This window comes from Rhopalosiphum padi, chromosome 3 (assembly GCF_020882245.1).
Source record: "Rhopalosiphum padi isolate XX-2018 chromosome 3, ASM2088224v1, whole genome shotgun sequence".
NCBI classification, from domain to species: domain Eukaryota; kingdom Metazoa; phylum Arthropoda; class Insecta; order Hemiptera; family Aphididae; genus Rhopalosiphum; species Rhopalosiphum padi.
Window position 1 is genome coordinate 80,623,544 of NC_083599.1, and position 55,136 is coordinate 80,678,679.

Consider the following 55,136-nt stretch of genomic DNA (forward strand, 5'->3'; position numbering starts at 1 on the left):
TTGTTACATGCATGGCATGTTGATTTCAAAGTTGATTGGCCTTTATCTGATGTTAAAGTCACAATTGTATTTTTTGAAACAGGAATAAAATGTAAGGAAGCCGATTCAGTTTCTACTAATGACTCATTTACGTCAAAATCATTTTGTATATTGTATGATGAATCATTGTAATTGCTATATTCTGGAGATTGAATAATATTTTGAGTATTAGAAACGTAACTGTTGTTATTTTTTATGTTTTCATCTTCATCTAATTCCAATTCACTATATGATTCCCCTTGCATTAAAAGTTCATTCCCTCTATAATATGATAAGAGTTTTTCCACAAATGAATCAACTCGTATGGGTAGTTTATCATTTTTAAATACACGGTTTTTAATGTGATTGAAATTACTTTCAATACGGCTACTTGATGCAATTTCTTCACCATATCCAAATGTATCTATCATAATTGCTGACCAACAAGGAAATAGTTTGAGTGTTCGGATTATGATCGGTTCAAGTGCAAGCAAATATTGTGCATTATCAGTAGTTCCTTTAATTGATTCTACTTTAGCTCTAGACCTATCTGCAATTGACTGTGTCCACCCTTTAAAAGTCATGATGTGTATATTATCATCAATTATATCATTATCACTTGTCGTATCAGTTACATTTTCCTCTTCTTCTACTTGATATTCGATGTCGTTGGTTTTTTCTAAAATGTTTGTGATATTCGTCGATGTGATTAATGATTGCAAATATCGTTTGGCCTTATAACAAGGTGTAAATATCTCAGAGTTTTCAACAAATCCGTCATATTTACTCAAAATTATATCAAATAATGCTTCCAATATTTTTTCAGCATTTTCAATTGATGAGCAAACAACGAGAAGTCCCATTGCCCTTGTAGTTATTTCTTTTGTACTTGGATAAATTGAATTTTTAACAGGGCCCCACTGTGACACAAGATGAATGAAATGATTTACGTCATTCCTCAAATAACACGAAGGTATTTCAACAAATTCTTTTTTTACTACCAACGAAAAACATGCTTCTAAGTATCTATCTAGTGAAAAGTACTGTGTAAAGGCATGTATTAGTCCAGACATAAGTGCGAGAGACTGGTCACATATAACAATTTTAGGAGGCTTAACATTACATTTCAGCCACCTTTTCAGCCACACTGTTATTGATATGTTGTCATGCTGTTCTGACAGCATTGATAGAACAGTAAAACTTTTAGTATTTAAATTCATAACACCTTCGTATAAGAATATTGAACTACTCATTTCATTGTTCGGTCTTTTTATTTTGCGGCAACATCCACCTGTTGCATCAAACATTAGTGTCGGAACTTGGTCCTTTATACAATGTTCTCAAAGCACGGAAGCGTCAACCTTTGGTACTCGGCCCATATTGGCAAGTAATAAAAATAAGACGTACAGAATTACTAAAATTTATAAATTAAAATATTCAAAATATTTAGACAAAATAACATTACGTCCAGAAACCACAGTGGAGCAATAGGTTATGGCACTATGGAAGAAGGAATAAGATATAAATAATAATAACAATAAACAACGACGTGATAATAATTTCATTGTAGTATAAAAATAGATGTTTCAGTATATAGTTTCTTATTTTTAATTTCTTTATTAATTCTCTGGAAGAGTAAAAACTAAAAATAAAGTCAGATTAATTTTATACTTGCAATATCATTTATATTTATTTATTTGATTAGCCTATATATAAATTATAAGTAGTTATATTATTTAATATATATTTTGACTATATGATATTTTTTAACGGGTCTAGTTCGTTTCGCCCGACTATTCATCACGATCGTTTCGTCGCTATATCCTTTCGCCACTATACTATTTCCACCGTTCATTTCGCCGACGGACTATTCCCATGATTATTTTACCCTTATACGGTAACCACCCATCAGACATTTTTAAAAGTGGAAAAATGAGATACAAAGTTTTTCATATTTTATAATTTGTTACAAACCTGTACAAATGATATAACAATGGTTGACGCAGATTTGGGGTCGGTAAGTCAAATATTTGTAAAAGCGGGTGCTGGTGTAACGTGACGCTGGCACCCACAATTTGAAATTTGATTTTCTGGGGTTTGGGGGGGTGTACAAATGAAATTGTTGGGGTTACAAACCTGTACAAATGATATAACAATGGTTGACACAAATTCAGGTTAATTTGCAAATGTGCGGGTGCTGGCGTCACGTACCTTGAAAAATGTATCAAAACAATCCCTGTTCATCAATGTAATGGCATAATATAGTCCGTATACTCCACAATTATACGAATCTTTTTGTAGCGGAACGTTTTTTAGTTTATGGTTTCTTAAGTTTAATTTTGGAAACCATTTATGTTCACCATACGAACAGTACAGTTTAAGTCCCTTAACCAATTTATTGAAACGCTCTTGTTCATTGTCCCATAGGATCCATCGTGAAACATTCTTTTGTACAAAAATCTACAAATGCTATTATCCAATGTGAACCTCCTACATTCCAATACATAACGAGAAAACTATTTTCTCTAATGGTCACCTTCTCTTTATAATATTTGTGTTTTTCAACAATAGCAGAAACTAAATCCGACTGAATATTTGGGTGTTTGACTTTTTGCTATATTTCACAGAATAACTAGCCAATATTAGAAAGCAACATTTTTGTGCAGTCATAAGGATTCTCCGACCGATAATCGGATAATGTATCAAAATCAGAAAACAATATTTCCGAGTAACCTATAATGTTCTCTACGTGTTTATATATGCCTACAGTATACTCGATTTTATCTTTGTTGTCGTTGTTTCTGATCATTTGTCTATAAAAATTGACATCTTTTTTTAGTCTGTTCAAGTAAGTATCATATTTTAATGGTGTCTTATCAATAGGCGAACAGTAACTACCAGGCGTTAGAAATGTTTTTACAGTTTTTACTGCGTTTGGGGTGACCATATTATTTTCTGTTGTTTGATTATCTTCATCACTAACCGTAGTTAAATCAACTGCTATCTCTGTTATCTTGTGTATAGCTTGAATAGGTTTAAATTTTTTCATATTTGCCATTAAGCTGCCTTGTTTAAAATAACCTATTTTCTTATTTTTTCTAGCTCGCCACTGTTCAGCGTCTTCATCGTCACTCAGATCTGTTGCTGTATTGACTGATAAGACGCTTTTGTTTTTCCAAAGAATATCGCCATCGACATTTCGTTTTTTGGGAATAGCACAACGCTTGTTCGGTATGTCACACAGGACTTCCTTGGCAACACTTTCTATCCTGTCTCTAGTAAGCCTTATGAAGCGACTATATGTATTTCATACTTTTTGTTTGTAGGCTGTTCCCTTTGAGATAATGAAACCATAATTCTGCACCAGAATTATTTGGTCTATGGCACACTTCTATTTTGGAATATAACATAAGACAAGTCCACATTGGTATGGCGGGTACAATAGATCCCAGCAAGTCACTGAAGTATTGTTGTGAAACTCGTCTGGAATGCCTTCATTATCTAATGTAAATGATGCTCTTATTTTTTTTTTTTTTTTTATTAAGAAATCAAAAACAAAACATATTTTATGCAAAAACATTAAGTTCAACAAGAATTGATTAACCTACCTCCTGTAAGCTTATGCCGCTTGTGTTGGAGATAGGGAGTTATGATTACTGCTAAATATAATAAAAGTAACATAATCTACATATTATATATGAATTTTAAAATTTAACACTACAAATTAAACAAATTCAAAAAAAAATTAAATTTAAGACAACAGAAAATATTTTTAACATAAAATAAGGTAAAGATAAAAAGTAATACTAAACACTATAAATTCTTAGATTATAATTAAATTTTAGATATTAAATAATTTGACAGTGATTTATTGATGTTAATATTATTATTTAATCTAAGATATTTTTTAAAATCATTATCTAGACTATTAAAATATTTAGGTCCTAAATATTGAACAAATTTCTGGCCTATAGCTTTTTTTGTATAATTATTAATTAGATTGTAAATTAGAGTTTCACGTTTAGATGAAGAGGGGTCAAAAGGAGGTTGATTTTTTAAAATAAATGAAATGGAAAATTTTTTATACAACATATTTAGAGGAAGTACCTTCAGTTCTTTATAATTATCTGTAGTCGATCCTATCCGATTTGACTTATTAAGGCAGATACGTATTGCACAATTTTGCAATGAGATTAATGATTTTTGTGAATTATTGGTGGTACCACCCCATATAATTATGCCATATTGTAGAATAGATTGATAAAGAGAAGTATATACAATTTTCATTATATCTTAGGAGAGAATTTTGTTCAGAGAATATAATTTATATATAATAGTTCTCAGGCGCATACTGATATGTGATATGTGACAATTCCATCTCAAGTTACAATCTAACATTAAACCTAGATACCTAACTTTAGTTACCCTTTTAATTTTAAAATACATTGAGCTATCGGTTATGCTGTAATCATTACAAATAGTTATTTCCTGATTTAGAAGCTGCGTACAATTATATATAGAAAAGGCAATGAAAGAAGTTTTGTCATAATTGACTGTTATTTTTTTATAATTAAGATTTTGAATAAATCTATTTAATTCAGTACTTGCTTTGCTAAACACTAAATCCCAAGTATTATCTGAAAACATTAACAGGTATCATCTGCGTATGTAACAATTGAGCCATCTATTTTCATATTACATAAACTGTTCATATACATTATAAATAGAACCGGGCCGAGCACACTACCCAGTGGCACACCACAGTTTATACTACATTCATTACTTATACAATCATCATATTGATACATATTGTGTTCTATTTTTGAGATAGCTTGAAAACCACTTGAAACTTTCACCGACAATTCCAAAACCTGGTAAAGAGCTTAATAATTGGATATGGTCTACAGCAGTGGTTCTTAACCTTTTTTAGTTCAGCGCCCCCTTTATCGTAATAAACTAATTGCTAACGCCCCCCTCGTGCAAAATCAAATTTTCTTCTTATAAATATATATATATTTGCTATATTTATTTTATTCATCAGTATATTATAACATTATTAATTAAACTATTAAAGTAAAAACTCTTATTTTTAGATAGTTATGATTATATTTTACACCCCTTAACAAAACAATTTAATAATTTACTATACAAAAAGATTTACTGAACCATAAAAAAAAAATTATAAAATATACAAATTATACCTATCAATGACTGCCTTGAGCCTGATGAGTAGCTGCTAATTTAACGATGTCTGGTTTGATATTGGTCAAAGCTAAACGTAGATCACCTTTGTTGCAAATGTCCAACCGATTTCTTTGTTTCGTCAAAAGCTGGACAACAACGCTGAATCCTTTTTCAACTAGATACGTTGACGGGAAAGAGAGAAGCAACGATTTAACTTGTTGCCATAGTTGTGGATAAGTGTCTTTAAGCTTGATCCAGGCAAGCTCGTAACCGACCTGCTTAAAAACAAGTTGTGCCTCACAGTCGTGTTTAAGATCGATAAATTCCATTTGTAAATGAGGTTCGAGATCTTCCACAGATTCAAACGAAAATGGATCTAAAATCCAATTACAGATTTGTAACTCAAGTAGATCTTGAAATCTTGATTTCATGTCTTTTTTGAGCTGCAAAATATGATCAGTGAAAATTAGAATTTTGTCTTCTGGAATTAAACCATTTGCGTCTGAACATGACTTGAGATTCGGAAACTGAATCAGTTCTTGACGATTTATGTTTGTTCTGTAAAGATCTAATTTAAAAATGAATGAGGAAATTATTCCTTTGGCTTTAATAAAGTTCATCTTATTCCCTTGAAGCTTCAAATTGACTTCATTCATTTTTTCAAAAATATCTGTGAGGTACCCAATCTCAATTTTTCGTTGCTTCAAATTTTCTTTTAAGACAGGATCAATTTTATCGAGAAATTCAATGATAGAGTCAAATAATGCAAAAAAACGACACAAACATTTTCCTTTGGAAAGCCACCTTACTGCAGTATGCAAAAGTAATCTTTCAAAATCTTCATCATTATCATGACAAAGTTCTCGAAACATGCGGTCATTGAGTGAACTTGCTGTAATCTTGTTTACAGCTTTTATGACGAATTGAAGGGTTTCGTGCAGCACACTGCTTAAGTTTTTAGCAGCTAAATGTTGGCGATGTATAACACAATGAACACAAATAACACCTGGGGCAGCTTTTTTAAGGTGGGCTATAAACCCAACATGACGACCGGTCATCGAAGGAGCGCCATCCGTTGCGCATGCAATAATATTTGTCAAGGGGACATTTTTTCTGGTAAAATATTCCTCCACCGCTTGAAAAATCGACGACCCTTTGGTATCAGTGATCAAACTTGTAGCCAACAATAATTCCTCGACGATTTCTTTACGTTCATTAATGAACCTCACGTAAGCTAGTAATATAGCTTTATTATCTGTCACAGTTGATTCGTCAATCTGTAGTGCAAAATTATTTTCTCTTAAATAATTTATAAGTTTGTTTTCGATGTCATCTGCCATTTCATCAATTCTTTTGGAGACAGTGTCATTGCTCAAAGGAATTGACTTAATCATCTTATTGCTAGTACCCTCTCCTTGCATAGTATCGATTATTTCCTTGAGAGCCGGTAAAATAAGAGTTTCACCGATTGAATGAGGTTTACTGTTTTTTGCTATCAATAAAGACACCTTGTACGAAGCGACAAGTCCTTTATCAAGATCAGATGTTTGTTTTTTAAATAAACTATTCACAGTAGACCGTTTTTCAATTTTTGCTTTAAGAGCCTGAAAAAACGAAAGTGGTTTCTCCAGTTTATCGGAATGAATTTTTGATAAATGATCTTTCATTCTTGATGGCTTCATTGCCTCATTCGAAAATGTTTTTTCACATATAAGGCACAACGGTAACTGTACATTAAGTGGTGATGCGATAAAACCAAACTTTAGGTACTCTACTAAATACTGACGGCACTTCTTTTTTGCACTTTGATCACTCATTATAAAAATATTTATTAGTGTTGTCAGAAAAACGCACTAGTTTATTCGAAAACGCGACGTTCACTGTAACGATATCAATCACGTACTGCAAGAGTGCAAGGTACAGTATACAATAGTCCAGAGCTATGGTTGAAAATGTAAAAATAAATCTATTATAAACAGGACGTTCCCGATACGTAAAATGCGATTAGATAACATGCCGTATACCGTTACATAGCGTACGCAATTGTCGCAATTACAACTATTCTGATTTCACGTTCAATTATTGTATTATTTTTCATCTCCGAGTTTGAAAAAGCTTACCGCCCCCTCAACGCCCCCTTCAAAACTATCGCCCCCCAGAGAGACCGAAATGCCCCCAAGGGGGCGGTACCGCCCCCGTTAAGAACCACTGGTCTACAGTATCAAAGGCTTTAGAAAAGTCTAAAAAAATCACAATAGTTTTTTGGCCATCATCAAGTGCATTGTATAAGTATTTTGATACATTAAAAAGTGCATCAATAGTTCCTCGCCCCTTTCTAAATCCAAATTGATTATTTGATAGCAAATTATTTTCCTCTAAAAAGGTGATTAGTCTATTTTTTACTATTTTTGCTAAAGTATTAGAAATTATTAATTATTATTAATTATTGAAATAGGTCTATAGTTACCCAGTAATTGTTTGTCTCCATTTTTGTAGATGGGTTTAATAATAACAACTTTAAATTGAGATGGAAAAATACCTAGTTTTAAACTTTTGTTATAAATTAGCATTAATGGATCTAGAACATAAGGTAAAATTTGTTTAATAAGTTTTACTGATATTTTGTCGTAACCTGCTGCAGTCTCCTCTTTTTGAGAGTTGAATAACTGAAGAATCTCTTTTTTATCAACTTCTTTGGTAAACATAATATCAAAGTTTTTGTCGATTGGATCTGTTTTTTCTATATTTATTGTTTTAAATTTTTTATTTAGATTACTTCCAACGTTAGCGAAAAATTCATTAAAAGCGTTTTTGGTTCAGTTTGACAATCTATATATTTATTTTCATTTATTTTTAAACGTTTTATAGTTTCTTTATTTTTCAATTTTTTACCAGTAATTTCATTTATTAACTTCCATGTAGATTTTGGATTATTCGATGCTGAAGAAAATTTTGATTTGTAAAAATTAATTTTAGCTAGACTAATTAAAGAATTTAGTTTATTTCTGTCTCTAGTAATGTCTAGTCTTGACTAGAGTCAAGACTAGAACTTTTATTTTCGCAAAATGACTATAAAACTTTGAAGTTTTATTTTCCTTTTGATAATGGGTTTGTTTTCAGATCATCTACCTGCGTTCCATCAGAATTTAAGAACAAAATGTTTTCAAAATCGTTGTACTCTTTTGAATTCAACACCGTCCTATCGCTGTTGTTAATATCAATCAGGTAGTCGATGGATTTCTGAACATCGCCATTTTGGTGTGGTGAAAGTTAACAGTGCAAAGTTCTTTAAACCATTTATCCAAATCATTAACTATTTTCAGATCAAATGCTGGTGTTACAAAACCAACAACGATACGTGCAAGATCTTTGTTTTTATTAGTTTTGCCAGCTGCACCATAGTACTTGAACACGTCGTCTGAAATATTTTTTACCAGGTGACAGCAACACAAATTGAGTATGATTTTTGATTTCATTTATTTGTGATTGTACAAGTAATCATAACATTGATCTAGGTAGTCAATGACATCCTTGCACCCGTTAAAAGCCTGTGCCAGCGATTTGATTATTGCCGTAGAGAAATCACTCGTCACATTCGCTATTCTGATACGTCAAAGCCGTGTTCTATTGCAAACTGTTTAAATGCATACTGCATTACCAATACCAAACTATGCATAACCAACTGAAAATAGCTGTTGTTGATTGATTGGTACTTATGAATTCCACAACTGGCATCATGTGATCATTTGCTTTTATTACTGCTGCATAGTACAATAAACGTTTTTCTTGTTTTTTTTTTTAACGTAGTAGGTCTTATGACTGTACCCCTCGCGTCAAATGCAATATGACCGGTTTGAGTTTATTCAAAACCATCAATTGCTCCTTACTGAATATGTAACATTCGAAGTTAGGATTTTTTTTGGGGTGGGGGGGGGAGGTGACACGTATTTCACGAATTCTGAGTTTTCAGAAGCCATTTGCACCATATTTAATCGGCAATCGCTATTGAAATCAAACTTACTCAGTCTCGTGTGACACTCTGTTATACACACTGGTCGATTTTATGTTTTGAAGGTTCCCTCGTTTAATCTTGCTAGGAGAAGATTTCATAACATGTTTTTTCCTCATAACCAACGGTTTTGTGTGGCTCGTCTCTTTTCGATAACTCATTCGCTCCGGTCCTCTTAGAAAGTTTGTTAATTTTCCACCATGGCTAAAGTTTATTTGATTGCTAAGAACATACACCTTAACGGCGGTTTCTTTTTTTTTTTCAAAATCAAACTTAAAACTTTTACAAGTATTGTGTCTGCAATAACCATAAATACTAGTGAATTCACCGCGACTATTTTTATTAACATTTTTTATGGACAGAACACAAGAGTTATTTACGGTTACAAACTTATCTCTAATAAACATATTTCCAAGGTCCTTTGACATTCTATCATATTCATTAGACAACTTTTCAAGTTTATTCCATTCACTAATAGATAACTCAAAAGTACCCTCTATAGTGTTTAGATACGAAAAATTATATCGCTTTTCTTTTTTATTTTCTAGGTCACCGCTTATTGTCGACGGAAATATGTTTTTGGAATTCCTGGGAAGCGCTTTTGCGTCCGTCTCAGGAGTGCTACAAGCCACAATAGTTCCTGAAAATGTTATCGGAGTTACAGTATCTATCATCTCCGCCTGATTCGGTAGCATTATAAATTTCATAGGAGAATAATCATCGTCAACATAACTTTTATGATATTTAAAATCAACGGCTTGCGATGAATGTGTAAATGTTTGTTGTGTAGAAATGTCTACTTCTAACCTAATTGGAGTAGAAGTAATAACATTAGAATAGTTAGCAGCCAAAGAGTTGTTTGTTTCTTCGATCGTTTTAATTTCACCGGATTTAAGGAAACTGTTGTTCAAAGCGTCTAACGTCCAATTAAGTTCGGAGACTCCACAGTCACTCTCTAAATGTCCATTTGTTTGTTTTATCGCTGTACACTTAAAAATCTCTGATTCCATGTCACAGTTGGCTTTAAAATCTAGTTTTCGCTTAACATCCCTCCTCAGTACTTCGTTTGAGGGCGTGTCAAAATTTGTTTTTTTATTAGTACTAGCAATTGTACGAGGATCTCTAGTACAGCTATTCAGTACTGTGATATTTTCAGTTTCATAGGGATTCTTACCTGAATTGTCGACCCTTAAGTTTTTGACATTGTCATTGATTCCTAATTTGTTGGACTTACAACTTATATTTGACAATGAGTGTTGAGTGACATCCACTACTCTGTCACCGACACCTAAATTGTTCTCAACAATAGACTCGCCGATTTGTACCGGCAAAAGTGTGTCGAAACCTTCATCACAATTTACAGGTAAAGATATTTCCTTGATTATTGTATGAGACCTTTGACTCTTACGGACTAAACTTATTTTATTTTTTTTACTTATAGCCATTTTTTTTAATCTACAAATTTCAATTGCAGCTGAATATGGGTGTAGGGCCAATTCACTGTTTGGTATTAAATATTTGATGTTTGAGGTATATTAGTTTCTGTAGTTCCTCTAACGAGTTTACACAGCGTTGAGTTGTTCGCTGACAATGCATGAACTACATCATAACTAAGTTTTTTTATATTATTTGTTTTAAATACCTCTTTGCAAATATCTATTATTCTTGGGTCAGACATTTTAACAGTTTCATCTATTATAGTTGGGTATTTTAATCTAATGCAATCAGTAACATCCTTAACTCTATTCTTAAGACTTTTGAATACGCCCACATATTTTTTTTTTGTTATGGGGTACTTCTATCTTATTATCACTCTCAAAAAGTGTGGAGAGTTTGACGTACCGTTTATTCCACTGCATTGCTCCATGTCAATGCTATTGGACATTGTGATTTTTTTTGCTTAAATAATAAAGAAATAACTTGTTTTATTGTTTTAATGTGTTAATGAAAGATACTATGTATAGAAATAGTATAATTTATTAAAAGTTCATAAATTAGTATAGGTACACACACTGAACTAAAGGTGTTTGTATTAATAGTACAGTATACTGAACTTAAAATCAAATATTTAATCAGGCAAATAGGTTTAGAGTTCTCAATACTTTAGTATACACTCTTGCCGTGGTATAACACCAGATTTAAATTGTATATTATATATAATCAGGGCTCGGGACTTTATGTGCTTAAAATCTTAAAAATATGCGCATACATATGCACCAAAAAATATCAAAATATGCGCTTTAATATGCATTTATTTTTAATTAAAAAATACATACTTATTCAAATTTAATTTAAAAAAAAAACATATCTTGTATATATGACTAAAAATGTATATTTTATACATGCTATATTACTAAAATAAAATGTAAAAACTGTTGAATGGGAGGTCTTTGGATTTTTCAACACTCAGCATCTTCTATACCTAGCAATTATAATTTTTATGTATTAAAAATAATCATTTTATAATTCTAATTATGTACTTACTTGCGTTACACTGGATTATCAAATGTTTTTTTATGTTCTCGACTTTGAAAGACCTTCTATTATTTGTAAGTAAAGTTTTATAGGCGGAAAATGATCTTTCTACGTTTACCGATGTGATGGGAGCATATTTAAAATATGTCAGATCATTAATATCTAAGTCTTCTGGTAAGTCTTTCATGTCAATTAATTCACCATTAAGAATGTTTTTAATTTTCTTTAGCATAGCAAGACCAACATTTTTCTTCAATACATTTTCCATCTTTGTACAGATATTTTTCCCAGTTGTCCCAGTAAGACATTTCATTGCAACACTTACATTGTCAATAATTTCAATTGAATCAGCTAAAGAAACACCTTCAGTTTGCAATTTTGTAATTGATGTAGTAAGAGAACTAAAATTTGATTTTATGTAGACTAAATCATTTTTAATGTGAGGTGTTGCCAAGTATTTTTTTGCATTTTTTATACTCAAAGCATCCTCTGAATCTAATTTATTTACAATATTGAAAATGATCTCAAAGTGTTCACAGTAATATATGGCTGCATTTATCCAGGTGCCCCATCGTGTTATTACTGGCTCTGGAGGTAAAGGTAAATCCGGTGCCTCAGTTTTAAAAAGAAGCATGCGAGATGGAGCTTTTCTAAATATTTTTTTGATATTTGAAATCAACTGATCAACAGATTCATATTGGCTTCGTACTTGTTCAGCCACCCTGTGTAGCCCGTGAGCAGTACATGTAACGTGTATCATTTTGGAATATAAAGCATTTAACGTTTGACCACATTTGACCATGTAAGGTGCTGCGTCCGACAAAAATAATAAAACATTGTCATGTTTTATACCATCTGGCCATAATATAGATAGAGATTTGTCAAATAGCTTACTAACTGTAGAATAATTAGCTTTTTCCAGTTCTTCAGTGTTCAAAAGAAATATTTTTCCAGATTTTTCAGCTTCCAAAGTACCGATAATCACGTTTGCGATAAATCGACCTTCAGCATCGGTCGCGTTTCGTCGATCGATATCCAAATTTTATGATCAGAAATATATTCTCTTATTTTTTGCATAGTTTCAATAAAACAATCATCAATATAGCCTTTTCTTAAAGTTGTTTCGTATGGTATCTCTTTCCCTGTGTAAGATTCCAAAAAATGTCTAAATACTTGGTTCGATAATTTATTAAATGGAATGTTAGCCGACAGCAATGCTTTACATAAGTCCATATTGAAAGTAGACTTTTTAGTTGTATTAGTTTGTGTAATCATTTGTTGGGTTCTTGTATTGAACATTTCCCTCCGTTTAATCATTTTCACATGTTTAACTGTTTGTATATGTTGTATTACACTAGATCGCCGTTCATATTCTACTTTAATTTCACATATTTTGCAGAATAAAACTCTTCCGTCTGCGGAAAATACATTATCCCCAAATTCCGAAATAAAACTTTTTAACCGACTAACTTGTGTTTTTTTTTTCTTTTGGCATATTATAACACAAATACGAGCACTAATAAATACAAAATAACGAATACAAATACGAACACGACAACGATTGACGATATATGCATTGACACGATAACGATCGTAGTCCGTCGATCACTGTGTACTGGCAAACAAAATAATACTGTAAATGTAAAAGACAGATTAAATAATAATAATATTGTCTTCAGAGCTATAAATAAAATGGGTTGTACACTGCTTCTACTACTAAAAACGAGCTAAAAATTAAAATGGATAAAAATAAAGTGTTTAGTATTTTCAATTTTAAAAGTGATAAAAATTAATCCTTAAGTGAAAATAATGAACCTCAAGAAGCACTTGAAAATAATTCTGTTGCTGAAGTTGACCCTGATGATCCACCTGTTTTACCGGATGTACAAAAGTTGCGTTCGGAGAGTATTGATATCGGGGATATAAATACAGGCCCGATTCGTCCAAAGTTACAGGTATGTTTTCATAAATTAATTTATAAATATTACGTGGTCATTACTGATTTTACAGAAAGTTATATTTTATTTTTAAGAAAAATAAAGGTTGTTACTTGTCACTAGTTTTAATGTTATAAGTTATTACTTATAGGTCATAAGTAATTAGTAATGTTATGAATTATAACTTATAATTAACATATTCAGTAATAACTTAGTTATAATCTATTGCTTAATTATTCATTATAGACATATCCAAAAACTGTTTTTGGCAAACAAAATAGAGGATTTTCATCTACATTGTTTGATGGGTTTCCTTGGCTTGAATATAGTATTCAAAGGGATGCTGTATTTTGCTACCCGTGTAGAGTTTTTGGAACTGGGAGGTCAGAAGATACTTTTGTTACCAAAGGGTTTAGAAATTGGAAAAAGGTATGTTTTATTTTTTTTTAATTATTCCAAATAGACACAAGCTTGTTGATGTTTTTCTTTTATTTACATAAAATGTTAAATTATGTTTTAATATTTTTAATTAGATAAGTGGATCTATTTCTAAGACTTCCAAATTTAATTCAAAGTCAAAATTAGAAATTCATGCTACAACTAAACAACATTTGATTAATTCAGAAAAATGGGCCTCATATACTCAAAACATAAAATTAGGTTCTGTACATACTCAGATGGCAAGTGCATATCGTGAAAAAGTATTAAAAAATAGAGCTTACATAAAAAATCTGATTGACGTAGTTTTATATTTGGGACGTCAAGGACTAGCATTCCGTGCGCACAACGAAGAAAAAACATCAATTAACCAAGGTATAACATTTTAAATTCAGTCTTCAATATTATGGTTTTAAACTTATATTTTTATTTGTAAGATGTATCACTTACATAAAAAAATGAATTTTGTTTTTTATATTTATATTAATGGAAGTCAAAGTATAATATAAAATATTATTCTTATGCCATACAATAATTTTGTTTTAAGGTAATTTTAAGGAAGCTTGTGTTTTACTGTCTAAATGTAATGAAGAATTTTCTACTTTATTCAACGAAAAAACCAATTATACTAGTTGGTCAATCCAAAATGACCTTGTAAACATCTCTGCTCAAATGATAAAAAACACGATTGTCAATGAGCTGACAGAAAGTTGATTTTTTAGTGTCATGTGTGATGAAGCAAGGTAATATCAAAATTAAATACAAATACTGTGAACTATACTGCCTTACTGGTTAGGTATATTATAGGTAATATCAAATAGGTTTAATATTTTGGATTGTTTTTTCTTTTTAGATGTTTCAGACAAGAGCAGATGTCGATTTGTGTACGTTATACCAAGAATTTAAAAGTTTATGAACGATTTTTAGGTTTTATTGATGTGTCCCAGAATCTAAACGCAGAAGCTTTGGCTACTGCTATGGTTAGTTTTTTTGAAATAAATAAAATAAATGTAACTATTGTAGCCCAAGCATATGACGGTGCTAATGTTATGTCGGGTAAATTCAACGGAGTACAACAAAAAATTAAATCAAAATACCCGTATGCTGTATATACTCATTGCATGGCACATCGTATAAATCTAATTGTTCTAGATATGTGCAAATTGGTAAAGCTATGAGGAATATAATATTAATAATACAAATGTATACTTATTAGTTTATTAAGTAATAACTAATAAGAATGCATGGAAAAAATAATTATAAGTAAAAAAATTATAATTTTTTTTTAGGATACTAGAATAGTATTTAATTGTCTTGAAACATTGTATGTTTATTTTTCACAACCTGCTAATGATGCAAAATTCACCGAGATTCAAGTAAAATTAGGTATTAAAACTTCTCTGACTCGTTTAAGTGATACACGTTGGAATTGTCGTGTAAGAAACTGTGTTGCTGTAAAATTAAACTTTAAAGCTATAGTTACATTGTTAAATGATGAAATCAATTCTTCCGCAAATAAAGATGTTGTACAAGCAATGGGTAAGAATAATAATTTTGATTCTACTTGAATTATAACTATTTAAAAAAAAAATATATAGATAATAAAACCATAATTTATTATTTTATAGGCATTATGACTATTATTACTAAACCATCATTTATTGTTAATATCATTATTTTGGAAGAAGTATTACAAATTATTAATATATTGTCTACTCAGCTACAAAAAAAAGATGCTACATTAGGAAGCGCTGTTACTTTAATTGAAGGAGTCATTAAAACCTTTGAGTCCTTACGCACAGAAGTTAAATTTCATAATATGTGGGAAAAAATAATCAATTTTACCAAAATCAATAATATAATACCAGATTTCCCAGGTAATAAAATTATTTAAGTTTTTCCTAAACTTATTTTATAAATATAAATATCAACAAATATAGGACATAGGTACATTTAATTAATGGTTTTTAAAATAGTTGTTACTAATTAAGGTCAGGACAAATATTAGGTGTCTTGTTTTATCAATAAGCATTTGCTATTTTATGTTTTTTTGAGCAGTTAAGTTTTTATAAGTTAATTATTGTTACTGTATTATGTTATAACTACCTAGGTATCTAGCTGCAAATATTTAATATTCTAATGTTTAATCTATATTATTTATTGAAGTTCCTAATAGTAAAACAAGTAAACGTCAACGCCAATCAACAAGTAATTTAGAAGATTTCCATGTTTTTGCAACTACAAGTTCTGAGCAACAAAATCAAAATGAGTTTAATCAATATACAGAAAGTTATTGGAGGACTCATTATTATCAAATTATAGACACTTTAATAATACATTTTAATAAGAGGTTTTCATCTAATAGTTTGGAATTGGCAACATCTATTGATAACTTTCTTAAAATTAATTATTATGAGAGCCAATATTTTATTGAACAGTACAAAGTATAGTTTTTATATTTAATTATTGTATTAATGTTTTTAAATATCAATATGTTGATCAATTTTTATGATTTGGTTTTTAGGATTTATTAAATGTGGATTTAAATACCCTTCAATCTGAAATGCTTGTGGTAAAAAACTGTGTGTCCCGAAGAAACCCCAATTTCACTTTGGACGATATTAAATTAATCATGGATGCAGAGCTTTATCCTAATTTCTATAAACTGTTATCATTATATTTAACAATACCTATTAGCTCTGCGACATGTGAAAGATCGTTTTCAGCAATGAGAAAGATTAAAAATTGGCTTCGAACATCTATGAATCATGATAGATTTTCAAATTTGTCATTAATTTATATAGAAAGAGATATATCAAATGAATTATCCAATGAAAAAATAGTGGATAAATTTGCAAGTTCTAATCGAAAGTTCCAATTATAATAATATACTTAATAAATAAATATAATATATTACATTTATTTACTTAAATGTTGTTATTTTTTTTTCATACAAATATTTTTAGTTTTATTAATAGATCTATTATAATATTAAATTTAGGAAAGTGGGTGAGAAAAATATTATATCACCATATTGGTACTTGAATGATGGGGGTGTGGGGGGAAGAGCCCCCCACGGGCCTGTTTCATTTAAATATGTTAAGCCCCTCCACATTAAAAACTGAAATTGCGCCTATGAATCCGAGCAGACGAGCCTAGATTTACTATTTTTCGACAATCTATTAAATGTTGTTTCATTATAGCCCTGGCAGTAATAATGAAATTCTTTTTTACATGTAGAACAGTTTAAACAATCATCCTTAATAATGCTTTCAAAACATTTATTACAATTCATAATTGTTATTTCGGTTTGTATAATAATAAACGAACGTATTACTTTTACCCAATGCAATCGGAAAAAAAAAATAATAATAATAACCAAACACAGATAAGCGACCAAACCGTCAATATAAACGACCGTACTGTTCGACTGTTAATCGGAAACTGATATTAAATGAGTAGTTTTGGAGTTTATCCCGAACAAAAAAAAAGCGACTTAATTTTATTATTTTTTTTTTTTTTTTTTTTTTTTTTTTTTTTTATTGAACTTAAAAAACATCAACAGCAAAGGTTATTAGTTTTGTGTAAAATTACATGGTCGTTATTAAAAATTACAGTATATATATGGTGTTCTTTTTATATGATTACGATTTACATTTATATTACAATTTTCTTTAACGGTAGGTTCAAATTTTGTCGTATAAATCCGATTTTTTGAGGAAGGTTAACATGTTCGATGTGTTTTCACTATCTGGTCCTAGAGCTTCATACAGGTTGGGTGGGATGTTGTATTTTTTAAGATGTTCGGCGTATTGGTAACACTCTGTTATTATATGCTTCACTGTTAGTGTTACCCCACAGACTATACATTGGGTGGGTTCTTTTTTGGCCATGAGGTGTTGATGGGTCAGCCTTGTGTGACCTATTCGGAGACGATTTATAAGAATTAATTTTATTATTTGTATTTAATTTATATGTCATTTATTTTAGAATTACACTAAAAACCAAAATCAGTTTTATTGAAAACAGATTTAGCGTAAAAATGCCCGTTTTCTTTGATTTTTTGAAAACTATATCGAGAATTTTAAAATATTCCTCTCGAATGCACCAACTAGTTTCACTTTCCCACCGAACAAGATACTGTTGAAGAAAATCCTGTTTCGATTATACTGCCCCAAACGGCGATGACAGACACAAAAATAAAAAAATTTAAAATAAAACACACTTTGTAAAATCAATACATTCATCGACCCACTAAGAATCTAAAATAAATATATGTATAGATTGTATTATTTAAAACAAAAATGTCGGTGGAGAACAAATTCTATAAAACTTCAAAACTAGCTTTGTGAAAGCAGATAAACGTATTTGTTTCGTACTCTGCTATTTTTGACGATACAAAACAAATATACAATTGCTCTAGACCTAGCCATGACAATAAATACACATAAACACAGTTTTTTTTAAATAGGTAGTTATTTTATCAGTGGCGGCGCATTTCATTGTCTACCCAAAAATATAAAATAATTTAAATTTAAAAATTAGTTGTTTATTATATGCTACTATACTACATTGTCTACAGTGTGTGAGTAACGAATGTAATTAATATATTATTAATTATTATGTAAAATTTTATTTATATCTTATCTATACCAGCGATTCTCAACCGGGGGGTCGCGACCCCCTTGGAGGTCGCCAACAATTTTTTTAGGGTCGCCAATTCATGTGGGAAAAAAATGTTTCACTTAGAATCTTATAATTTTATTAATAGTAAGTGTTAAAATATATATATTTTTGTTTGGATAGTCCGATAGTCGATAAAAACGTACTATTTATTTATAATACAATGCAAGGCTAATTACAGATAAGATGACAATATAATCGATTACGCGATGTTCTGAGTATTTTATCGGTGGTTCGTCAGTTGTATGTCGTACACCAGCTCGCTGGTAAAGTATTGTTATTATAAGTTATACGCTATTTGTACATATTGTACGTTTATTCAATACCTAATTATTAAAAAATGAGTAAGCAAACATCTTTGTCAAATTTTTTTAAACAACCCTCAACATCAAATTCATCTTCAGCAATTGTGAACGGTCCTGATTCAGATGTTAGTGAAAATGAATTAAGACCACCACTTAAAAAGGTAAAACTAACTACAAAAATTTTGAACTACAATGAAAATTACGTCGAATACGGGTTTACTTATTTACGTGAAAATAATATAGATTTACCTCAATGTATTATATGTAGTATGGTGTTGGCCAATGCATCTCTAAAACCTAATAAACTTTTGCGTCATCTTGAAACAAATCACGCTCATTATAAAAATCGAAATAAAGATTTTTTTTTAAGAAAATTACAAGAGTTTAAATAAAATAAAAAAAATATCAAATCTTTTACTACTGAAGATAAAAAATACTTAAAATGTTCATATTTAGCAGCCATGCATATAGCTAAATCTAAAAAGGCATATACAATCGGTGAAAAACTATTGAAACCTTGCATGATAGATATTTTTACTGAGTTGTTTGGTAGTGAATATGCAACAAAAATAAACAGTATACCCATGTCCAATGATACTATCAGCAGAAGAATAAATATTATGGCTGTTGACATTGAATATCAACTTATTCAAAAAATAAACAAATCTATATTTTATGGAATTCAAATCGATGAATCTACAGACATTAATAATGAAGCAATATTATTAATTTATATTAGATATGTAGATACCGATTTGAATGACATAAATGAAGAGTTTTTATGTTGTTTAAATTTACCAACGTTTTGTACATCTGAGGAAATTTTCAAAGCTATTTTAATGTACTTCGACAAAAATGATCTATCTATTTCCAAGTGTATTGGTATATGTACTGACGGTGCTGCAGCCATGACGGGAAAGTTTAATGGTCTTGTAGCACGAATTAAACAGATAGCTCATAAGGATATAATTTCAACTCATTGTTTCATTCACCGAGAGCAATTGGCCACTAAAGATATGGGTGAAAATTTATTTAATGTTTTAAATACCTGCATTAAAATTATATTATTATTATATTATATTATTTTGCATACAATTGCATATTTTACCATTTTTTATTTATAAGTGCATAATTTGTATTTTTCTGTTTTTAAGCGCATATTTGACAGTTTTCGATTTAAAATGCTGAGAAATACGGTAATTTTATATTTTACTAAATCTTGTATAAGTTTGATTATCTGTATTTCACAAATTATCACTTATTTATTGTTGATAATTCAATATGATTATACCTATAGTATAGGAGTAAAGGTAGGTACCTCGTACCTACTTAAATAGAATTTTCGATAAGCCTCGTCAATTGTCACAGTCAAAACTTATCTTAAAACTTGCGAGCCATTACAATTTTATCAGATATTTTAACAGAACGTTTAATAATTTATAGTTAGTTTCCGTCATACCTACGACCGATGTAGAGTACCGTATATTGCGCGTTTCGTGTTTTCGTGTTTTTTCGTGGACGTATTTGATTTATTAAATCACTCAGTTATGCCTAAAGTTAAAAGCTTTTGTTCTACCCGACTAAGAGGTTTTGTAAAAGAATTTGGAGAGGCTTTATCGGATTAAATTTATGTCATAAACTTTCTCTGTGATGTCCTCTTTAATTTTAAAAAGAACTGCATGATATTTAAGTTTAAGTTTAAGTTTAAGTTTATTTGCCAATATATCATATAACAGCATAAAATAATACAAATAATATAAAATTATAATACAATAAAGTCAAAATAATATTTTGACTCACTTCTAAAAAGCTAAAAGCTTGTGCTTAGAAGTGAGAGTTTCTTATAGTATTAAATATTAACAGAGAGCACGTTTTAACTACCGATGGTTCAATCCTTTATTGCAAAATATGCGAAGTTCAGGTCGGTTTACTGTTGAACAACATATGAACACCGCTAAACATATTCGATTAATTAAACTAAAAGAAAAAAATGATAAACAACAATTAATATCAAATACAAAAATATCGTCATTCAACTTGGATTTATGTAGAGCACTGACTTCAGCTAACATACCACTAAATAAGGTCAACAACTCTGTTTTTCGTGATTTTTTGGAAAAGTATACAGGAAAAGAGATATCTGATGAATCCACAATGCGTAAAAATTATTTATAAGAGTGCTATAATGAAACAATGAATAAAATTCGAAGTTATGTAACCGACAAGAAAATTTGGGTATCAATCGATGAAACAACCGATTGTGAAGACTGTTATCTAGAAAATGTAGTAGTTGGCACACTACAAAAAAAACGAATCCGGTAAAATTTTTTTGCTAACTTCAGAACAGTTGGAAAGGGCTAACTTTTCAACTATTAGTAAGTTATTTGATAATTCAATGAAATTAGTATGGCCAAACGGTGTACTTCATGATAGTCTTATTATTTCTAACTGACGCTGCTAAATACTCTAAAAATTTTGATTCCTCTTTTTTGTTAAATTTATCTCCCATGTATTTATTGTTTGCTTTCGAGTATCTTTGACTACATTGAGATAAGCCGCCTCTGATTCCAGATTCAATCATCAAAATTTGATCAATATCAGTTAATAACTCTAATTTAACATTTTCATTTTTAACATAGAATTCCATGCGAATCCCGGTGTTGTGTAATACCACAAAGGATCTAATTTATAAGTTTCTAAAGAAATATCTCTAAAATTTGCCATTATATCTGTTAATAATAAAACATCGATCAAATTATACAAACTAGTGAATTCTCGAAGATTTTTTAAATTTTATTTTTTATACTTTCCAAATTTTTTGTGAGTTTTTATATTCCTCTATCGTTACGTTTTTATCAGTGAGAGAACTATAAAAATTTTCTATGGGAGGTAAACATGTTTCATCAAAATTCCTCTGAACAATCCATATATTCGTAAAGATAAGCAAGCTTTCTAGTAACTAAATTTAAATGATTTCTAGGAATATAATTACTGAGTTGTTTAAATTGGTGTTTTTTAAGATTATTTGCTAATTTTTCTAAAGAACTAGGTAAAAATTTTAATGAATCAATAAATCTTAATTCTGTTGTTAATATTTTATATTCACCATTGATATATTTTTCATGTGGTATACATTTTGAAAAAGATATATATTTTTCCTCATTATTTGGAATTTATTTTATTTTATTTTCATCTTTTCCAAATTCTTTTATAAATAGATGAGCATCATAACCTGAAAGATTATGACGAACAATTGGGATAAATTTAGGATTTTGATAAGTAAGGTTACAGATAAAATGAGCTGCCCCTCTATATTTTCCGGTTAAATGGTCATGATCACAAAATTTCTCATATTTATTTTTTTATTTTGTATTTCTTCTTCAAATAAAACTTAAAATTTTTCAATATTTTCAGTATCATTATTATTTTTATAGTATTCAATAGCATTGTTAATTATTTTAAATTTTTTCTCTAATCTTGGAGGTAATTCTGTTAGAAATTTCATGTCAATGACTATAATTATGGGAAAAATAATTATTAAGGTACTTACTGTTTACATGAACATCATCGTTAGTAGACTTAGTAACTAAATCTACTTACTTTTTGCTTCGAGACATCATAATATTATAATTATTAGTAATTATTAAAACTTACAATAAAACAAATGATTTTCTCGGCAAAAGCGCGTCAAATGTAAACTCTGTTCCAAAAGAGAACGATCATTTTGGCCGACCGGTTTTCGTCGGTTGCTGCGCATCTCCCACCAATTACCCGTAAGCGGGTGGTCGAGCGCCGCGTGGTGGAGTGCGTGCGATCACGGGTGCAGCTCTGCGCGATTCTGCGGGTGCGTGCGTCGTGCGTAGGATTGTGGCTCCTATGCGTGCGTGCGTCATGCGTAACGCGGGACTATATCGTTAAAAAACCAAGGAAAAAAGTCACCCTTATTTATTTATTCCATGGTTTTTTAGTGTTTACGTGTAGGTGCCAGGTGCAGAGCACATGTACATTACGCTTTGTCAGTTGTTTGACTTCTACGGAGTACGACCTATTTTTCTACCTCTACGGCTGTGCACAGTATTTTGTATTTTTTACATTTTTTATTTTTTTAAACTATGGAGAACATGGAATCTCCAAAAAAACGGAATCCTCAAGGAAAGGTAAATATTCACTATTCAATTATTATTTGATAATATTATTTAGATGATGTCGTATTGCATGCAGAGTTGGTCATTAGTCGAATAAAAAATTATTCTTTATTCATTTATTTTTCATTTGATTAGTCTAGATTTCTTTTCATTTATCATAGATATTAATATAACAAGGTTATGAAATTTTAACTACAAAATAACTGTAATTTTACGAGTTAAACAAATTCCGTAAAAATCAACATTGGATTTTTAAATGGTAACACCTATATTTAATACCAAATAATTATAATACTATTTTTTTAAGAACTTCTGAGTTTGAATTTTTTATTACGATTCAATAGATTTTAAGATACGTCAAATTCAAAATAGGATATAGGAAAATCATTTTGTGTTTGTTTACACTTGTCCTTATTAATTTTTTGTCAATCATAAAAAACAATAATCTTTGAATCAGAGTAATAAAGACGGATTATAAACACTTATTAGTCGTTACATTACACACATAGATAATATAGATATCGATAGGAGATTACGTCTAATCGGTGATGAATGAAATAATAGTATTATACGTAATTATAACGGAAAACGAGAAACATAAATAAATAAATAACACAAAACAAAACGTAACGTTTAAAAAAATATATGATATATAAATATATCATTAAATAAAACATAACGCAAAACAGTATATATTGTATTCAATTAAACGAAATAATTAATTTCCAATTATTTGATAATACTTAGTAGTATTCAATTATTTATTCAATCCAAGAATTCTTTACGAACTATGTATTGTAATTTAATCTGTATCACATTTAATTAAATAAATAAAATAAAATAAAGTTATACAATACCTACTTAAAACTCAGAATAGGGAAATTATGTCCCCAAAAAAAGGTTATATTCATATGCTTTTAAATTGCGGCCTGTGTAATTTTAAAACAGGTATCTAAATGCTTTTACATTTTAAATAACGATAAATAAAAAAATTGTATAACGTTTTAATTATGAATAACGATAAACACAAAAGTTGAATAACGTTTAAATTTTGAATAATGATAAACTCAAAATTTGTATAACGTTTTGATTGTAAATAACGTAAAACAAAATTTTTTTTTCAAATGCAAGCCCTGGTTGTAACTAGTACGGCCAGCGAAAAATGAGCCGCGATACCAACGCTCCGGGTGGCCGAATTTCGTCAGGGCTTCTACAACTATTTGCCGCGTAAATTAATTTCAAACATGTTATACGAATATTATTATAAAAAAAAAATATTTTTCTTTTATATTTTAGTAAATACGTATTTTTGAAGAAATATAATAGGTATTATTATAGTGCATACAATTTATTTATACAAATTAATAAATATAAAATATAAATGGTATACTATTATACAAAAAAATAATAAATAATAAGTAAAAATAATTAAGTTTTACACAATATTAATTGTCATCGTCGTCGTCATCGTCATCGTCACTTGAACTGTCGTCAGGATTTATGGTAAGAATGATGGGTTCCAAAATTTCGTCCCTTATCCCTTCCTTCGCCAAGTCTTCGTCTTGAATTTATGCACAATGTTCACCGCATTTTGCCCAATGTTCTTTCGTCACCGCATCTAAGGCATTATTGACCAACACTTCTACATCTGCAATTTTGAAGGAATGATTTTTTTCAGCGACTTCTCCCTTAACTTGTGCCCAAATCATTTCAATAGGATTATACTGGCAGTGATACGGTGGCAGTCTCACCACTTCATGACCCATTTGTAAAGCTATATCGTCTAATTTATATATTTTTTCTTTTGGCATTGATAGTTTCACTTTTTCCCGTAGTTCGCACAACGTTTCTTCGGGAGTAAATGGTATTGATTTTTCTTGTAGCCATTTTTGAACGTCTGCTTAGGGTAGTCTTCAGATAACATTGAATGATATGAGGCATTGTCCGTGACTATAATACACGGTTCCTCCAAATTACATAACATTTCAATGAACCATTTTTCGAACACTGTGTTGTTCATCTGTGAATGATAGTCTTTCGAACTACTTGACTTGCACCGAAATACCAGTTTGGAATTTTTAACAAAACCAAATGACGGTGACCCGGCATGGCACACAATGAGTCTACCACCTTTCCCTATGGGTACTTTGAGTCCTTCAGTATTATCCGAATTTTGCCAAATGTACCCACGGGTATGGTTTTGGTTTACCCACGTCTCATCCAGGTACACAACTGGTCTCGAATCGTTATTATGTCTAAACGCATTCATTTTTCTTAAAAATTTTACTCGAGAAGCCACAATGTCATTTCGTTCCATTAAAAATTTACGTCCATCATTACACTTTTTGTATTTGAAGTCTAAATTTTTTAAAAGAACTTTCATAGACGATTTTGAACCCGGATAGTTGGTTTTTTCACGCATTGCGGCTAAAATTTTTGAACTTGTAGGAAATTCATGATTGTCGTAAAAATTATGAACGGTTCTCCTAACAACTTCGTTATCAAAATCATCTAGATTAGTAGCATACTTAACTCGTTTATAACTTTTTCTTGGTGACTTGAATGAAGTAGAGGGTCCGTCATCTCCTAATTTTCTTCCTTCTGCACAAATTCGTTTGACACTAGCAAAGCTTACACCACATGCTTCGGCAGTTACTTCACACGTTTTACGGAAAATTTCAGGATTATTTTTGTCAGTACTCAATACTTTAAAGTAATTGTAAACACTAAAAATTACTTTTTTCGTTTGGGAATGAATATCCTGTTTAGATTCCATTATAAAAATAATATTATAAATTTATAACAAACAATATAACACTTTTTAAAAAAAGGCAGACAAAAATTCGTAAAATACTTATAACACGGGAAAATCGTTAAAACGTACACACAAACACACAGGTCAACGGTTGTGGACATACTAGCTGCTAGCGTATTACGACTGCTACTCCTATTGTCCTGAAACGCCCGGCAGGATAACCTACTATTTTATATAGTCTATAATATATAGTCAGTGCTGGTATAAAAAAATTTAAAAAACGTGTTGTAGTAAATTTTACTCAAGGCCTTAAGGAATTTGAAAAATCGTAGGGACGCGCGTAAACAAACTTCAGCTGAGTTTTGAATAGCGGGCCAATAGCTTCAAACGGAGAACCCCTGATTACGCTAAAATACACCACTAGTAACGTTGCCGTCGCGGCTCATTTTTCGCTGGCCGTACTATAATCACTGTAATCACTGTAAATACTTGAAATTTTCACCAAATGTTTATATTAGTGTTATCTATATACAGTTACATTTTCAAAATATTTCCACTTTTTGAACTTTTTATATAAACCACTGAAATTTTCAATTTTTCTGATAATTTTTTTTTTTGAATTGTCGATTAAATTTGTTTGGCTGAGTCAAAATACTTGAAATTTTAATACAAAGTTCCTCATTAGTTATTCTTATAGTGATTAAAAAATTATTGGAATACATAGGCACATTTGTTTTATTAACATTTAAACTAGTGTAAAAAAGTTTTAACTAATACCACGACTAATACATTATCTCTATCACCTGTGTACAATATTATAGTCACGGACTAAGATTAATTTAACATATTTGCCTACCGTATTAATAATAACAATATATAAATCGTTTTTCGTAAACGATGATATAGCATTGAATTCAAATTTAACAACATCGATTACAGTGACCCATTTCTAATTTACTGTACAGAAGATTGTCACCCTTTTACCGACTTTTTATTATTTCAGTTTGTGTCATCTGGCACCAGAACAGTTATTATAAACGCATACAAACACCACATTACTCAAAATCCAGATGCTAAAATGGTTCATCTAAAAAAAATATTATCAGAACAACTAGGAATTGGAATTGGAACTATTTATCAAACGATCTTGGAGTACAAACGGTCCAAAACAATTTCATCTCCGAATAGAACCAAAAAGTTTAAAAATGTGAAGGATAAGGTAGATGATTTTGATAAATATGCAATAAGACGGAAGATACATAAATTTTGGTCTGATCGTGAGTTCCCAACATTAGACAAAATTCTTCAAGTAATCAACGAAGATGAGGACTTACCCAATTTCTCTCGTACCTCACTGTATAGATTATTAAAATCTATGGACTTTGAGTGCGTGAAGCAAGGTCGTAATAGCGCTTTAATAGAGAAGACTGAAATTGTTGATTGGCGGAGGCGATATTTAAGGGCGATACCGAGAAGAGGGTCGACCAATATATTATCTGGACGAAACTTGGGTCAATGCTGGTGACGTTCCACACAAGGTTTTCATAATATTGTAGTGATATATTTTCACAATGTTTAATTTATGCATTTTCAAAATATTTGGTATCAAATATTTCTAAAATAATTTATCTATATATGGTATAAAATAATATTATATTATATATTACATATATTATTAATGATACTCAATACCTATTATAACAGACACTTGTCTGTATTGACTAAACAATATTTGTGGTAAGTACCACAAATATTGTTTAGTCATCTATAAAACCAATAAATTATTACAAACGTATTGTATGTATTTTATTTATTTGATATTCTAGTTTAATTAATCAAATAAACTGCAAATAATTTTATTTGGGATATCCCAAACATATCATATGTTACATATGCATGCTATAAAGTATAAACAGAAGATAAAATAGGAAAAATTAACTCAATTATAATAATAAGGTTAAAAAAAATCATGATGTATTAATAATTATTAAAATATTTATTTATATCATAAATAATATATATTATTAATTAGTATTATTCATTTTAAGGTTTTTTATTTTTTCTCTTTGACTTGCTTGGGCCATCCAATTTTTCAATGGTTTTTCGATGTCTATGTTAGGTACTTCAGAATACCTTTTAATTGAACGTATTGCTTCTAAACAAATATATAAATTAAAAATTTTAAAAACATATATATCTACACATTTATAGTGGAATTATAATAATATGTGTAACATTATAATATTATATAGTAGGTATGTTTGTAAACATACCAATTAACATAACAATTTTTTAAGTTTTTAGGTATATTTTATTAATTTTAATATTTATTTTAACTTACCAAATATAACAGAGCAACATTGTAATGAAGAAAATTGGTTTTTACCTTTAAAACCAATAAAAGAATACTTCATTAAAAATGAATCGCTGAATAGTATTTGCATTATTTTTCTCATAGTCTCTACGAAAGTATTGCATGAAAACCGAGACAAATCCTGATCTATAAAATAATAAAATAAATGCACACGTATAAAGATTGTATATTTATATTTATTTATTTGAATGACATACCACGTTAGATCGGTATAAGGCATCATTTGTTAATTTGTCTTCTGCCTTTTGTAAATCTTCGTCATTATTAATAATATTAATATCTTCTTTGTCTGAATAAATGATATCTGGTTGTCCTGAAAGTTTACCATCAATTTTCTCAAGTAGAGTTTCTAGAACATCCATGCGTGTATGTTTATTTTGTACATCATACTTCAGGGTAATCAAACTTCTTCTTATGTTTTTTTTTTAAAGCTGAAATAATAATAAAGTAGTTAGGTTATACAAGTTACAATATTAATAAAATAATTATGATTATAAAAATTGTTTAGATAAATGATTTTTACTATACCTTCATCACTATCAAGTTCAGGCTGAGAAGAGATCAAATGGTTTTTGTTAATACACACTTCATCATCTACTGCTAGCACGTCAGAAGATGTTGCGGAATTTTTTGTTGAAATATAGGTGTTGTATAATTTTAGCTTTTTATTTGATGCTATTTCAAATGTAGGCGATGGTTTATTTGGTAGATTCACTGATGTTTTGAAACCAGATTCAATATCTGAACAAACCTCAACATTAAACGCCACACCAGTAATTTTCAGTGGTAAAAACACATTTTCGCAGTCTGAGTATAACTCGCTTAATTTAGGCTTTAGAGTCAAAACACCTATAACAAAATTAAAAGATGACAATATTTCGGAGGGCAAGACGGTGAGCTTTTTTTAAAAAACTAAACATTTTAACAGTTAAAGGTCATTTAAAAATGTTGAAATTTACGGTATTTCTAAACGATATATTGAACTTAATATAGGGAATAATTGAAAAAACGCACCGTCTTGCCCTCCGGAATATTGTTATGATATAATTTTATAATAGGTATTTAGACTGTAAAACCTAAAGCAAGCGAGTTATACTCAGACTACGTAAACATATTTAAACGCCGTGAAATGTAAATTTTGCGCTGTCAAGTGCTGCTCCTAACGGCACTGTGAATTCAAACGTCGTCGTACACAGCGGCGTCCCTCTCCACTACAATGCGCGCGACGTAATAAGTTATTTATACTCTATGTCGACGCGCCCGCAGCCCGCAACCACTATAAATTATAATATTATTATCGATAAGATAATTATTATTTATTTTGTATCTTATTTGTTAGCATGAATATGATTATTATTATTTCGAAATTATCACCTACTATTTTATCATTCCATTGACAAACTCGCCTGTCGTAGTGTCGTGCGTTGTCATCATATTATTAAACTTTATCCATATAATATCTATTTTAATTTTGTTTTTATAAACGCCAAGACATAATGGCAAATAAAAAAAATTTAAAAAACAGACGTACCTCAAATCTGAAAGGGGGCCGAGCACTGGCTTATAAAAAGTTGTATAAGACAACTAACAAGTAAGTTCCAATTTAATTTTCCAATATTTTTAATTTTCACATTTTAAATAAGTATTTTCGATAGTTATTAATTATTATATATTTATGTAATTTATATAATTATATAACATTGTTTATTATTTATATACCTAGGTAATTAAAATGTTTTCGTAGAGTACCTATTTATCGATTTGATTTAGGTTAGTGGGTTATCGGGAAATCGGAAATTAATAATGGTATACGGAAAATAACAAGTGAGTCACTGTAATGGATTGTGTTAAATTTGATTCCAATGATATAATATCGTTGTATAAGAAAAACGATTCTGAGCGAAGATGGTCAGTGAGCGTCAGCCTACCGCCTACCTATGATATTACTAAGTATATTATATGATGATATTAATGTGAATAAAGTTATTAATATATTATAACCTGTTTACGTGGAACCTTGTTTTAAATTTTCAATCCTTAGCTATATTTTGCATCTGCCTTTTAAACAATATATTAGGAGTCTGCTATTAAATTTTCAATAATTTTTACCCAACAATTAAAATTTTATTGATATTTATAAAAAAAAAAAATGGAAACTGAAAATGTCCGAAAACAGCTCAGAAATCAGAATAAGTCAAAATGTTATGGTGTGTAGAAAATGCTAATATAAATATTCAGTCAACATTTCATGGATCTACTTTCATTGCTTTTAGAGTTACACCATAAACCAAAATTGATTTTGTCGAAAATTTGTTTTGCGTAAAAATACACGTATTATATTCGCTTCGCTCAGAATCTAAAATTGAAAATATAATATTATATTGTGCATACTGCATAAGTTAAGCTTAGAATAATTATGAACAAACTTGAGGGTTATTCAAGAATCTAAAATTTACGAGTTTTTAAAGTTTTAATTTTTCCGAAATCCAAAATTTAGCGTAAAAACGATTTTCTAGCAAAGGAATTTTGATTTTTGTTATAATTAAAAAAGTACCTAACCATGCCGTATGCAAACGCCAATCCGTCCTAATTTAAAAATATATTACTTGAAATAAAATTAAATACCTATATAACAATATTTAAAAGTAATATATCCTAGACTAACAAATCGTCTCCATTCAGAATCGTTTTTCGTATACAATGATACCTATCATTGCATTCAAATTTAACACATACATTATAGTGACCAGATGATACCTAGATGTACAGCAGAGCGAGTTTCCGGTTATTTTATTTTTGAATTTCATAATTTTAATTGGTATATAAAATATATTTCATTGTATAGATCTACAAGTTATGTAAATAACATTTCAATTGAAATAGAAAATGGTCCAAATGAATGTGAAACACAGATACCGTTAGTCATGAGTAGTACACCATTAAATAATATTTACATAAATATCAGTGACCAGGAAATATCTAAAATAAATAGTCATGATCTTAAAATTGCCGAAGAAGATACATGTAAAACTCCGTAAGACTTAATTTTTATACTGTATAAAAATATTATAATTTATAGGGATCTGAATTTTTTAAATGGAGGACGGCGAATTTTTGATATGAAACATGTATTCAAACAAATTCAAAATCCTAATAATCATATTAGTGGTGTTGATTGTACATTTATGGATGTTGAATTTGTAAATGAAATCTGTATGGGATTTGAGACACGTTGGTATTTTAAATGTAAAATGTGCAATAAGGAGACTGTATTAACTTCGGAAAGTCGAGATCTTAGTTATATTCCAATAAACAAGGCTGCTGTAAATGGAACTATCGCAATCGGTATAGGATATACACAATTAGCAGAATTATCAGCGAGTTTAGATATCCCATGTATGTCTCCTACAACATTCATGAGTTATAATAATGTGTTAAGTAAACATGTAAAAGATTCTGCATGGGACGCTATGAAGCTGGCTGGTATTGAGGAAAAACGCTTAGCAATTGAAGCTGGTGACGTAGATAAAGATGGTACTCCTATGTGTCCTGTGATAGCTGATGGCCAATGGAGTAAACGCAGCTACAAAACCAAATATGATGCGTTATCAGGAGCGGTATAAATATTTACCATTTAATTCCGTTGTCTAATTTTGAATAATTTAATGTTGAATAAAATGTCTTATAAAACAATGTTATAGGCTACAATTATTGGTTACCGAAGTAAAAAAATTTTGTTTTGTGGAATTCGAAATCGGTATTGCGTTGTGTGTGAAAGGGCAAAAACGATAGGAAAAGAACCAAATACCCATGAATGTTTTTTAAATTGGTCTAAAGGTGCCACAAGCATTGAGGCTGATGCTATTTCCGAAGGGTTTTTATGCAGTATAGAAATGCATGGACTGAAGTACAATAAATTAATTGGTAAATATTACCATCGATTATAATTTTTTATGGTTATAATATAATCTGAAACTTTATTTTAAATTATTACTAAATACCTACTTAAAAAAATATGCCCCTGTTGCCCCCCCACAGGTACGTCACTGTCTAATACTTTATTTTTCATGTTGACATTATGTACCTTAATAATAGGAGATGGAGATAGTAGCGTAACGAAAAAATTGAACGATGTTATGCCATATGGTCCAAACGTATTAATAGAAAAAATTGAGTGTCGCAACCATATTCTCCGTAACTATGGACAAAAGCTACTCGGAATTACGAAAAAAACAGAATATCCTTGTTTTATACGCAAATTTATTATTAGGAATATAATGAGATTTAGAACTGCTGTAACGAAAGGAGTGAAATACAGAAAGAACTTAAGTGAATCTTATTATGAAAAAATTGAGGGTAAGAAATAACAAAATTAAATTTTGAGTTAGAGTTAATTTTGCCGTAAAAAATAGTTAACTATAATACTAAACTTGTTTTAGGTTTAAAAAAAGATATTTCGAATAGCCCATATCATATTTTCGGTGAACATTCTAGATGTGAAAAATATTTTTGTACTGGGCCAAAACTGGGTGAAAAAAACTTAGTGTCTGAGATTGAAAAGTGTGGACTCATGAATGAAATAACTTCTGCTATTCGACGTGTTATTAACAATGCAAAAAGTTTGTTGTATGATGTTGACAATAATTATTGTGAACAATTTAACAGCATAATAAATAAACACATCGCCGGCAAAAGAATAAACTTTACTCAACGACAGTCGTATAATATTCGAGTTCAAGCGGCTATTGTTTCTTTTAACTCGGATGGCAGTTTTATTAGAATGATGCATAAAAAAATCACAGAAAAAAGTCCAGGTTAATTACATAATTTCTTTTGTTAAATTTTGCAAAATTTTCTAATAATATCTATAAGTTTTTAAAAAATAAATTGTATTACAGGAATAATCGGCAAAAAATTTTTAAAATACACTAATGATAAGAAAATATGTTTAAAAAAACGACGAGCTCTTTTTGCGTTAAATGGAAAATTTAAACAAAAAAAATGTGTATCAAAAGGTCCTGATGAACACTATGGGTTAGCCCTACCTCTATTAGATATTTTGTCAGAGGATGAGTTCCGAATAAAAAAACATGAATTTATTCAACAAATTACACTATCTAAATCTCAAAAAGTAATATTAGAACGAGAAACCAGAGATCAATCGAATAGTCAAAAGTGGTTTGCCGAGAGAAGAAACCGTTTAACAGCATCTAACTTTGGAAGAGTATGCAAGATGCGTCCTCAAACGTCTTGCAAATCAACTGTCTATGACATTCTTTATAGTAATATAGCCACTAAAGCCACGGAGTACGGAAAAAATACCGAAGAATTTGCTATGAAATACCTGAAGAAAGAAATTGGAAAAGAAATACAACGATGTGGATTGTTTATTGACAATTCTATTCCGTATTTAGCAGCTACTCCTGGTAAAGCATATTTTTATTATAATATATAGTTAATTAATTGGTACAAATTTTAATTTAATATATTATTTAAAAACAGATGGATTAGTGGATGACGACTTCATTGTCGAAATTAAATGTCCGTATTCAGTAAAAGACTATGATTCTTTAGAAGAGTCTATTGAAGCAAAAAAGGTTAGTGTTAGATATCTGTTTTTAAATTGTTTATCTAATATTTTTAACCGAAAAAGAGTTTACAAAATAGGAAAATAAATAAATATTATTGTAAAATGATTATTGGCTTCACTCATAATCTAAAATGTATTTACTATTAAATATTTAGATTTCATACTTAACCATGATAAATGGTAAACATTGTTTAAAAAAAAAAGTTATTATTACTTCCAAATCCAAGGTCAAATGCGGATTACCAATAGAAAAAAATGTTACTTTTTGGTATACACTCCTAAGTGGACCTTTTTGGAAATTATTGAATTCAGTGAATTATTTTGGGAAGCTAAAATGGAGCGGCAATTAATTTTGTAAGTATCTATAATGTTGTTATATTGAAATATGTTATATATTATAATAATATCAATAATTATGTGTGATTTTGAAATATTTTAGATTTTATGAAGAATGTTTACTGAGAGAAATAATTGATCCTCAATACAGTAAAAGGTTGCTTAAAAGTGATATAGTAGATCCCGTATATATAAAAGAAAATATGAATAAGTTTACTTTATCAAAGAGTTCAAAAAAAAAATAATAATAATACAATAACATACGAATAATAAGACAATAAAATATTTTAAATAAATACAATTATTTCTAATTACGCTGTATTTATTTCAGTATTATTTTACTATATTTTACTATCGTAATAAATAAAATATTTGTGTACTTTTGTATATTTTTTAGTACATTTATATTACATTTGTTTTATGTTTACATAATTTACAACTATACATTTTAAATTAATTAATTTGAGGCAGTAAAGGACAAAGGTACACCCGATCTCCTAAGAATACGAATGCCAAAGCTAAAAACATATTAAGGTGCGTCCACACCTAACAAACGTTTGGGTAAACATTGTTTGTCAAACGTTTGTCGAACATTTTTTAAATATTTGTCGAACGTTTGTCAAACATTTTATTAATGACCACAAACGTTTGTTCATAATTTAGTTGTTCGCTATATGATTGCTAACATTCGTGACTATGTATGATCTAGAACAAGTCGCATGCTGCATTAGCGCTGCTGCGTTTGTTATAATGCGTAAGAACATAACATCAAAAAAAAAAGTTTTTAAAAAAAGAAGGTGGTGGGAAAGACAACTTTTTCAACGAAGAAAGAATTACAGTGGTGAGAATTTCATTTTAGATTTACATGACGGTGATTTATTTAATAATTTTACCAGAATGTCAAGTACTGATTTTGAATTTTTAATTAATTTAATTGGCCCAAAAGTCATAAAAGAAAACACAAATTTTCGGGATAGTATTTCTGTATCGGTGCGTTTAGCAATAACTTTACGATTCTTATCTACTGGTGATTCATATCATTCTTTAATGTATACGTTCAAAGTATCAAAACAATTAATATCACAGATTGTACCTGAAGTATGCGAAGCATTAATAACTGGCCTCCACACTTATATAATGGTAAGAAAATACATTTATTATATAATATATTTATAAACAATATACTAAATATTATTCTACTTTATTTTTTTTAGATGCCATCAGATATAAATAGTTGGCTCAAAATTGCTTTCGATTTCGAAGAAAAATGGAACTTTCCTCATTGTATAGGCGCCCTTGATGGAAAACATATTTTATTACAAGCTCCATTTAACACCGGAACCGAGTTTTTTAACTATAAAGGCCACTTTAGTATTGTTTTAATGGCACTTGTTGACGCGAACTACTCGTTCACATACGTAAATGTTGGCTGTCAGGGACGTATTTCCGATGGCGGTGTATTGAAAAATACTGACTTATGGAATGGTTTGATAAATAAATCACTAAATCTACCTCAACCTATAAGTTTACCTGGTAGAGCTATTTCTATACCATACGTTATAGTGGCTGATGGTGCATTTGCACTAGGTGAGAATATATTAAAACCATATCCAGGACACCAAATGAAAGGAAGTAAAGAGAGAATTTTTAATTATCGATTAAGCAGAGCACGCAGGGTATCAGAAAATGCTTTTGGCATTATGAGTTCTATATTTAGAGTACTTAGAAAACCTATGTTACTAAGTCCAGATAGAGCAACATCAGTTACTCTTGCATGTGTTTACTTACACAATTTTCTTCGCGCTAGTAAAACATCTAAAAACTCTTATACACCACAAGGAAGTCTTGACGTTGATAATGAATCAGGAGAAATTATACCTGGATCATGGAGAACACATTCAAAAAGTACATCATATTTACCTCTCTCACGTATTGGACGCAAGTCGGGAAGAGATCCAAAAGCTATAAGAGACGAATTTGCGACATATTTTACAAGTGAACAGGGAAGTATTCCTTGGCAAGATGAATACGCATAATTATAAAAATTAAATGTATAAGGTAGTTTTAGTAAATAACATATTTCTAATTGTTGAAGTACCACTTTATTAAATTAATTTTTCTTTTAATAATTATTTTATAGTTTTATGATTATATAATATTGTAAAATAAATCGCCAACTTGCGCGTGAATATACATATATATCTTAAAAATAAATTATAATTTACTATATTATAATTCTATAAATATAATAATATATCACGTAGAAAAATGAATATCAAATTAATATAACTTTTTAAAATTAAACAACATACTTTAATAAAATTGAACGTAATCTTGCATATTGAAGTCTTGTATTTGTGAAGATTCTCTTGCCTGTTGTGTAACTGTAGTAGTCGATGGTTTTTGTAATGGTGCATTCAATTGTAATGGCTGAGGCAGCGAAGAATCGTGTGTGTATTGATCCATTTCGGCTTTAAATAACAGGTTGTCTATTTGATTTTTCAGTAAACATACAGTTATTGGATTTTTAATTTTCCTTAATCTAAATTCAACTGATTCCCCATAAACTTTTAACTCGTCCCTTTGTTGGTTTTCTTGTATTTTCGAATAACAAGATTTCATAATTGCATATGCTTCTTTCGTTTGATCATCATCTTCATAATTTCTTTTTGAAATTTTCGGGCGTTTAGGCGATAAAAAAAGTTTCTTTTTTTTTTTATCGAAATGTGGTACACTTTGCTCAACATTTTCGGAAGGATTTTCAATTTCGACAGAATTCTGTTCACTGACACTATCCTCATTACCCGATCCTGTTTCAAGTAAATCGGAATCAAATAAATTGCTTTCACCATCTTCACTGGTATTAGATCGCGTAATTCTCGGAGTATTTTTCTTAGCTAAAAAGTGGAAATATTTATAAGCGTACCAAGGTGTTTTTACATCATCGCTAGACATTCCAGATTTTAAAACCAAAGACTTTTTTTCTCTACGATACTGAGTTAAAAGAGATTCAATTTTTTTTCTTACCTCTTGTTCCTCAAAGTTAAGTTTGTTAGCAATATCAATAAATGCATCTTTACGTTTTATCTTATTTTTATAATCGCAAGATTTCGAGTCCCATAAGCAACTGGCATTCTCATATAATTCAATTAAATGAATTATTTTTTCTTTGGACCACTTATCACTCATTTTGTGACTCGCTAGTCGGTATATTATTGAACACTATACAATATAAACAACACTATGAATAAAAAAAAGCTACCCGTGTGTGGTATACTGGTGTCACGCGAAAGACTGATTAGGTGTAGACGCAGCTTATTCGTTTAGTAAATAAGACAAAATATTTATTTATAAATGCGATATTATCGCATTATCTCCATATAGTCTGGAATAGTAATACACATCATAATATTTATATTTTGTGTATATAAATAGTTATATTTCAAAAATAAAACGAAAGCAAACATATATATTGTGGTATATTGTAATATAATATATATATTGTAGTCTGTCACATATTGATACTTCATGATAATAATATCATAATAATTAATAATTAAATAAATATATCGGTATACAAGTATAAACATACATGCAAAATGTTCGCTTAGTGAGCGAACATTTTTGTTTAGATTATTGACAAACAAATTAGTTTGGAAACACGTCTACATCAGACAAACGTTCGAAAAACATTCGACAAACGTTTGTCAAGAAATTGTTGGTGTTCGGCGAACGTTCGACGAATGTTTTTTAATTGTTTGTTAGGTGTGGACGCACCTTTATATTAAAGCAATATTATCGTATCTACGAGTATACATTAAAGATATTATTATTTATTAATTAAAAAAATGTTTGTTTTTACTTATTATCATATTAAAAATCTTTGTTTAAAAAAGTAACATGATATTGAACAGTTGAACCTTGAACGTAAAATATGTTTAGGTACAATTAAATTATATTCAACTGTATGTCTGTACTCTGTATATATTATATTTGAATGAGTAATAGTGCAATAACTACAAATTAAGCTATGTTATATAACAGTTCTTACAATCTATATATTGGTGCATATATTTAGGTAAGCAGTAACTTCAAACAAAAAAATAGTTCGAATGGGTACGCGCGGTTATTGAAAATTATACCGCGGCGTTTACGTGTGTGTATTAATATATTGACGCGATCCGTCACGGTCAAACGATCATCGAATAATAACCGGCGCTCCCGAGACCAGATTGAGCGGTGCCGCCGACTGCGAGTAATAGGCCGTAGGCGTGGCATACGCGACTCGCATCGCGTGCTTGCGGATCTTGAAAACACCTAAAAGCGCTTTCTCTCGGTCATTGTATGCGTAACGCTTTGGGTATCACGTCCTCTTAAATAAATTATCTTCATTGTCTGAATCATTCAATTGTACTGGTGCATATGTCTTGTCTATATCTGAATCATCACCATCATCAGATCCTGTATAAATTTTAAAAAATTACAATTAATTACATTTGTACTTAACCTATGGTATACACTATATACATTTTATTTGAATTAAGTTTAGAGTTCAAGTAATTAAAAACAAAATATTAGGTAATAACATTTTTAAACAAATTTATATTTTTTCTAATAAATTCATTACCTATTTAAAAATATTGCAACCTTTATTTAATATTTTAATTCAGAAATTATTACGTTGCAATTTAGGTATTCATTATATTTTATATTAAGTTTTTAGGAATCAAAATGTTGAGTTGTTGTGGGATAGAAATTGACTCCTTTATTCCTTTATGATATTCTACCATTACCTTATTATATTTATAAAATAAATCAACATTATCAATATTAAATTGAAAGTGAGTTTATATTAATACTGTATATATCCTTATTTCATATTTATTGATGACTGAAAATGTAATAATTTATCGCATAGTAGGTACTACATGGTATTTAATTATAAAGCCTGCATATTACACAATGAGTTATTAATAAGTTATATAAAAATGTTATTTAATGTGATTAATATTACATTCTAAATTATGAGCTGGAGAGCTTGGAATGTTGAATAACTCATTTTTTTTTAAAGTTACAGGTTTTTTGGTTCTTTTTTTTGTGTTGATATTAAAATCATCATTGGATGACAGTCCAGAATTCTCCTGTGCTAAGGACCGAGCTTCCAACAAGCTGCCTATATAAATATGTAAATTAACGTTATTTTAGTTTTTAAAAATGATTTATAAAAATACTTAATATAATTACCTATATTCGAATGCAAAATCTTACACTTGAAGTAATTGACGCGGCCCCGCGCAAACACCGTTTGAATTCGAACGGCATTTGCGCGGATAGTCTCGCCGTAAGCTCTCTCTCAACCACAAGTTGACGACGGACGACGCCGACGCGCGACGATCCGCGTCGGAGCGTCGGACCCGCCGCGACCGTGAACCGGCCCTAGACAAAACCAGTCATTTCCACCGCACCGTACGCGACAGACCTTTTTTTTGCGCCGTACCGTGCCCACCTGCATTACATACCCTCATATCTCCCTATTTTGTTTTTTTTTCACGTTGGTGTTTTTTTTTTGTTTTCTGCCACAATAATAAAAACCACCTTTTTTTTTTCAACTCCAACCTGACTTGTGTTATTTATTCATCTTTCCCCCGTGCTCCTCCCGTGTGCCGTTCAACCACCATCCGACGCTACCTCACCATCACACAGTGACAACCGTAGGTACGCGTCAAATTGGCTCCCCGAACTGGAATCACCGGTAAGTGAAATATATTATTCTTACCACTAACTACCACCACCAACACCCCATTTTGCGACTCGCAAAACATATCCCGACACCACACGACAAAAACGTGGTTTGCGAGCTATAACGGAAAAACCGGCGTTACGTAACATAACCATAAAGAACGTAACGATAGCCGCGCCGCCTGATTTACGGACGCACCGACTTCACCGCGCGCGACACCGCAAACACACGGGGAATAGGATTGGTAGGACCGCTAGAGCGCGATAAGGTATACACACCGCCGCCAGCACCACCACCCGCCCAGCATCACCACAAAACCGGACCGCCGCCGCCGCCGAGACCAGCGCCGCCGCCGCCGTCCCGAACCAAAATAGTCGACAGGAATACGCACACACGCGCAGCCGCGAAACCACAATCCGGAAACCGGTTATTGTGATCACCCCGCACACACAACACCAACGGTCAACGACCCACTGACCTACATACGTACGCAAATAGATTTGCCGATACGCGGTCAACACGGATCGGAAGAACGCGATACCCGCTTCCAACGATATCACCGACACTTGTATATTTTCCTTGAACATAACACCGGACAAACTACCGGACGTCATGGCAGGAAAATATATGAATGAGTTGACCGCTGCGGAGCTACGGTACGAATGTGGCCAACGCGGGCTAACGGAAGGAGGCGCGAAAGACGCACTCGAAATCCGTTTAGCTCAATACTTTGCGGATATGGGTATACAGGCAAATTCCGTCCGGTTTCAGCCCACGAATACCACTGGGCCAACCGGACTCGACTCGGACGTAAGCCAGGCATACGACGCCGGGCAACCCGAGCCGAGCACGGGCGGCCGTATACCCACCCAAGAGCCGTTGGATACGTCACGCCCCACACACACACTACCCCCATCCCCATATACCACACAAAATGCCACGGACCTCGTACAGGCAGTCCAGGGTATGACACAAGAGGTGCGGCAGTCGGCGGAAAGCGCGCCGCACAGGCACAGCTTGGAAGCCCGACTAGCCATGCTCGAAGACTGCATGGCCCGCTTCAGCGAAGACCAACGCCGGATAGCGGAGACAATGCGTCGCCTAGAGATGGGTATGTCGCGCCCGACACCGGATCCACAACCGGAGGTCTCCGCACCGACCCGCCCTCAACGCGCAATGTCATCGGGGCAACACCGGAACATACCGGAGTCGCCGCCGACCGATAACGCGCACCACCACACACACATACACGCAGCGAACAGCACGGAATACGGAGCGAGGGGTCCCGCGGCACGCGATTCACCGGCCGTGGGCGACCACCGCGCAGACCGCTCCGTGCACTTCGATAACGCGTCGTACACACCCCACACCACCGCCCACCCGCAGACCTATATGACACAATCATCACTGATACCGTATGACGATGTACGCACAGTGAGATACTCACTGCCGGAGTTCCACGGAACGACACCCGAGGACCCGGTACGGTTTATACATAAGGTCGAAGCGACCTTATATAGAACGCATATAGATAGGACGGGCTGGACAAACATTATCGAACCTCAGCTAAAGGGTGCAGCCAGTACCTGGTGGAACACCGTCAGGATACTGGACTACACCTGGGACGAATTCCGTGCGGACTTTTTACAAAAGTTCAACAACATGGACATTCAGTCCCGGCTGCAGACGGAGATAGTGTCCGTCCGGCAATCACCAACACAGTCGCTTACGGAGTTTTTCACAACAAAAAACCAACTCGCGCGCCGCATCAACAACGGGCAAGTCCCGGTGCTAGCTGAACCACAGCTAGTACATACGATAGTCGGATTAACAAACAGTGAGTACCGTACGCATATACGACTGCAACGCCCCAACACATTTGCGGACCTCCGACAAATCGCGGCGATTATGGACACACCAGATCACCCGCCCACACAAACGTTAACGAAACCGGAACGCGACAGAGGCGGACAGTCACGCGCTCCGCGACCACCACACACACCGCGAACACGGGACGGTACAGCCGGAAGGCCGCTACCGCGCGACCCGTGCCGGTACTGTGGAGGGCCGCACTGGAACAGTGACTGCCCCGCGAACGCGCCGGCTTCGGGAAACGCCAGGTGAGTCGGCGGACAGTTGTCCGCACCGCCGCCTCTCCCACACACACACACTCACACACGCCATCAACACCAGCCTTCGGCATTATCGACGGGGATATAACCATCGAACGCGCATCGACACGCTCGGCGTTTTCACATATATCACCCGTCCACACACCTGAAATTTCTCCAAGTAGTAGGTCATCATCACCACTCACCACGACCCCCACTACGAAATTTACACGTGCACCATCGGAATGTATACGTAGCACAGAGGTAACCGAAACGGATGCCATGGTAATGGCGGTGCAAACCGCCACCATGGACTCCGAAATCGCGGTTAAGAACCAGTTATCCCGCTACTACACACACCCGATGTCGAATAGTGTTAAACGAACATGCCCCGACAAAATTCCGACCCCAGCGGTCGAGCTCGAATTTAGGTCAGGCTTCGTAACAGCACTACTCGACTCACAAGCACAAAAATCATATGTAAGCCCGAACATTGCACACACACATGGCACACCACAACACGGACAACCCACCCACGTACGAATGGCGGACGGACACACCACAGTAACAAGTGGTACCGCCACATTCGAAGCCAGAATAGGAGACCTTACGGTCACTTTCACCGCAGCCATTCTGGAAAATTTATACTGCGACATGCTCCTAGGACACGACTTCCTGGTAACCAACGAAGTCACCTGGGACTACACCACGAGCACTATACACTTAGGTTCACATAGGAGAACAACGGCGTGCTGGAAGGGCCGGACCACCACACACCGCCCTACACCAGACACCGATAATCTGTTAATACACGGTGACCCACACACACGCGAAAATCACCGACGTAATTCGCAACTACCCGGACGTTTTTAGCGGTAGAGTAGGTCGCACCAGATTAATCGAACACGACATTCTCCTTAAAAACCAAACACCAATAGCGCTCAAACCATACCCCTATCCACACACAAAACAGGCCACAATAGACAACATGATACGGGATATGGAACAACAGGGACTCGTAGAACAAAGCACCTCCCCGTGGGCCGCACCCGTCGTATTAGTTAAAAAGAAAGACGGTTCGCCCCGACTGTGCATAGACTATAGACGGCTCAATGATGTCACTGAGTCCGACGCTTACCCGATGCCGGACCTCAATACTTTGATTCGTCAAATGCGAGGTGCCAAAATTTTCAACATTTTGGACCTTAAGTCTGGATACTGGCAAGTACCACTTAACCAGAATGCTCGAAAATACACGGCATTCCGGACGAGTCGGGGTCTATATCAGTTTCGAGTACTTCCCTTCGGCCTCAAAAACAGCCCCATGACCTTTGTACGACTAATGAACGAAGTTTTGAGGGGGTATCTGGACGACTTCGTACGTGTCTACCTTGACGACATAGTGGTGTTTTCGAACACCACAGACGAACACCAGTGCCACCTAGACAAAGTTTTGGAACGTCTACAGAGACACGGGCTGACATGCAACACCGAGAAATGCAGTTTCGGAGCAACCGAAATCTCATTTCTCGGACACCTAGTCACCTCCGACGGCATAGACAAACAACCGGAGAAACTAGATTGCATTATGAACTTCCCCACACCCACCAAAATATGGGACCTACGGAAATTCCTGGGCGTCTGCAACTGGTACAGCCAGTTTGTTGACAACTACGCGGACACCATAGCACCCCTAACGGATAGGCTCAAACAAGGGACTAAGTGGTCGTGGACCGAAACGGAACAGGCGGCATTTATGAAAATAAAACACGCACTGTACGATTCGCCAAAACTGTCGACACCAGATTACGGAAAACCGTTCTGCCTAAAAACCGATGCTAGCGAAATAGGAGCAGGTGCCGTTCTTTTCCAACGGGGTGACAGACCTGAGGAAAGACGGATAATCGCCTACGCGAGCAAAAAGTTTAGTGACACGCAGACTAGGTACGCCGCGGTCGAACGCGAGTGCCTCGCGATAATCTGGGCGACCGACAAGTTTAGACCTTACTTAGAAGCCCGTCACTTTGACCTATTCACAGACAACTCCGCCCTCACTTGGCTCCACCGAGCCAAAAACACCAACTCCAAGTTGACCAGGTGGGCACTACAGCTGGCCAACCTGGATTTCAAAACCACACACGTGCCCGGCGTACAAAACGAAGCGCCGGACATGCTGTCACGCAACCCAGCCCCAGGACCCCCCGTAGACGAGGATCACCTCGAGGAACGGCTAGTAGGAGTACCCATCACCCAAATCACCACCACTACTAGCACGCCGGCCGACAACCTGTTCGCCACTACGGACCCGGGCAACACCACCAGCGAGCCCACCATAACACACGCTACGCTCGTGACGTGGCAGTCCAATGACCCCGACACACGTGACATAATTGACAACGGTACACTGGACACGCCGGCACGCAATACCAGGCAAGCCGCGGAAAAAAAGAACAAATACGTTCTTACCGACGGCCTCCTGCGAATAAATTTGCGCGACCACACACCCGTCATTATACCACGACAAAAAATACAGAACGTGATTTGGACATACCACGATCACGTCCTAGCAAACCACCCAGGCTGGAAAGAAACATACAGGGCGATAAAACAGCGCTTTTACTGGAAAGGTCAAAAGAACGACATCCGACTGTATGTCAAGTCTTGTCACATATGCGCGTGCACCAAACCCCTAAACGCGCGCGCAGATGACCCAATGACCGCCAGAACACCCCGCCACCCCTGGGAGGTAATCAGCATAGACCTCATGGGCCCCTACCCGCGCACGAGTAGGGGAAAACAATATTTACTGGTTGCCACGGATATGTTTAGTAGGTGGACCGAGGCATACCCCCTAGGTACAGCCACTACAAAAACAATAACCGAAACGCTCGAAAGAGAATTTTTTTCACGTTACGGTTACCCCCGTGTGTGCCTAAGCGACAACGGCCCCCAGTTCGTAGCAAACGATATGCGCAACGCGATCGAACGGTGGGGAGCCGAGGGCTGGACAACTCCGGTATATCACCCGAGGGCCAACCCCGTCGAACGGCGCAACCAGGACATAAAAAAAGGTCTACGCGCTTTACTCACCAACGGTAACCATAACACATGGGACACCAAAATTCCCCCTATACTATTTTCGATCAGGAATAGACGCAACGTCCAAACAGGATACCCCCCCTCGGTACTTGTCCTCGGAAGAGAGGGCAAACGACCGGGTGATTGGGCACTGAGTAGGACAACTGCCGACCCGATCGAACACATAAATAGGGAGAGGGTAAAGCGTGAGAAAGACGTACTGGACATACCACCGGTAACAGGTGGCCAGACGCAACCCACATATAAAACAGGTGACGTCGTTTACTACAAAGCGCATCACCTGTCAAAAGCGCACGACAAATTTCACGCCGGTTTCGCACCAAAATGGTGGGGACCGGTAAGACTACACAAACGCGTAAAAAAAGGTGTATTCCTCACGGACCAACAACCACCGCGCAAAATTCACGTGTCATGTCTGAAACGCGCGCCAACCACAACACACCCACACCCCAACACCACCACAAAACAATAACGGCAGGTAACGCTAATTATTGGTTATTTTATTTTGTTTTCATCACCCACAAACAGTCGACAACAGCACAAGGATGAATACAAAGCCACAATCAACAGCAACCACCCCCCCCTACAGCAAGCCGCAGAACTGCTGGAACGCACCCAGCAGTTACTGAAGGTAGCTACCGCGGAGGCAGCCGCCCATGCGACTACGGCAGCACGGGTGCGCCGGATGTCCACGGCAGAGCTACGCCGGGACCCGGTACTGTGGGCAGCCTACACCCGCGGGTGGGACGACCGCACGTCGGTCTTCCGCAAGTCGACCGACGTGGGTCCGACACCCGCGGTGACCGACAGGTCCCGGAGCCCTAGACGGCACGTACAGCCGGCTGGCACACCGCGACCGCCCCCGATGCCGCAGTCCGCACGGCTGATCCGCCCACCCCCGCAACCACTCATGGCAGCACCGGTCCCACGACCGAGGACGTCGACAAAACCGCCCGCGCCGACCACAGAGGAGGCTAAAACGACGCCGAAAACGGCGGATCGCAAGGAAGCGGAAATTTGTGGACAAGAAGAAGCCTACCGACCCCACCTCCTCTCAGCAATTCCGCCTGGAGAAACCGGCGTCCACAACCCCCGAACCGGCAACATGTTCAAAGTCACTGGAGGCGACCGACAAACCTGTCCCCGAGACCAAGGCACCGGAGGTAGCAATACCTACCGGACAAGCCGAGGCCACGGAGCAGCCAGCCACCGACTTCCCAAAACCGGCCGATATGGAAATATCGCCGGATGAGGAGGCGGAGCTGCTGTGTGACATGGATGTCGGTCCACCAGATGACGTGGACATGGAAACCGTGTTCCAGAACTAACCCCGCTCCCACGACACCACCACAACAGGACTAGACAGGCCGGAGTGAGACCGCTGCACCCAGCCGGAATACTCCTCCTCCGGAACCTATCTACCCCAACCACCCAACCACCCACACAACCACCCACACAGCCACCGGATGCGGCCGGACAACCGCCGTCACTGGTTGTTTGGGGGGGGGAGTATGACGTGGCCCCGCGCAAACACCGTTTGAATTCGAACGGCATTTGCGCGGATAGTCTCGCCGTAAGCTCTCTCTCAACCACAAGTTGACGACGGACGACGCCGACGCGCGACGATCCGCGTCGGAGCGTCGGACCCGCCGCGACCGTGAACCGGCCCTAGACAAAACCAGTCATTTCCACCGCACCGTACGCGACAGACCTTTTTTTTGCGCCGTACCGTGCCCACCTGCATTACATACCCTCATATCTCCCTATTTTGTTTTTTTTTCACGTTGGTGTTTTTTTTTTGTTTTCTGCCACAATAATAAAAACCACCTTTTTTTTTTCAACTCCAACCTGACTTGTGTTATTTATTCATCTTTCCCCCGTGCTCCTCCCGTGTGCCGTTCAACCACCATCCGACGCTACCTCACCATCACACAGTGACAACCGTAGGTACGCGTCATAATCAAATTCTAGTTTATTTGGATTTGCACGACGTTCAATTAATTTTTGAGCATACTTTTTTGGCCAAGCACAAACAGAGGTGCGAACCCAGAAATTTGGCACAGCAGCTACTGTGTTGTCAGTAGAAAAACAAACAACGCCTCCACATATTCTTGAAAAGCAATACAATTTATAAATAATACATGGGTACATAAATTTTATATTAAAAATAATTAACAAATAAACTTAATTTATTATTGTCATTTATAATTTCTGCATATCAAATTGAAAGTAAAAATAAAATGTATTTTGCTACCATAAATGTATACACAAAAATATTATTCCAAATAGCTAAATTATATAAGTATATAATAAGAAAACATATAGTTAATTTTAAAAACTAATTTTGAACAATATTTTTACATCACTAAATAATTTATAGTGTAGGTATATTATATTATATTAATTTCTAATATAACCAATAAAATATTTTAAAATTAAAATTAAAATTTGGTAATGAATTATACATTTATATTATTCATATCTAAAATTTAAAATATTTATTATATATTATACAAATGCATTTTTAATTACAATTTATTTTAATATTGGTACAGCTATCAATAATTCATCGATATCAAAAATCATTATTTTTTTTTTTATATCCGATACACGCCATTCTTTAGTATTTTCAGATAAATCATTAATAATATATATATCTAGTTTAGATGAGCTTATTGGTTTTTCAAACAGGAGTTGAATTTCTTGCCTAAAATTGTTGAAGTATTTGATAAAATGTCAATAATTTGAACTACTTCCCCTTCAGTTGTTAATGCAAAACAATCTGGCTTCTTAATTGTAAATGTATTATATTTACTATTACTGAATTTAATATTGTCATTAATAATAATCTCTCCATAACGTTTAATTATTTGTTCCAATGGTTTTTCATGTTTTCTGAGCATACGTTTTAACATTTTCATGTAGTTCTCGAATGGAAAACAACTACAATTATCAAGAGGTCCATATGTAATATAGTCATCAACTAAATGCAATAAGCTATGAACGTTGTGGGATAGATAATGGCAACCATAGATTTGTTGAAATTGTAACGTCACAGCATTTTTTGCAGTAATATTATCAATGTCATAAACATACCTGTACCTATAGTACCATTAACAAACATACCTTATCTATATATTGTTATGAATATCGCGCGCTAATGAAGAAATGACCGCAGTGCTATGCAATAAATGTTCCCCGTCCCCCCCGTCCTCGTGCAGTGTTCGTCGTCGACGTGCCGCGGTTGCCCGCCGCCCGTCACCTCCAGCGTTTTTGTCGCGTCCGTCGGTGCACTCGCCGCAGTGCAGTTATCAAAGTTCCACATTATTGTAAAAGTCCCGCAATACATCTACCCTGCGCTTCCCCACCTCAACATCTCAACTATCAACACCGGCCACCGTCCAGCCAGCTCCGTCGGACTGCCGACACTACCTTTCTCAACGCCATTTGAACCAGCCGTGGTTTTTTTTTTTCGTGCGCCCAGTCTCACCGTGAATTCAGCTGTCCAAACCACGTGTCCACACCAGCACATATATACCCGGCGAAGTTCGTTTGTCTTTCTCCAACATCGCTGTGTCCACGCTATGATGTGCTAAACTTCACCACGGGCTCGATGTCGGGCGAAGCAACTTTCAGCCACTGACCGATGCAGATGGGCCATGTCGACCGCGTGTGTGTCGACGGCCCTTTGGCCAGCCCATCGCAGCCGTCGGTCAACCGTCAGCAGCCTCGTCGTCCATCACTATAATATCGTAATGTATTAAAATCCACCCCCCCCCCATATTCCTTTTTATTTGCGTTAGGACAACTTGTTAAGATGTGTCAACTGTTGCGCCTGGCGCCGTTTTTTTTTTTGTTACCTCCCATCCTTACCGTCCTTAGCGATATGCCGGACGGTGACCCTATGGTTGGCGAAATAAAATTTAATATAAAAATAATATGTGTTCCGCTGAACCTCGTGGGCTGATCCGTGGGTTCGCTCAGTCCAAACCAAATATATATATTCTTTACCTGATTCCCGTCCCACTTTTATTATACTCACATGACTGCCATGTCCCAACATTATTGTGTATGTCATCATGTGTTAAACGCATGTGCCCAAATAATACACTCTTTTGTAACAATTGCCATGAGGCAATAATTATTATCTTTTTTCGAAATTGCCAGCTTATTATTATTATTATTATTCACAAATATCTATTATTGCACGTTGTGCATCATTGTAAAATACAATACCTCTGATTACCCTAGCTTTCTTTTGTTATTTAATTTATATTTTTTTTTTATATATTATGTCTTCTTTTCCCCTTTTTTAAATAAATCTTTGGTGTTCATTCACCACTGCGTGTACAAAGCCTATGAGTTCCACCGACTTAGCCTTCGGGCTAACACGCGGTGCGGCTCATAGGTCACGACCGAAATGTTCCCCTTTGGTCGTGGGTAGCTTTTGGTAGCCTAGCAAACTACCAAATTCTTACAAAATGTTTTTACAAAATAATTTAATAATTAATTAATTGTATCAAGATATATTATAATATTAATATTTGCATACATTAACTTTAATTCTTTGTATTAACACATTTAATATATTAAAACTTTGCCACTTAGGTGTTTGTTTCTATAATATTAGTATTTTTATTATTTTTTATTATTACATAATGAATTAATTAAAAATTTAATTAATAATCATTATCGCCGCAGTCAACAGTGGAAGTTTTTATTCAATAATACTTTTATGTACTTAGATCTTATTTGGTTTTAATAGAATAAATGTATTAATGATATTGTATAGACGCGCATTATTGAGTGCTTTAATAAATGGTATTATAATATATTATATTAGGTATGTATAGTAAGATAGAAGAGTTTAAAAAATATATAGTTGGATTATTATATTTAAAATAAAACAAGATAATCTAAGATAATTAATGTTTTATAATATATTATAAATTTATAATGATAATAATATGTTCATACTATACATAGGTACCTAATTGTGTTATTAAAGCACACAAACTCCTCTTACCATTGCTACACTGCTGCATATGACTGGTTAGGTTATCATTATATATTTTACACTTTGAAAAGGCATAATACGAATAAAATAATTCATGAGTATTAATGACAGTTTAAAAAAATTAAAAAATTGTTAAATAATTAGTAATAATAATATAATAATTATTATTATTATTGTGTTCATACAGTGCCGTAACTAGAGAGTTAAAGACTCAGGTGCAAACAAATGTATATGGGTCCCTCTTTCTTGAGACATGTAAAAAAGTAGGAGTTCACGCCATGGAAATTGTTTACCCTTTAAAAAGGATAGTATTTGTGGATGAATTGAATAAGAACCGATGGATAATTTTCTCGTTGAAACAATTCTATGTAGAGCTTCAACGTACTAGGAACACAGGATCACAATTTTATATTGAATAGATTTTATTAATAAAAAAACTTGTAGAATAAACTACATGGATAGATAAAATAAATAAGTTAGTATATAAAATATATGATATGAATATTATAATATGATTATTGATAATACAAACATGGTTTACAATAAAATATTAATAATAAAAAACATAATAATAACAAAACATTAGAAATAAAAATAATAATAATTACCATTATATGATAATAAACCTATTTTTTTTTTATATCACATATTTTATAATATTTAAAATAAAATATTAATAATACAAAACATAATTATTATCATTATAATATGACCTATTACATTTTTTATAATATTTAAATATTAAAAAAACATTTTCTTTCGAGCTTTAGCATTTGCGAAATCATCAGTACGACCTCTTTCAATACTTAATACAGATATATTACTTAACCTTTCTTGAGAAGTAAAATTCCTCAAGTAATTTTTTATCAATTTAAGTTTGGAAAAAGATCTTTCAGCTGAAGCCACAGTAACAGGAATTGTCAAAAAAATTATACAAGCTGTTAGAACATCACAAAAAGCTGTTGATAAATCATTATTCACAATAAATATTATAATATCATTAATATTTTTGATATCTGATTTATTTTTTATTATAGATTGGATACTTAGTAACTGTCGAGTAAAATCTGAAGTCACATCTGACTTATAATGTTGAATAAAATCAAAAGAACAATTTTATTAAATCATTTTCTTCAGTACTTCTTAAAAAAGTTGGATTTAAAAATTCAAAAGTCGATACGATTACTTTTAATCCTTTAAATCTAGTTCTTAGTTGTGCTAAAGCAGTATCTACAACAGGATAAAATATTTTAATTCTAAAGTTTTCTTTTGTTATATTTAACCTTCTGTCACCATCGATTTCATCAAAATGTAATTTGGTAAATTGTTGGCGTTTTGATGGAAATTTAGATGAAATACCCCATTTAGAACATAAATCATTAGCAATATTAACAATGTCATTGTAATTCTGTCGCAATTCTGATAATGATCCAATTGCTTGCTCAAGAAGACCACAAGAAGTTTGAATATTTATATCAACACTTTGTAATACTTTTGAAACACCTTGCATACTTCTCAATACTCTTTCCCACAAACATAAAAGTAAAACAAATTCTACAGAATCCAATTTGGAGCGTATACTTTTGCTAACATTTCTTTCATCACCATTTGTTGTTGTAAGAGTAATTTTTGTTAATGTGATCAATACGTCATTAAATCTTTCTTTTAATGCAAATATAGCTTGGTGTCGAGCTTCCCAACGTGTTGCGCATACTTTTTTGAGAACAGTTTTATGAACTTTTAAGGTATTTTCTTCTCCCAACGCTAATAAAGCCCATCTAGGAGCTGAACTACTAAAAAAATTGAAAACTGCTTGTACAGTAATAAAAAAACGCCGAACTGTGTCTGAACTTTTAGCAGAGTCACAAATTACTAAGTTCAAGTTGTGAGCACAACAATGAACAAAGTGAGCATTTGGTACTATGTCTTGAATACGTTTTTGAACACCACTATAAATACCACTCATCACTGCAGCACCATCATACCCTTGACCTCGACATTTAGAAATATCTAAGCCCAACTGAGAGAGGACATTTATTATGAGATTTGTGTAGTCTTTGGCACCATGATGATCAATTGCATAAAATCCAAGAAACGACTCTTTTATACAAACAGTATGCTTAATATAATCAATAGTAACATAACGAATTATAATACTGACTTGGTCTAACTTTGTAATATCTTGAGTTGAGTCAACAATTATAGAAAAAAAAGTAGAGATTTTTATTTCATCACAAATGATTTTCCTTAAATTACATGATAAAATTTCAATTAACTCATTCTGAATAGCTGGACTTAGATATTTAATTTGACCATCTTTTTTTATCAAGGACTGTTCTTAAAAGTGGATCAAATTCTGCAAATAGTTTTACTGTTCTAAGAAAATTTCCCTCACAAAATTGCTTGGTTTCATTACCACGGAGTGCCAAATTACCAGCAGTAAGACTTAAAATTATTTTAATTATTCTTCCCAAAACATCTCTCCAGTATTTAGCTTCATTAGAAATTTGAACTTTCAACTCTTTATCAATAGTACAGTTATTTGTCCATACAAGTCTAAGTTGCATTGCATCTAAATGAGGACCTGATATTTCATGAGAAATTATTTTTTGGGACAAATGCTGCCAATCATCAATGCCTTCAACCCATTCTGACTTAAAATTTCGATGATTGTAATCTACAAAAAGCCAGCACGTTTCACAGTATACTTTATCTAATTTCACAGAATAACAGAGCCAAAGACGGGGAATTAGAACACCAGTTTTAGTTTTCATATTGTAATAATCGACTGAAAATTTTCTATGATTGCCATGTATAATTCTGTAGGGAAACTGTATTAACGGTCTACAAGGCCCATAAGTCAAAATGGTTCGTTTAAGTTTACTGTCTATTATAGGTCCTTTAAAATGTCCTCTATCAGTCGGATAATCTAACTTCAAATTTAATTCTAAATGTAAAAAAATAAAATAAAAATAGTTAGGTACCTACTTTATATTTTGCAAATAATAAATTATTTAATGTACTTGACTTTTAAAAACATCAGGTTTTTTAAGTTAAGTATCTATTTTATTTTAATAAATAAAAATGTTTGACATAACTAACCCTGAGTACTAGTTGATTGAACTTCTAACGTACATGATTCAGTAGATTTACCAGCAATAGTTCTGTCTTGGTCTTCTTCAACTTCAATGTTAACATCTGAGTAAAATATTAGAAAATATTTATGAATGTACTATATGTTATATCATTTATAATATGTATAACATATTTTGTATATGTATCTATACCAACTAAAATGTATTTAAAACCAAGATTTTGATTGGAATGAGATTGCATGTCCATTAAATCAGCTTGCCAAAGGTCATCCTTAAATCGTGTTATTAAACTACGTCTAGGAAATATTTTTCTTGCAGGTCGATGTAGCTCATTGGCTATACACTCTAATGTAGACATTATACTATTATATTCCTTTCACGTAATTCTTCTAAAATAGATATGATTTCATTATTTACACCAGTATTACCAGCAATTTGAGATGATGTTATAAGATTTAATCTAGTAACTAATTCATTCGGATCATCATAGTACACTAATTGTGTTTGAGGTATTACATCTTTATATAAACCAGAACCTTTCTTAGTCGTTGGCGATAAACTAAATTTAAATAGCTGACCTGTTGGAGGTTCTGTAATTTTAGAACTATTCGTAGGGGAAGAAAAATCAAATGAAGCATTTCTTTAATGTCTGGAAGTGCTAGTGTATATAATGCAATCCAAAATTCAAAAAGAAAAAAAGGTAACGGATTAAAAAATAAAGGATCAAGAAAAAAAAACTGATGAAAACGTTACCTAACAGACCACTTACATCTAGAGATATTATAAAATATGTTACAAAGTTTAATATCAGTCATTTCCGTGGCGTCTTTTCACGAGATGACTTGCCTAAAAAACCTCATCAGATTGAATGTGGTATATTAAACTTGGACGTATCTTCAGGTGATGGAAGTCATTGGGTAGCGTTTTATAAAAATAAAGATAAAGTTATTTATTTTGATAGCTTCGGTGATTTACCTCCACCAATTGAATTACAAAAATACTTTAAGGGAAACAAAATTATATATAACTATTCAAATTATCAAGATTATAACACATTTAATTGCGGACATTTATGTCTTGATATTTTACAATGTTTGAATCAATCACATTAAGTTTGACAGGTAATGATACTACATTATCTGCAAATTATTTTCCATCTCTAAACGTTAACGAGGACTCGGAAATAGCTTTGATATGTTTACAAACGTTTAATTCATTTCCGAACATAAATTCAACTAATAACAGATTGGAAATAGAAGTTATCGGAGACACAGATAATAGGTTTATTGAAGATGCAAAATTTGCATATGAATTTGAAGAAGGATATTATGACATTGATGATATTAGCAATAAAATTGCTAAAGAGTTATTAACCTTTAATAAACTAAACAGAACATATTTATCATTCAGTATGATTATGGATCATATAGATTTTAGAACACATATAAGATGTGATGGAAGGCTATATTTTGATATTCCAAACAATATAGGCTCTGTATTAGGGTTTGAAAAAAAAAAATATTTTTCACGCAATGATCTTCACCGATCAGAAAAAGCTGTAAATTTGAACACAATTAATTGTATAAAAGTATTGTGTAATGTTTCACAAGGTTCATTCAACAATCATCTTCAAAGTCATTCAATTTATGAGTTTTTTCCGACCGGTAGAACAGGAACAAAAGTGACTCAATCACCACTAAACCTTATATATAATAAACTTAACAAAATAAATATCGATTCAATAACTATTCAATTAGTTGATCAGAACAATAAACCGATTGATAATTTCAACGAGACATTAACAGTTTTTCTACATATTAAACGT

General features: G+C 33.1%; 6 protein-coding genes and 1 pseudogene across 6 annotated transcripts; 3 read left to right on the top strand and 4 right to left on the bottom strand.

Moving 5' to 3' along the window:
* Positions 1-5,222: 5,222 nt before the first annotated feature.
* LOC132926093 (SCAN domain-containing protein 3-like) lies at positions 5,223-6,884 on the bottom strand. The gene has a single exon (XM_060990437.1). The coding sequence runs from the start codon at positions 6,882-6,884 to the stop codon at positions 5,223-5,225; it is 1,662 nt and encodes a 553-aa protein (XP_060846420.1).
* Positions 6,885-14,787: 7,903 nt separating this feature from the next.
* LOC132926095 (uncharacterized) lies at positions 14,788-16,945 on the top strand. The gene is made up of 5 exons (XM_060990438.1): positions 14,788-14,804; positions 14,915-15,227; positions 15,351-15,600; positions 16,228-16,436; positions 16,586-16,945. Exons 1-5 carry the CDS (start codon positions 14,788-14,790, stop codon positions 16,943-16,945), a joined length of 1,149 nt encoding a protein of 382 aa, XP_060846421.1.
* Positions 16,946-19,084: 2,139 nt separating this feature from the next.
* On the top strand, positions 19,085-20,674 carry LOC132926096 (zinc finger MYM-type protein 6-like). The gene is made up of 3 exons (XM_060990439.1): positions 19,085-19,304; positions 19,506-20,069; positions 20,595-20,674. Exons 1-3 carry the CDS (start codon positions 19,085-19,087, stop codon positions 20,672-20,674), a joined length of 864 nt encoding a protein of 287 aa, XP_060846422.1.
* A 7,335-nt stretch (positions 20,675-28,009) lies between these two features.
* On the bottom strand, positions 28,010-49,293 carry LOC132926097 (uncharacterized; annotated as a pseudogene).
* LOC132923898 (uncharacterized) lies at positions 29,820-35,000 on the top strand. The gene is made up of 10 exons (XM_060987889.1): positions 29,820-29,914; positions 31,169-31,357; positions 31,403-31,940; positions 32,025-32,247; positions 32,419-32,679; positions 32,763-33,137; positions 33,222-33,239; positions 33,339-33,749; positions 33,826-33,920; positions 34,959-35,000. The coding sequence occupies exons 1-10, from the start codon at positions 29,820-29,822 to the stop codon at positions 34,998-35,000; spliced, it is 2,247 nt and encodes a 748-aa protein (XP_060843872.1).
* LOC132923902 (uncharacterized) lies at positions 36,563-38,023 on the bottom strand. The gene has a single exon (XM_060987896.1). The coding sequence runs from the start codon at positions 37,436-37,438 to the stop codon at positions 36,563-36,565; it is 876 nt and encodes a 291-aa protein (XP_060843879.1). The 5' UTR covers positions 37,439-38,023.
* Positions 49,294-51,318: 2,025 nt separating the features above from the next.
* On the bottom strand, positions 51,319-53,669 carry LOC132926098 (zinc finger MYM-type protein 1-like). The gene is made up of 5 exons (XM_060990440.1): positions 53,504-53,669; positions 53,319-53,414; positions 52,530-53,163; positions 52,378-52,462; positions 51,319-52,335 (listed from the first exon to the last, which is right to left on the bottom strand). The coding sequence occupies exons 1-5, from the start codon at positions 53,667-53,669 to the stop codon at positions 51,319-51,321; spliced, it is 1,998 nt and encodes a 665-aa protein (XP_060846423.1).
* Positions 53,670-55,136: the final 1,467 nt, after the last annotated feature.

Excerpts from the sequence above, each read along its gene's own strand:
- LOC132926095 (XM_060990438.1), top strand. Across the intron at positions 15,228-15,350 it reads TTCTAGATATGTGCAAATTG|GATACTAGAATAGTATTTAA; the intron begins GTAAAGCTATGA and ends ATTTTTTTTTAG. Across the intron at positions 16,437-16,585 it reads CATCTAATAGTTTGGAATTG|GATTTATTAAATGTGGATTT; the intron begins GCAACATCTATT and ends TTTGGTTTTTAG.
- LOC132923898 (XM_060987889.1), top strand. The coding sequence starts at position 29,820 with ATGGCAAATAAAAAAAATTTAAAAAACAGACGTACCTCAAATCTGAAA. Across the intron at positions 32,248-32,418 it reads GAAGTACAATAAATTAATTG|GAGATGGAGATAGTAGCGTA; the intron begins GTAAATATTACC and ends CCTTAATAATAG. Across the intron at positions 33,921-34,958 it reads AGTCTATTGAAGCAAAAAAG|AACAAGTCGCATGCTGCATT; the intron begins GTTAGTGTTAGA and ends TGTATGATCTAG.
- LOC132923902 (XM_060987896.1), bottom strand. The coding sequence starts at position 37,438 with ATGAGTGATAAGTGGTCCAAAGAAAAAATAATTCATTTAATTGAATTA.
- LOC132926096 (XM_060990439.1), top strand. The coding sequence starts at position 19,085 with ATGAGTAAGCAAACATCTTTGTCAAATTTTTTTAAACAACCCTCAACA. Across the intron at positions 19,305-19,505 it reads TAATATAGATTTACCTCAAT|CAGCCATGCATATAGCTAAA; the intron begins GTATTATATGTA and ends GTTCATATTTAG. Across the intron at positions 20,070-20,594 it reads ATTGGCCACTAAAGATATGG|TTATGCCTAAAGTTAAAAGC; the intron begins GTGAAAATTTAT and ends TAAATCACTCAG.
- LOC132926098 (XM_060990440.1), bottom strand. The coding sequence starts at position 53,669 with ATGTCTACATTAGAGTGTATAGCCAATGAGCTACATCGACCTGCAAGA. Across the intron at positions 53,415-53,503 it reads TTTTAAATACATTTTAGTTG|ATGTTAACATTGAAGTTGAA; the intron begins GTATAGATACAT and ends TATTTTACTCAG. Across the intron at positions 53,164-53,318 it reads TCAATCAACTAGTACTCAGG|AATTAAATTTGAAGTTAGAT; the intron begins GTTAGTTATGTC and ends TTTTACATTTAG.
- LOC132926093 (XM_060990437.1), bottom strand. The coding sequence starts at position 6,884 with ATGAAGCCATCAAGAATGAAAGATCATTTATCAAAAATTCATTCCGAT.